Source organism: Aulonocara stuartgranti, assembly GCF_965226115.1.
Source record: "Aulonocara stuartgranti genome assembly, chromosome: 2".
Taxonomy (NCBI): Eukaryota; Metazoa; Chordata; class Actinopteri; order Cichliformes; family Cichlidae; genus Aulonocara; species Aulonocara stuartgranti.
Genome location: NC_138940.1, coordinates 9,510,842 through 9,582,930, shown reverse-complemented (window position 1 = coordinate 9,582,930; position 72,089 = coordinate 9,510,842). Strand labels below are relative to the sequence as shown.

The 72,089-nt window shown below is 40.3% G+C and overlaps 1 long non-coding RNA gene and 1 pseudogene across 2 annotated transcripts; both read left to right on the top strand.

Annotated features, from left to right (window-relative positions):
- Positions 1-41,299: 41,299 nt before the first annotated feature.
- Positions 41,300-44,022, top strand: LOC309686947. Its single transcript, XR_014270600.1, has 3 exons — positions 41,300-41,562; positions 42,621-42,708; positions 43,429-44,022. It is a non-coding gene; the product is annotated as an uncharacterized lncRNA (long non-coding RNA).
- A 1,544-nt stretch (positions 44,023-45,566) lies between these two features.
- Positions 45,567-50,947, top strand: LOC309716782 (TBC1 domain family member 2A-like; annotated as a pseudogene). The gene is made up of 7 exons: positions 45,567-46,475; positions 47,942-48,142; positions 48,253-48,453; positions 48,541-48,661; positions 48,746-48,931; positions 49,556-49,677; positions 50,007-50,947. The product of its transcript is annotated as a TBC1 domain family member 2A-like (transcript).
- The last annotated feature ends 21,142 nt before the right edge of the window (positions 50,948-72,089 follow it).

Genomic DNA, 72,089 nt, shown 5'->3' with positions numbered 1-72,089 from the left:
TGATCTTCTCCACCGTCGTGGTTGGTGTTCTTCGTCGTCGTTGGCCAAGGTTGAGTCGGAGATCCATCACAAGTAGCCGATGTTGAGGGCCAATATTGGTTGATGGTATGACTTTTACGTTCGTGACTAGGCTGAGATGGGGTCTTCGGACTAGCCAGTAGTCGATTTGGGTGTCTCTGCCGCCGCTGGAGTACGTGATGAGGTGTGCCGGCTTCTTTTTGAAGAAGGTGTTGGTCACGGCAAGATCGTGGGCCTCTGCGTAGTCCAGTACCCGGCAACCCTCGTCGTTTCTGGTCCCAAATCCTTGGCCGCCATGGAATCGGTGATATCCGTCTCTCCCCTTGCCTACATGTCCGTTTAGGTCGCCGCCTACCGCCACGTGTTCCTCAGGGCTAATCGTTTGCAGGTGGTCGTCGAGGGCGCGCCAGAATTCTGTCTTCTCCTCGTCGGGGCAGTTGGTCTGTGGTGCATAGCAGGAGATAATCCGTAGGACGGTCGGGTCGGCGTCGATCTTCACTGACATGATGCGATCCGATATGCGGGTAACTTCGACCACGTTGTGCCGGAGCTTTATTATTAGACTTCTGACACCTGGCAAATAAACTCTCACGCGATATGAGAACATAACAGCAAAAAGCCAGTAGCTGGTACATGAATGGATAAAAATTGGATCCCTCTTAGATTGAATTGGTTGCCCTCTTATATTACGTTGTTTTGAACCTAACCGCATCCACTGAATTAATGCAGTTTTCAGGACAGTAAAAACAGAGAACTCTGATATACACAATTTCTGATTGCTGATAGTGTTTCTTAATGCAAAATGGGCTTCCATTTAAAATGCAATTGCTTTATGTTCGATCTTTAGTGAAGAAGGGTCATTTTTGATTCTGTGGACAAGGGATGCAAATGGAATGTGAAGGCAACAGGTAGTAGGGTGAATTAGGGTTTCGTGTGGTCTTCAGTGCATGAATTTTATTGCCACTTTATTTCAACTTTTTATTAATGTACTCAAAAGAAAAACAAGAACCACAAAGGAGATTCTTGTGATTCTTGTTTGTGCTATCTGTTTGTGAAAGAAAGCACATTTTACCACATCATACTGTGTTTGCTGCCATTTATTTTACTCGTCCTGCCTGAGTGTCTGGGCTGCGTTTGTCTGTGCACCTTTGTTCTGGCCTTCTGCTGATGGGTTTCACATGCTGGGCTTTCCCTCTTGGTCCACACCCAGCAGCCTGCTGCTGACCACACACAGCCTACAAACTGATCCATCCATGCATCCATCCATGCATGCATGGCCTGGTTATTGTTGAGTTATCACCTCCAGCTCCTTGCTCATAACCAGGTAGATACTGGGCTGGGCCTGATCTCTGAGCTCAATAACAATGACAAAAATGCCAAACACTTTACTCTTCATGGTAAAAAATGTTTATAATACAGTAAAAACTGGATGTAGCCAAAATCAGTGTTTTATATACAGTGTAAGTGAACAACATTGCTACACTGCTGGTGTTTGATTGATAGAGGCTTTCTTTATAAGAACTATGATATCATTTCTTTTGCTGATTAACAGTTTTTATATAATTTTTATATCATATATAGCTTTCAAGAAGCCAAAGATCACTGGACGAAAAGACTACAGACCTGTGGCTCTGACATCTGGTCAGGAAGTCTTTTGAGCGCCTGGTTCTCTCCTATCTTAAGACCCTCACGGCCCCCCTCCTGGACCCCCTGCAGTTTGCATACAGAGCCAACAGGTCTGTAGACGATGCCATCAACATGGCCCTACACTTTGTCCTGCAGAATCTATGCTAGGATCCTGTTTGTGGACTTCAGCTCTACCTTCAACACCATCCTTTCAGACCTTCTTCAAGGATTGCTTTCCCAGATGAATGTGCCTGATCCCATCTGCCGGTGGATCACTGACTTCCTGACGGACAGGAAGCAACCAGTGAGGCTGGGGAAGAATGTCTTGGACTCCCGGACCATCAGCACGAGCTCCCCTCAGGGCTGTGTTCTTTCTTCTATGCCCTTCTCCCTGTACACCAACTGCCGCACCTCCAACCACCAGTCTGTCAAATTAATTAAGCTTGCAGATGACACCACCATTATTGGACTCCTCTCAGACGGGGATAAGTCTGCCTACAGGATGGAGGCTGAACATCTGGTGTCCTGATGCAGCCGCAACAACCAGGTGCTGAATAAGTGTTATTTTCATTTACCACTGGCCCAAGTACATTTTTATTGGCTTGTGAACAAAGCTGTAGTTTTTGTATTTTTAAATATTAACGCAATTTAATTGAGACATTATTTATATTATTTCACTTTCAATGTGAAAAATGCTGTAAAAACGTTGAAAATAATGGTCACCCCTGTTCGCTGCAATGTAAAATAGTACAACTGCTGTCAGCCTTCATTAAGTTGCATCATTTAAACATTTGCATATTTTTATTCAACTTCTGCAGGATGCTTTGATGAAAGACTCCCTTTTCCCAAGTAGAGGCTTTACTAGAGGTCACAGGAACAGCGCTGCTGTTTTGGATGCGGAAAAATGTTGTCTTTCACTCTACCTGAGCTCAGTGTCTCAGTAAGGGCTCCGCCTCATTGTAGCTGACGCTGAAATGTTTGTGTGGGTTGCCATGACAACACCAGAAGTACATCTGAGATCGTGTCCAAATTCATGGGCTGCATCCTCCTGAGGACTCGGTGTTCTGACAAAACGTCTTACTTTGGCAAAACTAAGTAGTTCATGCGTTCTCGGCGGCTCTAGTGACCCTCGAACTCTCGGCTAGCTATCGAGGTGGTGGATAACATACGTCTCCCCCACAAGAGCACGAACCTACAACTTTTCTACTACTGTTTTTACAAGGCGTACACGGTAAAAACATTATGCTGTTATTTGTTAAGCACTTGTGCATCTTGTGAAAAGAAATAAGTGGCTGAGATGGATGTCATATGTGCTATTGATATTATTTTACTCGTTTCTAGTTTTCACGGTGCTCCATGATTGTGAGAGGAATAAAAAAGAATTGTGGACATCAGTACGAAGCATGGATTCTTTTGACCAGAGTAGATACACTGGTCCCTTGAATATACTAATCTTTTTGAGGTGGGTGACTGTTCCTGTGTATTTACAGAAACAATGGTTGTGATAACCTCAGCTGTTTCAGAGGGTGACTGTTCGTTGCTTTGCGCACTTTTAAATCTGTATACAATGGTTTGTTCCCTTTTTGTGTTCTGAGGTTTAAACAAAGATGTACTAGATGTATTATACCGGTCCCTCGAATCTACAAATCTTTTAGATGTGGATGACTGTTCATTTTCATCTGGAATTGCCCACCCCTGTTCTACATGCTTCCGAGGGAAACCTCACACTGAAGATTGGCAAGATGGCGCCGGTGTGTGTGGCTGCTCGTCTGTCACTGCCAAGTTTGTTCCTGTTTATGTTATTTTTAATTTGTGTCATTCATGAAACAAAGTCTCTGCTGAGGTATGATCGCTAGACACTATTGGACCTCAAACCTGTGGTCCAAAATATTGTGTCCTTTGGAGCTGGTGGGCAGCAACCCCTGCCCCCATTTGCATCGGAAACCCCGGGTTACCTGTACCGGGTTCCCACGCTACCTTCCCGGCGAAAGCGTCCTCGTCGCCGGGGTAAACGAAGCGGTCGCCTGGTGAAGCTAAAGGTTTATCTAAAGAATTATTCTGCTGTTTTCCGACCAGTGCATGGATTCTTGCCAAGGCTGTTTGCGTCTCGGCGTTTTCTGGATCCTGTTGATACCTGTTTGGTGCCTGTGGTCGGCTTTGATGATGATGCTCCTCGGCCTCGCTGCCCATGCCCTCCCAGGCTAAACCTCCGCTGTCAACATTATCGGAATCTGAGATCGCTGCGGCGGGTTTCTGGACCTCCTGAACCCCGAGCGCCAACTCCAGCTCCAGCTAGGATTGGCCTGGTGAACGCCAGATCACTTTTAAACAAAACTTTTATTCTTCGGGACTTCTTCAGTTCCCGTGATCTGGATTTTCTGTGTGTGACTGAGACGTGGCTGAGTGTTGGTGAGTCCAGTGTTCTATCTGAACTTTTACCTGTGGATTGTTGCTATTTTAACTCGCCACGGACGTCAGGCAGAGGTGGAGGCACAGTGACTGTTTACAAAAAGGATTTTAAATGTAAGCAGTGTTTTCTACAGCCTTCGTTCTCCAGCTTTGAACTTACCTCATTTGAGGTGAGTCGTACAAACCCGATTTTCTGCTCTGTCATCTATCGCCCCCCGAAATAGAATAAGAACTTCATAAACGACTTTTCTGATTTTTTAGCTGGGATTATGCCCAACTATGATAGTGTTCTTATTGTTGGAGATTTTAATATACATGTATGCTGTCCTGATAAGCCACTGGTAAAGGACTTTTTAAGCCTTATTGACTCTTTTAGCCTGGTACAGTCCGTACGTGGCCCTACACATGAGCACGGACACACACTGGACCTTGTTCTGTCATATGGTCTGCCTGTCACTGACTTGGAGATTTGTGACTGTGCACTCTCAGATCATATGCCTGTGTTATTCAACGTTGGTTTGACATATACCGCAGTTAAACCTGGCGCTGCTACTCGGTGCTGTCGGGTTATTAACCCCGCCACTGCTGCGCAGTTTTCTGCTGCTTTTAATCAGCTCGGCGGGCCTTCTGACTTTGTTTCCTCTGACACAGAAGACCTACATTCCTGGTTTAATTCTTGCTGTCAAAAAATCATGGACTCTGTGGCTCCTTTAAAAACCAGGCAGCTTAAGGCTAAACCTGAGCCTTGGTTTAATGAGAGCAGTCGTGCTGTTAAGAGGGAATGTCGTCGAGCAGAACGGAGGTGGAAAAAGGATAAACTGCATGTATCATTTCAAATTCTCAAAGACTGCTGGCATCGCTACCAGAACACTGTTAAAGAGGCAAAAAGGGAATATTTTGCAAATATTATTTCTTCCAACTGTCATAACCCACGTGTGTTATTTAGGACCATTGACACTGTTCTTAATACTCCTTTGAATGTCTGTTTGGAAGTTTCTCCTGAGATTTGCAATGATTTTCTGAACTTTTTTATTGAAAAGGTTGTCACCATCAGGGCTCTTATCACAGCTCCTGACTCTGACCCCTCTGTCTCTGTCCCTTGCGCTGCTGTTTTCACTCAGTTTGAGCTTGTGACGCTCTCCTCTTTAGAGGATGTGGTTCGCCATATTAAGCCCACAGGTTCCCCACGGGATCCTGTCCCTCCACAATTCTTTAAAGAAATTTTTCCTAGTATACAACAGTATGTCCTTGACATTATTAACAGCAGTCTGTCTTCTGGTGTGGTTCCTGCAAATTTCAAACATGCAGTAGTACAGCCACTGCTTAAGAAACCTGGCCTTGATCACACAGTTTTAGCGAACTATAGGCCTATTTCCAAGCTGCCTTTAGTCTCCAAGGTTTTAGAGAAAATTGTTTTTAGTCAACTGAAAGATTTTCTAGATGAAAATGGAATCTTTGAGGTTTTTCAGTCAGGTTTTAAAACCCTTCACAGCACAGAATCTGCATTACTAAGGGTTTTTAATGACATCCTTCTGGCATGTGATTCTGGTAACCATGTTGTTCTTGTCTTGCTTGACCTAACTGCTGCCTTTGACACAGTAGACCACAATATTTTAATTTCTCGATTACATGATGTAGTGGGTATTGGTGGCACTGCACTCAATTGGTTTAGGTCTTATTTGTCAGATAGAACTTTCTCTGTCAGCCTTCTCGGTTACGAATCGTCTTCTGCTCCTCTGTCATGTGGTGTCCCACAGGGCTCAATTTTAGGGCCACTGCTCTTTTCTCTGTATCTACTGCCTCTGGGTTCTATCCTTAGAAGGCATGGGATCTCATTTCACTGTTATGCCGATGACTGCCAAATTTATTTGACACTAAAACGCAAGGATGCCATCTCCATAAAACCTCTCTTGACATGTCTAGATGACATTAAAGCTTGGTTGGCTCGAAACTTTTTAAATTTTAATAAAAAGAAAACAGAAGTGTTGGTGTTTGGACCCAGTGGTCCCTGTGAGCCCTCCTCTGTTGTTTTAGGATCCCTGGAAGTCTATTTTAAATCTGTTGTTACTGACCTTGGTTTTAAGTTGGACAGTGATTTTAAATTGGACAACCAAATCAGAGCAGTGGTGAAGTCCAGTTTTTATCATTTAAGGCGACTGGCAAGACTAAAATCTTTTCTTTCGAGGCAGCACCTTGAAACAGTGATCCATGCTTTTATTTCTTCCCGCCTGGACTACTGTAACTCACTTTATGTGGGGGTCAGTCAGTTATTGCTCTCACGTCTGCAGCTGGTTCAAAATGCGGCTGCACGACTCCTAACAGGAACTCGAAAGAGAGAGCATATAACCCCCGTGCTGGCCTCTCTGCACTGGCTGCCTGTGTCTTTTAGAGTTAATTTTAAAATTCTTATGTTTGTTTTTAAATGTCTACACAGTCTTGCCCCGCCTTACCTCTCTGAGCTTCTTCATCCCCACATACCCTGTCGGTCTCTCAGGTCAGCTGACCAACTCCTCCTGGAGGTACCGAGATCCAGGAGGAAGCTCAGAGGGGACAGGGCCTTCTCTATTGTGGCTCCAAAATTATGGAATAATTTGCCCATGCATGTTAGAGAGGCCCCTTCACTGTCCACTTTTAAATCACGTCTTAAAACCCACTTTTATTCCTTGGCTTTTAACCTCAGTGAGACTTAGTTTCTTTTTTAATGCAGTAGTTATTTAATTAATGATTTCACTCTTCTTTTATTTGTTTTTTATTTATATCTCATGTAATTTTATTTTACAGTTCCAATGTACAGCACTTTGTGTCAGCTGTGGTTGTTTTAAAGTGCTTTATAAATAAAGTTGATGATGATGATGATGATGTGTTTACAGAAACACTGGGTGTTGGAACCTCAGTAGTTTCTTTTTGGCTGACAGACTCTGGAGCTGTACAAGAGGAATAAAGAGCTGCAATGCTTTTGTGAACCTGACCTGGGAAGGGAGAGAAATATATTTTTGTTTTGTTTTTGTTTGTCTTCTTGTTTTATTTGATTCCTTGTGGGATTTGGATCCAACAAGTAAAGTATGCATATTATGCACACACACAAACACACATGCAGCTATTACCATTTCTTGTATTCTTGAATAAAGACATTGATCTGACACATTTAAAATGCAGCCAATTGTTTTTATTGTTATATTATTAAGAAAAAAGAAAAGGTGGGGGTGGGGGGATGTAAAGAAGAGCTTAAAGGAAAGGGCTAGAGGAGAGAAAACCCCAACAATTAGCAGGGCATTTTTTTACTTGGACAAATTGTTAATAAAGTTTCCATATCTGTAACAATGATGACAGTATAATTGTTTATAAACAATTATATTTACAATTATATGTGTCCAGTATGTTGGCTCATTTTCTTTTACTTTTTGCATTTGAAAATAAAAGTTGGGCTGATTTTGACACCATTACAAGAAGTGTTGTTAATGATTCTTTTTGAATTAAAATCAGGTTACCACAAATTGTTTTTTAATTTAATTTCATTTGAAATGTTTGTCAGTGGGTAAACAATTCGTAATGCAAAGTCAGAAACATCGAGTTATTCTTGTACTGCATGCTTGCAATAAATAAGTTGTCCTAACAGTCAGTCAAAGGAGCTTGGAAAGAAAAGCGTCTGGACTTCTTTGAGTTGAAGTGACTGATATATATATTTTTTGTCTGTTTGTTTTGTTGGTTTTTGTTTTTTGCCCTTTATCACCATTCCTCTTCCCTGCTGTTTTTCTTTCCCTCTTTCTTTCTCCCCTTTCTTTCCCCCAGTCATGTCTGTCCTATGTGTAGCAAGTGAAAATAAAATAAACAATAAAAACAAAGGTGAATCAAATAGACCAATACGGCAAGGCCGGGATGGTCCATTTGGTAAAGTAAATCCGTTAGTTATATTTAACATAATGTTAAATGGTAACATTCTGTTTACAATGTTACCATTTCACATTATGTTAAATGGTAACATTCTGTTTACAATGTTACCATTTTACATTGTGTTAAATGGTAACATTCTGTTTACAATGTTACCATTTTACATTATGTTAAATGGTAACATTCTGTTTACAATGTTACCATTTTACATTATGTTAAATGGTAACATTCTGTTTACAATGTTACCATTTTACATTGTGTTAAATGGTAACATTCTGTTTACAATGTTACCATTTTACATTGTGTTAAATGGTAACATTCTGTTTACAATGTTACCATTTTACATTGTGTTAAATGGTAACATTCTGTTTACAATGTTACCATTTACATTATGCTAAATTGTAACATTATGTTTACAATGTTACCATTTACATTATGCTAAATTGTAACATTATGTTTACAATGTTACCATTTTACATTGTGTTAAATGGTAACATTATGTTTACAATGTTACCATTTACATTATGCTAAATTGTAACATTATGTTTACGATGTTACCATTTTACATTATGTTAAATTGTCAGTAGGCCTGGTACCGGAACCGGTACTGGACCCCCTTTTACTTTCAGCCATCAGAAGAGGGTACACTGTGGTCATAACAATACTCAGACTGTAGCATTTAAAGGTCCCAAAGTGTACCAGGAAAATATCCCCCGCACGATTACACCAGCAGCCTGAATTGTGAATGTGAGGGAGGATGGATCCATGCTTTCATGTTGTTCACTCCAGGCTGATATAAAAATGATATAACTAATACTACTTCTACTAATAATGACAATAACAACAAAATAATAATAATAATGTCAAAAATACCAGTAATAATAATAACAACAATAACAACATAAACAACAACATTACTACTAATAATAATAAAGATAAACAAATGTATTAAAAAATTAATAATGATAATAATAATAACAAAACTGATCATAACAGTAACAATATCAATCATAACAACAACAGTACTAACAACAATAATAACAATAACAATGAAGGTGTTGCTGCAGATCTGAGTCCCGACTCTGCTGCCTTTCTAGTGCGGCAAAGAAAGTAAGAAATAGAAAAAGAAAAACACAAATAAACTGAGTGTGAGGGTTTTTCTACAAGTTACACTGAATATTTGCACAGACATGCTGACTGTTTGCTGGGAGACGTCACCTGTCTTTTATAGAATAGCAGGTAAGCTGTTCTCTGCCGCTGCTCACACACAGACTCACACGTGGTCTGGCAGACCAACTCGTCATCGTACGTGAGCCGGCTGTCTGTGACGTCGTCTCTTCCGCTCATCTGGTGAACGGCGTCACAGACGTAATGTCCTGAGAGGAGAAGGCGCACTTATTAACGTCTCATAAACTTTCAAAGCTGACCTGCATTCAGCACATGTGTCTGAAAGCACCCACTCACCGCTGTAAGCTGAGGAGCCCAAACGACTGATCACGCTGACCAACAAATAGCGAGCAGTTTCCTGGGAGAGGGCAGCGGCACCACCCGTTAGCTTAGAAATGGGCTCCATCCATACTTGAAATGAACGGTGTGCCTTTTCCCTTACCTCTTCAGTAAAGGCTGTGTCCTGGCTGATCACCAGCTGCTGTGTCAGAACAATGGGGCTGTTCTTCTTCTCCACGGTGAACGATGGAGTGAACGTAAACCACTTCAGCTGGAGGATCAGCACACTGAAAGAGATGAGACAAAGAGGAGAGGCTCAAAGGAAGACGCAAGGAGGACATGACATGAACAAAACTGACACCGACTGAACTGTGGTGGTTTGAGGCCTTTGGGGACCGATTTGAGGTTACTCACTTTGGCAGGTTCAAGAACAACAGCTCCTCTTTGATCTTCTTAGCACCGCACTGGCATTCGTAGTCCAACAGGCCGCCCTGCAGCAGGGAGCAGGAGGAACAGGTGCATTAGAGTTAAACTCTTTTACAGATGAATTCACATATTCGTGGGAGCAAGCCTGTTCACAGAATAGAGTCTAAACGAGCTCTTACTTTCAGACTCCAGCCCCGCCCTTCAGCAGCTCCGCAGCATCCTGCTGGCTGGCACAACCTTGCCATTGGCTGCTGCCAGGGACTCAACAGGTTAGAGCAAAAATATAAATATTATATCTGAGTTCTTATGTGGACCCGCCTTCCAGACACAACGTCACCTTCCATGAATGTCCACAGGTTAGCGGCCCTCGCTCTGCTGGTCCTCCAAAGTAAGAAAAAATGAGAAAAAATAAGGAGCAGACCTAGCAAAAGAGGGTATTTAAAGAGACAGTGCTCTTAAGGTGCATTTTTGGCGAGTTTTATTATCTAAATGTCATTGTGTCACTTTCTTATGAGGCTTCAGTGAACTGAAAAAGCTTCTGGGATGAGAAGCGAAACGTCTTCAAAAAAGTTAAAGAAGTCCGGTTGCTTTTTTCCCCCAAGCTCCTTAGAGTTCTCTGAAAATGGTCAGGTAGAAGGACTGGACTGAAAATGAGTAAAAAAGCAGCCAAAGCCCAAGGAAGTTGAAAGACTGGAAACTATTGCTGAGGTCATGTCAGTGTAAAAAGTTACCTACAAGTCTGGCACCTTGGAAGCAAAACATAAAGAAATAAGGTGTAAGGCCAAATGTTTGGTCCTGCAGCCAACCGGACCATGAAATATAGAGCACAGGTGAACAAAGTGAGGCAGCAGTTTGCTGATTTCCACCTTGTGCCTTTCATGTTGATCAGCTTAGTAGTTTGCCAGCTTTCTAGCTGTTAAAGACTTTTGGCGAGAGGTTATTCATATTTGAACTCTAATTGAACCAAGGCCTGGGTATTTAAGTGAATATGTTACTGATAAGGAGGATTGTGATCAAGTACTTACAAACATGGATTATTGTTACAGAGCAATGTGTAACATTCCCCAAACATTCAAGGAAGCAATAACTTCATCTAACTCAGAGAAATGGGTCAGTGCAATGGATGAAGAGATGCAATCACTAAGAGAAAATGACACATTTACCTTAACCACTTTGCCTGAGGGTAAGAAGACAGTGGGGGGTAGATGGGTGTACGCAGTCAAAAACAATGTTGATGGATCTGAGAAGTACAAGGCACGTTATGTTGCTAAAGGATATAGTCAGAGGATAGGTGTGGATTATGAAGAAACATTTTCCCCTACTGCTAACCTGACTAGTATCAGAGTGTTGATGCAAAAGGCAGCACAAGAAAACATGCTTTTACACCAGATGGATGTTAAAGCTGCCTATCTTCATGCACCAATAGATTGTGAGGTATTCATGGAACAACCTGAGGGTTATGAGGTAAAATCCGACACAAATGAAAAACTGGTGTGCAAGTTGAAAAAGTCGCTATATGGGCTAAAACAATCAGGCCGGAATTGGAACAAGTTGTTGCATGAATATCTGAGTGAGAACAACTTTGTGCAAAACCCCGCTGACCATTGTGTTTACACAAAAATGACAGAAAATAAGAAGGTGATTCTGATTGTATGGGTAGATGACCTGATCATTGCTGCTAGTGATGAAAGTGAACTAACTGTTGTGAAGAAAATGCTTGCAGCAAAATTCAAAATGAAGGATTTGGGTAAACTGAGACATTTCATTGGTATAGATTTTGACCAGAGTGATAACTGTGTAAAAATGTCACAAAAACAATATGTGGAAAAAATACTTGAAAGATTCAACATGCAGGATTGTAAAGAAAGACAGACACCTTGTGAGCAAAAACTGAACTATGCTGATGATGCAGAAAAGATGAGTGATGTCAAAAGGTACAGAGAGGCAGTTGGTAGTCTGATCTATTTGGCTACATGCACAAGACCGGACTTGAGTTTTATAGTCAGTAAACTTTCACAGTACTTTACTGAGCCAACTGAAGACAAATGGACTACAGTAAAACATGTACTGAGTAGGGCTGGGCCATATTATACCGTTCACGGTAATACCGGTATAATGTTAGGCAACAATAGGAAAATGAAATATCGCGATAGAATATGAGTAAAACGCGCATGCGCAGTGCCTTTGTTTTCATACGCACATGGCCGATTGTTGAGTGAAACAGATGAACCAGAATTGGTTTGTAAAAATGGTGCAACTTCAGTGATGTGGAACTGGTTTGGTGTTTGTCCGTCAGATACACGACAAAGCACATTTTTTTGCAGAACATGCAAGCGGCCGTCGTTATTGTCGTATTTGTCGGACTAAGATGCTCTTAAATCTGGGAGTAATCTGGGTCCTAAACTCCTTATACTTCAGTTCAAACGAACACTGCAGCATCACTGAGCGTTAAAAACTGTCTAAATTCTTTCATCTTTAATAAAACGATCAGCATTGCTGCTTTACCAGGTGTAACTATGAAGTTTAACTTCCAGGCATCCATTAAAACAAAATTTATTACATTTAACAGAGTTAGAAGTTAGCGGGAAGCTAGCGGAAGTTAGCTCGCTAGTTACCTAAGCATGATATTGCATGTTCTGACTGAGAGATTTCTGAAAAAAATCAAACGTACAGCTCTGCTATCACTTCCAACATAAATGAAGACAGGAAACTAAACAGCAGTGACGTTTGTAGGGTTACTGAAGTTGGGCTAGCTGGTATATAATGATGTGCTACGTAATCGCTAGCGACACAGCTATGTTAGCATAACATAAACAGGGAAGCTGGAGGACGAACACTAACACTTTTCCACTTATAAAAGTTAACGTTAAGGTTCCTCATGGTTAGAGACAAATGCAATCGCATGGCAGGATGCTGTAAACGGACCAAACTTCAGTCAGGAGAACAACTGAGATAATCCATCCACAATACGAGGTTAGTCATTAATATACTGCAACAACATGGGAATAGAGCAGCTGCCAGAGAATTCAACATTAATGAATCAATGGTACAGAAGTGGAGGAAGCAAGAAGAATGAGTTTAATAAAGTTTGATTTATCTGACTGCTTTGTTTCGCTTGATGTGCGTTATAATCCCGTGCACCTTATGGTCCGAAAAATACGTATTGCATACTGCAGTTTAATTTTGCAAAGCACCTCTTTTTAACTTCAGTGGATATTATATATGGTTATGCTCAGGATATGTCAGCCCATTTCTACTGGAAATGCCTTTTGATTAAACTTTCAGCAAGGAATTTGTATTTGCACTGTTACATTTTTATAAAGCTTTAATGTACATAAAAACCAGCTTCTTATTTAAGTGAAAATAAATGGAAGGTTTTCTTTTTGCGCTAGTAATGTTGTGGAGTTGTATTTTGTCTCGCATCAATTATATCGTCAGTTATATCGTTATCGCAAATTTTCAAATATATATCGTGATAAATATTTTTGGCCATATCGCCCTGCTCTAGTACTGAGGTATCTGAAAGGGACAACCGAGAAAGAACTGTGTTACAGGAAATGTGACAACAAAGAACTGAGGTTGTGGGCATACAGCGATGCTGATTGGGCAGCTGATGTAACAGACAGACGGAGTACAACTGGTTATTGCATAAGCTTGTCTGTAGATGGTCCTTTAATCTCATGGAAAACCAAAAGACAACCTACTGTTGCATTATCTACCTGTGAAGCGGAGTACATGGCTTTAGCTGCGACCCTACAAGAAGTTTTGTACCTAATGCAACTGTTACAAGGTATTGATGGACAAAAATATGCACCGCCAAAAGTTCATGAAGATAATCAGGGTGCAATTGCGTTGGCGAAGAATCCTGTGACGAGACAGAGATGTAAACATGTTGACATAAAGTACAACTTTGTGAGATCAACTGTGAGTGCAGGAAAAATAACTCTGGATTATTGTTCAACAGAAGAGATGGTTGCAGATGTAATGACAAAGCCTGCAACAAAAGTTAAGCTGTTCAAGTTTGAGAAGTTTATGTTTGGGCATTAACATGGTATACGAACATGTATACAGTACTGAGGAAGAAACCTTTTGTTTGTTGTTTTTTTTGTTTACTTAAGAGCATCATAATATGAGAGCAAGTGGGGGTGTTGAAATAAGAAGAGAAAATGCTCTCAATTATGGAGACAGTCAAATGGTTTATTTATGTTTGATGTGTGCTTTACATTTGTGTGGCTGTTAATAAAGTTAGCGCGCTCTAGGGGGCGTATGCGTTCATCAAAAAATGGCCGAAGGCTGATGTGTGATTATTCCTCCCAAAATGTCGTTGATGAAGTTAGCTATGCACGTTAGATTTTACTGCGCATTTTCATACCTCTGCCAACAGAGTGCTTTATCCGCACCTGAGCACAGGTGGCTCCTCCTCCTTCCTGTTGGGAATGCTGGCGAGCACTCAGTAATCCTGTTCTGTTTCCAGCTGTGTGAGAAGAGTCGGACAGCTCCTAATCCTGCCTCCAGGCAGGTCCAGCTGGACCTTCACCGAACCCTGACGACCAATCAGCACTTCTCCTCGCCGTCCAGCCCCGCCCTCCAGCCCCACCCTTCAGCCCTGCCCTCCAGCAGCTCCGCCGCATCCTTCTGGCCTTCTCCGGGCATAACCCTGCCATTGGCTACTGCCAGGTACTCAACAGGTCAGAACAAAAGTATAAATTTTATATCTGAGTTCTTATGTGGACCCGCCTTCCAGGCAGAACCTCACCTTCCATGAATGTCCACAGGTTAGCGGCCCTCGCTCTGCTGGTCCTCCAAAGTGATGAAGACGCCTTCTGGTGTCTGGTGGCAGTGGTGGAAGCCATCATGCCTCAGGACTACTACACCAAGAATCTGGTGGCCTCTCAGGTCAGCAGACACACTCACCTGCTTGCCTGCTGTGATCTGTTTTAGTGATCAGTGAGGCTGATCTCTGTGAGTCTTTGTGCTCAGGCGGACCAGCGCGTGCTGAAGGACTTCATGGCGGAGAAGCTTCCTCGCCTGGCATCTCACTTTGAGGATCACAACATTGACGTCTCTCTGGTCACCTTCAACTGGTTCCTGGTGGTTTTTGTGGAGAGTCTGCCCAGCGACATCCTGATGCCTCTGTGGGACGCCTTCCTGTATGAGGGTACCAAGGTACCATACACCCGAACACACCATGACAGAAATGCAGACAACACTTGAATGCACCACAGTAGTGTCCATGGAATAGGGCTGAACGATTATGGAAAATAATCTAATTGCGATTTTTTTGCCCCAATATTGCGATTGCGATGCGATATGCGATTATTTTTTAAGGTCTTTGTCTTCTGTATTATTAAACAAAGACAAGCAATACATCATATAGTATGGCCAATACTATATTACATTAATTTTAAACTGTTCTTTCCTGGAAGACAGACCTCTGTTATGATGACATGAGGTGATGCATGAATTGATGACTGACATTTTTATTTAACTTCTTCAATCACAACAGTATATTTGAACATACACAATAGTTTATTTTTAGCTTACAAACATCTGAGCATAAAGTGCTGACAAGGAACCCTGGTGTAAACATTAAAATGAAAGTCAGTACAATGTGCAGATTGCAGAAATATACATAAAAAAAATCAGTGGCTTTACCACACTCAGTTTTTCGACATCTGTGAACTACTAGACAGTCATTCAATTAAAAAATAATATTAAATAAATAAAACTAATAAATAAAAAATACACACATCTTACTGATCTCTGCAGTCAGTAACATTACACATAAAGTGCAAACATAATAGCAATTGTATAAACACACACACAAACACGCCTTTAAAGTTTAAAGGCGTGAAATTGGACGGTCTAGTTCTGATTAGCGTCACCGCTGTCTCGGTGGAGTTTAATAAACTCGGCCGTCTGCTTCTTGCTATCTAAAATATAACCAGACACTGGTGTAAATTCTCGACTGTCTCATACTTCTGTTTAATAAGTTTTCTGTTTGACGTTTAGTCAGCTGTGTGAAAACCAAGGAGGAACCCACCCGGGGGATTAATAAAGTTTTATTTTATCTAATCTAATAACTTTAATCTCAGCCAAACCGATTTACTCACGAACAAACAAAACACTGAAAAAAGCCCAACAATAACATTTTTAGGTTGTCTAAGTGACTTATATATTACGTTTAACCCGAGCAGCGAAACTCCGCGGTGATCTGAAAATGATGTGCCGGGAGTTGTGCCGTTCTCGGCCGCATCAGTAACCCTCGAGCTCCCGGCTAGCTGTCGAGCTGGTGGGTAGCAGACGCCTCTGAAAACGTCGAAGCACTTTTGCAAATATGGGATATCTTGATAAACCGAGCAGATATTTGATGTTTACACAACTACTTTCTCGCCTGAAAATATGTTAAAAGTTTATTTTGTGACCCAGAAAGATTAGTATGAGTAATTTTAAAACTTAGTAGCGGCCGCCATTGCTGGAAACTGGAGTTTGGCTGGGCCGCGCTATGAATTCTGGGATATGGTAGTAATTTGGACAGCCTTCGGCGCGTCGCTGTGACGTAATCGGTCTACAAATGCGGCCTCAGGAGGATGCAGCCCATGAATTTGGACATGTCCAGAGTATAATCGCAGCCTTTGCGGTTAGAAAATTGCACTTGATCATGTCGCGATATTATCGCAAATGCGATATATCGTTCAGCCCTACCATGGAAACAAAAATGATTTTGTTTTCACCTTTAGATGTCTTTATTTACATTTTAGGAGTAATAAGACATTGTTTACTAAGCATGGGGAACTGTCATGTGACATGAAATAGGAGTGGGAAAGCAGATCATTCTAGTAACGACCTCACAGTCTACCACAAGCAGCGTAAATCCAGACGATGAGCGGGACAATGGCTTTGGGCTTGTTTCTGCAATGTGACAAATGCAGCACAGCTTTTACATCGTTTGTCTCAGGAAATAAAATCACAGTTCAGACACAGAAATATATACCACACAGGGATAAATGCTGACAACAGCTTCAGCCACGTAGATCCAACCCAAAAGTTTAATTTAAACTTAAAGCTCAACTACCAAGTAAGTTAATATTATCTGGCAACTGAGGAACCAAGTGGCTTATTGGAAATCGATCAGAGCTGTAATGAGTAAAGGGCCCAACTGCACCACAACTGAAAGAGTAATTTTATGACTCACCTCCTCAAAGTTTCCAATTAATTGTGTGGCGTGAGTGTCCTGTTATGAAATGCGTGTCTGTGCTGCAGGTGATCTTCAGATACACTCTGGCTCTGTTCAAATACAAAGAGGACGACATCCTGAAGATTCACGACAGCGTGGAGATCTACCAGTACCTACGCTTCTTCACAAAGACCGTCTCCAATGCCAGGTACGCACTCGCCTCCACCCGCCTTAATCTACGAGCTGTTACACTCTCAGAAGTGTAGCGGATGTAGCTGTTGAATCTTTGAGCTTCAAACCCTTTTTACTGAAATTTTGTGAGAAGTTTAAATTTCCCTGATCACAGTAACAACGATTTAAAGATTTTTAAGTATCTGCAGCTCTCGGATACATGTGGTCCAGTCAGTCCAGTATTTCCTGCTCAAACTGCAGTACCTGAAGTATCAAGCAGCATAAAACAGAAACACTCAAGCTGATCAGTTTCCAGTTCCTCTGTGTTGGTGATCGAGTCCTTTCCACCTGCGTGTGTCCATGCAGGAAGCTGACCAGCATCGCCTTCAACGACATGAACCCATTCCCCAGCCGGCTGCTAAGTAACCGGCGAGTGCTCCACCTGGAGCGCCTGCAGGCGGAGCTGCGTGAGCTGGAGGAGCAGCACAAGGAGTTCATCACCGAGAGCGTCGTACGGAAAGACAAAGAGCTCGACGTCATGGTGAGCGAGGACGACGAGGACCTCTGATCACACGGGACGCTTCAGCTGCTCACTTCGAGACGACGATGAGTTTTCCATGAGTTCAAGAGAATTTTACTAAACCGGCTGTTAACTGGTTTCCTTCACACTAAACACAGGATTGTGTCAGGTTCACCATCTCTACTAACACTACAAGGAAACAGACGCATACAGATTTAACTGCATCACATCTCTGAAACAAGCTTGCAGTAAACAAATGTGTACTGTGTTCACGTGTGTAATAAGTCAGGCTGCAGAAATGTGCAGATGTATTTCAGTGAATTCATTTGGATTAATATGTGATAGCTTATTTATTTCATTGCATCTTTTGCTTTATACCTAAAAATGCGTGACATTTCTAAATGTAGTCACATCCCTATGAAACATGGTTGATTATCAGCTGTAGTCACAGCTGGTGATAAAGTAATTAAATGTCCAGCTATTCAAAAATAGGGCATTCTGCACAATGAGTACTTTTTGGTACTTGAAGTATATTTTGATGCTGATGCTTCAGGGCATTGTGCTGCATTGTCGAAGCTCTCTGGGCTTCCGGTTAGAACGACCTCACAGTGTTTTATTTTGATCTGGTGTAAAGTGCATTGTGCAGAAATGACAGCATGATAGTCACATGATAAAACTGACTTTTCTTTTTTTTTTTAATTTTACTGGGTGTGCATCTTGTTCAAATGTCTTTTTCAGCATTTGTACATAAATATTCTGTATATAAATATTTGATTTTCATTTATTTTACAGAGTCCTTTATTTTGTTTCACAAATATGACATTCATGTCAAATGACATCTGCAGACTTTATAATGACCAGCAGGGGGCAGTGTATTGCAGTCTATGAGAACATTTACTGAGACCTGTTTCATGCACTAGTTTCATGTCTCATTGAATCCAACATGATGTTGATTTTGTAAATTAAGGTCACATCTTCATCACATCTAATTTCAAAACACTGATCAATTTTTAAAAAAAATGAATTCCATACCAATTGCAGGAATAAAATAGGAATAAATAACAAACGAGAAATACATACAAAACAAGAGAAAGGCACACATGAGAGAACAGGTCACATGACAGCACAGCATTATCTACCCACAATTTGAACTAAATAACAGATAGCACAGGCAATGAAAACAAACGGAAATCAGAATAAATTTAAAAACTTTTATTGATGTTAACTTGAAGTGCTGAATTAGCCCTGTTGTCAGTTCAAATCACTTCAATCTATAGCGCACTTTAAGGTCTTTAGACCTTAAAAAGGAATACACTGCAAGGTAAGCTTGCAGCATCTTACTTTAAGGTCAACTGTGAAACTTTGTGGAAAGCCTGAGACAAGTTGATGAGTCAGTGAAGCGCACTTCCTTCTGATGACGGCTATACTGAGGTGAGTTTTTAAGCATATCCTGAACTTTATTCATTATTAGACTTCTGACACCTGGCAAATAAACTCTCATGCGATATGAGAACATAACAGCAAAAAGCCAGTAGCTGGTACATGAATGGATAAAAATTGGATCCCTCAGGGAGGCGCCACCACTTGATCTTCTCCACCGTCGTGGTTGGTGTTCTTCGTCGTCGTTGGCCAAGGTTGAGTCGGAGATCCATCACAAGTAGCCGATGTTGAGGGCCAATATTGGTTGATGGTATGACTTTTACGTTCGTGACTAGGCTGAGATGGGGTCTTCGGACTAGCCAGTAGTCGATTTGGGTGTCTCTGCCGCCGCTGGAGTACGTGATGAGGTGTGCCGGCTTCTTTTTGAAGAAGGTGTTGGTCACGGCAAGATCGTGGGCCTCTGCGTAGTCCAGTACCCGGCAACCCTCGTCGTTTCTGGTCCCAAATCCTTGGCCGCCATGGAATCGGTGATATCCGTCTCTCCCCTTGCCTACATGTCCGTTTAGGTCGCCGCCTACCGCCACGTGTTCCTCAGGGCTAATCGTTTGCAGGTGGTCGTCGAGGGCGCGCCAGAATTCTGTCTTCTCCTCGTCGGGGCAGTTGGTCTGTGGTGCATAGCAGGAGATAATCCGTAGGACGGTCGGGTCGGCGTCGATCTTCACTGACATGATGCGATCCGATATGCGGGTAACTTCGACCACGTTGTGCCGGAGCTTTATTATTAGACTTCTGACACCTGGCAAATAAACTCTCACGCGATATGAGAACATAACAGCAAAAAGCCAGTAGCTGGTACATGAATGGATAAAAATTGGATCCCTCTTAGATTGAATTGGTTGCCCTCTTATATTACGTTGTTTTGAACCTAACCGCATCCACTGAATTAATGCAGTTTTCAGGACAGTAAAAACAGAGAACTCTGATATACACAATTTCTGATTGCTGATAGTGTTTCTTAATGCAAAATGGGCTTCCATTTAAAATGCAATTGCTTTATGTTCGATCTTTAGTGAAGAAGGGTCATTTTTGATTCTGTGGACAAGGGATGCAAATGGAATGTGAAGGCAACAGGTAGTAGGGTGAATTAGGGTTTCGTGTGGTCTTCAGTGCATGAATTTTATTGCCACTTTATTTCAACTTTTTATTAATGTACTCAAAAGAAAAACAAGAACCACAAAGGAGATTCTTGTGATTCTTGTTTGTGCTATCTGTTTGTGAAAGAAAGCACATTTTACCACATCATACTGTGTTTGCTGCCATTTATTTTACTCGTCCTGCCTGAGTGTCTGGGCTGCGTTTGTCTGTGCACCTTTGTTCTGGCCTTCTGCTGATGGGTTTCACATGCTGGGCTTTCCCTCTTGGTCCACACCCAGCAGCCTGCTGCTGACCACACACAGCCTACAAACTGATCCATCCATGCATCCATGCATGCATGCATGGCCTGGTTATTGTTGAGTTATCACCTCCAGCTCCTTGCTCATAACCAGGTAGATACTGGGCTGGGCCTGATCTCTGAGCTCAATAACAATGACAAAAATGCCAAACACTTTACTCTTCATGGTAAAAAATGTTTATAATACAGTAAAAACTGGATGTAGCCAAAATCAGTGTTTTATATACAGTGTAAGTGAACAACATTGCTACACTGCTGGTGTTTGATTGATAGAGGCTTTCTTTATAAGAACTATGATATCATTTCTTTTGCTGATTAACAGTTTTTATATAATTTTTATATCATATATAGCTTTCAAGAAGCCAAAGATCACTGGACGAAAAGACTACAGACCTGTGGCTCTGACATCTGGTCAGGAAGTCTTTTGAGCGCCTGGTTCTCTCCTATCTTAAGACCCTCACGGCCCCCCTCCTGGACCCCCTGCAGTTTGCATACAGAGCCAACAGGTCTGTAGACGATGCCATCAACATGGCCCTACACTTTGTCCTGCAGAATCTATGCTAGGATCCTGTTTGTGGACTTCAGCTCTACCTTCAACACCATCCTTTCAGACCTTCTTCAAGGATTGCTTTCCCAGATGAATGTGCCTGATCCCATCTGCCGGTGGATCACTGACTTCCTGATGGACAGGAAGCAACCAGTGAGGCTGGGGAAGAATGTCTTGGACTCCCGGACCATCAGCACGAGCTCCCCTCAGGGCTGTGTTCTTTCTTCTATGCCCTTCTCCCTGTACACCAACTGCCGCACCTCCAACCACCAGTCTGTCAAATTAATTAAGCTTGCAGATGACACCACCATTATTGGACTCCTCTCAGACGGGGATAAGTCTGCCTACAGGATGGAGGCTGAACATCTGGTGTCCTGATGCAGCCGCAACAACCAGGTGCTGAATAAGTGTTATTTTCATTTACCACTGGCCCAAGTACATTTTTATTGGCTTGTGAACAAAGCTGTAGTTTTTGTATTTTTAAATATTAACGCAATTTAATTGAGACATTATTTATATTATTTCACTTTCAATGTGAAAAATGCTGTAAAAACATTGAAAATAATGGTCACCCCTGTTCGCTGCAATGTAAAATAGTACAACTGCTGTCAGCCTTCATTAAGTTGCATCATTTGAACATTTGCATATTTTTATTCAACTTCTGCAGGATGCTTTGATGAAAGACTCCCTTTTCCCAAGTAGAGGCTTTACTAGAGGTCACAGGAACAGCACTGCTGTTTTGGATGCGGAAAAATGTTGTCTTTCACTCTACCTGAGCTCAGTGTTTCAGTAAGGGCTCCGCCTCATTGTAGCTGACGCTGAAATGTTTGTGTGGGTTGCCATGACAACACCAGAAGTGCATCTGAGATCGTGTCCAAATTCATGGGCTGCATCCTCCTGAGGACTCGGTGTTCTGACAAAACGTCTTACTTTGGCAAAACGTCCTACCGTAAGTAGTTCATGCGTTCTCGGCGGCTCTAGTGACCCTCGAACTCTCGGCTAGCTATCGAGGTGGTGGATAACATACGTCTCCCCCACAAGAGCACGAACCTACAACTTTTCTACTACTGGTTTTACAAGGCGTACACGGTAAAAACATTATGCTGTTATTTGTTAAGCACTTGTGCATCTTGTGAAAAGAAATAAGTGGCTGAGATGGATGTCATATGTGCTATTGATATTATTTTACTCGTTTCTAGTTTTCACGGTGCTCCATGATTGTGAGAGGAATAAAAAAGAATTGTGGACATCAGTACGAAGCATGGATTCTTTTGACCAGAGTAGATACACTGGTCCCTTGAATATACTAATCTTTTTGAGGTGGGTGACTGTTCCTGTGTATTTACAGAAACAATGGTTGTGATAACCTCAGCTGTTTCAGAGGGTGACTGTTCGTTGCTTTGCGCACTTTTAAATCTGTATACAATGGTTTGTTCCCTTTTTGTGTTCTGAGGTTTAAACAAAGATGTACTAGATGTATTATACCGGTCCCTCGAATCTACAAATCTTTTAGATGTGGATGACTGTTCATTTTCATCTGTGTTTACAGAAACACTGGGTGTTGGAACCTCAGTAGTTTCTTTTTGGCTGACAGACTCTGGAGCTGTACAAGAGGAATAAAGAGCTGCAATGCTTTTGTGAACCTGACCTGGGAAGGGAGAGAAATATATTTTTGTTTTGTTTTTGTTTGTCTTCTTGTTTTATTTGATTCCTTGTGGGATTTGGATCCAACAAGTAAAGTATGCATATTATGCACACACACAAACACACATGCAGCTATTACCATTTCTTGTATTCTTGAATAAAGACATTGATCTGACACATTTAAAATGCAGCCAATTGTTTTTATTGTTATATTATTAAGAAAAAAGAAAAGGTGGGGGTGGGGGGATGTAAAGAAGAGCTTAAAGGAAAGGGCTAGAGGAGAGAAAACCCCAACAATTAGCAGGGCATTTTTTTACTTGGACAAATTGTTAATAAAGTTTCCATATCTGTAACAATGATGACAGTATAATTGTTTATAAACAATTATATTGACAATTATATGTGTCCAGTATGTTGGCTCATTTTCTTTTACTTTTTGCATTTGAAAATAAAAGTTGGGCTGATTTTGACACCATTACAAGAAGTGTTGTTAATGATTCTTTTTGAATTAAAATCAGGTTACCACAAATTGTTTTTTAATTTAATTTCATTTGAAATGTTTGTCAGTGGGTAAACAATTCGTAATGCAAAGTCAGAAACATCGAGTTATTCTTGTACTGCATGCTTGCAATAAATAAGTTGTCCTAACAGTCAGTCAAAGGAGCTTGGAAAGAAAAGCGTCTGGACTTCTTTGAGTTGAAGTGACTGATATATATATTTTTTATCTGTTTGTTTTGTTGGTTTTTGTTTTTTGCCCTTTATCACCATTCCTCTTCCCTGCTGTTTTTCTTTCCCTCTTTCTTTCTCCCCTTTCTTTCCCCCAGTCATGTCTGTCCTATGTGTAGCAAGTGAAAATAAAATAAACAATAAAAACAAAGGTGAATCAAATAGACCAATACGGCAAGGCCGGGATGGTCCATTTGGTAAAGTAAATCCGTTAGTTATATTTAACATAATGTTAAATGGCAACATTCTGTTTACAATGTTACCATTTCACATTATGTTAAATGGTAACATTCTGTTTACAATGTTACCATTTCACATTATGTTAAATGGTAACATTCTGTTTACAATGTTACCATTTTACATTATGTTAAATGGTAACATTCTGTTTACAATGTTACCATTTTACATTGTGTTAAATGGTAACATTCTGTTTACAATGTTACCATTTTACATTGTGTTAAATGGTAACATTCTGTTTACAATGTTACCATTTTACATTATGTTAAATGGTAACATTCTGTTTACAATGTTACCATTTTACATTATGTTAAATGGTAACATTCTGTTTACAATGTTACCATTTTACATTGTGTTAAATGGTAACATTCTGTTTACAATGTTACCATTTTACATTGTGTTAAATGGTAACATTCTGTTTACAATGTTACCATTTTACATTATGTTAAATGGTAACATTCTGTTTACAATGTTACCATTTACATTATGTTAAATGGTAACATTCTGTTTACAATGTTACCATTTTACATTATGTTAAATGGTAACATTATGTTTACAATGTTACCATTTACATTATGTTAAATTGTAACATTATGTTTACGATGTTACCATTTTACATTATGTTAAATTGTCAGTAGGCCTGGTACCGGAACCGGTACTGGACCCCCTTTTACTTTCAGCCATCAGAAGAGGGTACACTGTGGTCATAACAATACTCAGACTGTAGCATTTAAAGGTCCCAAAGTGTACCAGGAAAATATCCCCCGCACGATTACACCAGCAGCCTGAATTGTGAATGTGAGGGAGGATGGATCCATGCTTTCATGTTGTTCTAGTGTAAGGGTTGCTATGACATGCAAACATGGCATGAAATTCTTGGTCACTGTAATTATGATGACATTCAGAAATTACAGGGGGTTGTTGATGGTATGGCAATCAAAGGAAAAACAGACAAATCTGTCTTGCATTGTGAAGTGTGCACACAGGGAAAGTTTGTTCAAACTAGAAACAGGGACCCTGATGCACGAGCCAAAACCGCCTTAGAGCTGGTACACACAGATCTAGCTGGTCCAGTAGACTCAGAGTCCAGAGATGGATATAGATTTGCACTATCATTCACTGATGACTATTCCAGTGCAGTGTTTGTGTATTTTCTGAAAAATAAGAGTGACACAGCAAAAGCAACACAGAAGTTTTTGGCTGATACAGCCCCGTATGGGCAAGTTAAATGTATCAGGTCTGACAATGGAACAGAGTTTATGGGAAATGAGTATCAGGCACTCCTTAGCAAAAATGGAATCAGGCATGAGACCTCAGCACCATACTCACCACACCAAAATGGTACTGCAGAACGCAATTGGCGTACTCTTTTTGATATGGCCAGGTGTATGTTAATAGAGAAACAGTTACCTAAAGAGTTGTGGACTTACGCAGTGCAAACAGCAGCTGTAGTGAGGAATAGATGTTTTAACAGACGCACAGAACAGACACCATATTTAATGCTGACAGGAAGAAGGCCAAACCTTTCCAGGATGCAGACATTTGGGTCAGTGTGTTATGCCTACAGGCAGAACAAGAGAAAACTAGACTCAAGGTGTGAGAAAGGAATTTTTGTTGGATATGACAAGAACAGTCCAGCTTATATGGTCTACTACCCGGGCAGTGGGAAAGTACAGAAGCATAGACTGGTGAAGTTTGAGACTAAAACAAGAGTAGAGAGACAAACACAGACTGACAAGGTGCCAGATGATGAGGGTGACTTTGAGACACCAAACAGGTTCACCAAGACCAGAGAACAGACTGATGTGAGTACAGAACACACAGATACTCAGGAACAGATCCCAGTAAGCATGTCTGAGATGAGCAGCCAGTCACAGGAGAATGAACTCGACTGCGAGGCTGCAAGGTATCCTTCCAGAGTGAGAAAGAGGCCTGGGTATTTAAGTGAATATGTTACTGATAAGGAGGATTGTGATCAAGTACTTACAAACATGGATTATTGTTACAGAGCAATGTGTAACATTCCCCAAACATTCAAGGAAGCAATAACTTCATCTAACTCAGAGAAATGGGTCAGTGCAATGGATGAAGAGATGCAATCACTAAGAGAAAATGACACATTTACCTTAACCACTTTGCCTGAGGGTAAGAAGACAATGTTGATGGATCTGAGAAGTACAAGGCACGTTATGTTGCTAAAGGATATAGTCAGAGGATAGGTGTGGATTATGAAGAAACATTTTCCCCTACTGCTAACCTGACTAGTATCAGAGTGTTGATGCAAAAGGCAGCACAAGAAAACATGCTTTTACACCAGATGGATGTTAAAGCTGCCTATCTTCATGCACCAATAGATTGTGAGGTATTCATGGAACAACCTGAGGGTTATGAGGTAAAATCCGACACAAATGAAAAACTGGTGTGCAAGTTGAAAAAGTCGCTATATGGGCTAAAACAATCAGGCCGGAATTGGAACAAGTTGTTGCATGAATATCTGAGTGAGAACGACTTTGTGCAAAACCCCGCTGACCATTGTGTTTACACAAAAATGACAGAAAATAAGAAGGTGATTCTGATTGTATGGGTAGATGACCTGATCATTGCTGCTAGTGATGAAAGTGAACTAACTGTTGTGAAGAAAATGCTTGCAGCAAAATTCAAAATGAAGGATTTGGGTAAACTGAGACATTTCATTGGTATAGATTTTGACCAGAGTGATAACTGTGTAAAAATGTCACAAAAACAATATGTGGAAAAAATACTTGAAAGATTCAACATGCAGGATTGTAAAGAAAGACAGACACCTTGTGAGCAAAAACTGAACTATGCTGATGATGCAGAAAAGATGAGTGATGTCAAAAGGTACAGAGAGGCAGTTGGTAGTCTGATCTATTTGGCTACATGCACAAGACCGGACTTGAGTTTTATAGTCAGTAAACTTTCACAGTACTTTACTGAGCCAACTGAAGACAAATGGACTACAGTAAAACATGTACTGAGTAGGGCTGGGCCATATTATACCGTTCACGGTAATACCGGTATAATGTTAGGCAACAATAGGAAAATGAAATATCGCGATAGAATATGAGTAAAACGCGCATGCGCAGTGCCTTTGTTTTCATGCGCACATGGCCGATTGTTGAGTGAAACAGATGAACCAGAATTGGTTTGTAAAAATGGTGCAACTTCAGTGATGTGGAACTGGTTTGGTGTTTGTCCGTCAGATACACGACAAAGCACATTTTTTTGCAGAACATGCAAGCGGCCGTCGTTATTGTCGTATTTGTCGGACTAAGATGCTCTTAAATCTGGGAGTAATCTGGGTCCTAAACTCCTTAATTCTTCAGTTCAAACGAACACTGCAGCATCACTGAGCGTTAAAAACTGTCTAAATTCTTTCATCTTTAATAAAACGATCAGCATTGCTGCTTTACCAGGTGTAACTATGAAGTTTAACTTCCAGGCATCCATTAAAACAAAATTTATTACATTTAACAGAGTTAGAAGTTAGCGGGAAGCTAGCGGAAGTTAGCTCGCTAGTTACCTAAGCATGATATTGCATGTTCTGACTGAGAGATTTCTGAAAAAAATCAAACGTACAGCTCTGCTATCACTTCCAACATAAATGAAGACAGGAAACTAAACAGCAGTGACGTTTGTAGGGTTACTGAAGTTGGGCTAGCTGGTATATAATGATGTGCTACGTAATCGCTAGCGACACAGCTATGTTAGCATAACATAAACAGGGAAGCTGGAGGACGAACACTAACACTTTTCCACTTATAAAAGTTAACGTTAAGGTTCCTCATGGTTAGAGACAAATGCAATCGCATGGCAGGGTGCTGTAAACGGACCAAACTTCAGTCAGGAGAACAACTGAGATAATCCATCCACAATACGAGGTTAGTCATTAATATACTGCAACAACATGGGAATAGAGCAGCTGCCAGAGAATTCAACATTAATGAATCAATGGTACAGAAGTGGAGGAAGCAAGAAGAATGAGTTTAATAAAGTTTGATTTATCTGACTGCTTTGTTTCGCTTGATGTGCGTTATAATCCCGTGCACCTTATGGTCCGAAAAATACGTATTGCATACTGCAGTTTAATTTTGCAAAGCACCTCTTTTTAACTTCAGTGGATATTATATATGGTTATGCTCAGGATATGTCAGCCCATTTCTACTGGAAATGCCTTTTGATTAAACTTTCAGCAAGGAATTTGTATTTGCACTGTTACATTTTTATAAAGCTTTAATGTACATAAAAACCAGCTTCTTATTTAAGTGAAAATAAATGGAAGGTTTTCTTTTTGCGCTAGTAATGTTGTGGAGTTGTATTTTGTCTCGCATCAATTATATCGTCAGTTATATCGTTATCGCAAATTTTCAAATATATATCGTGATAAATATTTTTGGCCATATCGCCCTGCTCTAGTACTGAGGTATCTGAAAGGGACAACCGAGAAAGAACTGTGTTACAGGAAATGTGACAACAAAGAACTGAGGTTGTGGGCATACAGCGATGCTGATTGGGCAGCTGATGTAACAGACAGACGGAGTACAACTGGTTATTGCATAAGCTTGTCTGTAGATGGTCCTTTAATCTCATGGAAAACCAAAAGACAACCTACTGTTGCATTATCTACCTGTGAAGCGGAGTACATGGCTTTAGCTGCGACCCTACAAGAAGTTTTGTACCTAATGCAACTGTTACAAGGTATTGATGGACAAAAATATGCACCGCCAAAAGTTCATGAAGATAATCAGGGTGCAATTGCGTTGGCGAAGAATCCTGTGACGAGACAGAGATGTAAACATGTTGACATAAAGTACAACTTTGTGAGATCAACTGTGAGTGCAGGAAAAATAACTCTGGATTATTGTTCAACAGAAGAGATGGTTGCAGATGTAATGACAAAGCCTGCAACAAAAGTTAAGCTGTTCAAGTTTGAGAAGTTTATGTTTGGGCATTAACATGGTATACGAACATGTATACAGTACTGAGGAAGAAACCTTTTGTTTGTTGTTTTTTTTGTTTACTTAAGAGCATCATAATATGAGAGCAAGTGGGGGTGTTGAAATAAGAAGAGAAAATGCTCTCAATTATGGAGACAGTCAAATGGTTTATTTATGTTTGATGTGTGCTTTACATTTGTGTGGCTGTTAATAAAGTTAGCGCGCTCTAGGGGGCGTATGCGTTCATCAAAAAATGGCCGAAGGCTGATGTGTGATTATTCCTCCCAAAATGTCGTTGATGAAGTTAGCTATGCACGTTAGATTTTACTGCGCATTTTCATACCTCTGCCAACAGAGTGCTTTATCCGCACCTGAGCACAGGTGGCTCCTCCTCCTTCCTGTTGGGAATGCTGGCGAGCACTCAGTAATCCTGTTCTGTTTCCAGCTGTGTGAGAAGAGTCGGACAGCTCCTAATCCTGCCTCCAGGCAGGTCCAGCTGGACCTTCACCGAACCCTGACGACCAATCAGCACTTCTCCTCGCCGTCCAGCCCCGCCCTCCAGCCCCACCCTTCAGCCCTGCCCTCCAGCAGCTCCGCCGCATCCTTCTGGCCTTCTCCGGGCATAACCCTGCCATTGGCTACTGCCAGGTACTCAACAGGTCAGAACAAAAGTATAAATTTTATATCTGAGTTCTTATGTGGACCCGCCTTCCAGGCAGAACCTCACCTTCCATGAATGTCCACAGGTTAGCGGCCCTCGCTCTGCTGGTCCTCCAAAGTGATGAAGACGCCTTCTGGTGTCTGGTGGCAGTGGTGGAAGCCATCATGCCTCAGGACTACTACACCAAGAATCTGGTGGCCTCTCAGGTCAGCAGACACACTCACCTGCTTGCCTGCTGTGATCTGTTTTAGTGATCAGTGAGGCTGATCTCTGTGAGTCTTTGTGCTCAGGCGGACCAGCGCGTGCTGAAGGACTTCATGGCGGAGAAGCTTCCTCGCCTGGCATCTCACTTTGAGGATCACAACATTGACGTCTCTCTGGTCACCTTCAACTGGTTCCTGGTGGTTTTTGTGGAGAGTCTGCCCAGCGACATCCTGATGCCTCTGTGGGACGCCTTCCTGTATGAGGGTACCAAGGTACCATACACCCGAACACACCATGACAGAAATGCAGACAACACTTGAATGCACCACAGTAGTGTCCATGGAAACAAAAATGATTTTGTTTTCACCTTTAGATGTCTTTATTTACATTTTAGGAGTAATAAGACATTGTTTACTAAGCATGGGGAACTGTCATGTGACATGAAATAGGAGTGGGAAAGCAGATCATTCTAGTAACGACCTCACAGTCTACCACAAGCAGCGTAAATCCAGACGATGAGCGGGACAATGGCTTTGGGCTTGTTTCTGCAATGTGACAAATGCAGCACAGCTTTTACATCGTTTGTCTCAGGAAATAAAATCACAGTTCAGACACAGAAATATATACCACACAGGGATAAATGCTGACAACAGCTTCAGCCACGTAGATCCAACCCAAAAGTTTAATTTAAACTTAAAGCTCAACTACCAAGTAAGTTAATATTATCTGGCAACTGAGGAACCAAGTGGCTTATTGGAAATCGATCAGAGCTGTAATGAGTAAAGGGCCCAACTGCACCACAACTGAAAGAGTAATTTTATGACTCACCTCCTCAAAGTTTCCAATTAATTGTGTGGCGTGAGTGTCCTGTTATGAAATGCGTGTCTGTGCTGCAGGTGATCTTCAGATACACTCTGGCTCTGTTCAAATACAAAGAGGACGACATCCTGAAGATTCACGACAGCGTGGAGATCTACCAGTACCTACGCTTCTTCACAAAGACCGTCTCCAATGCCAGGTACGCACTCGCCTCCACCCGCCTTAATCTACGAGCTGTTACACTCTCAGAAGTGTAGCGGATGTAGCTGTTGAATCTTTGAGCTTCAAACCCTTTTTACTGAAATTTTGTGAGAAGTTTAAATTTCCCTGATCACAGTAACAACGATTTAAAGATTTTTAAGTATCTGCAGCTCTCGGATACATGTGGTCCAGTCAGTCCAGTATTTCCTGCTCAAACTGCAGTACCTGAAGTATCAAGCAGCATAAAACAGAAACACTCAAGCTGATCAGTTTCCAGTTCCTCTGTGTTGGTGATCGAGTCCTTTCCACCTGCGTGTGTCCATGCAGGAAGCTGACCAGCATCGCCTTCAACGACATGAACCCATTCCCCAGCCGGCTGCTGAGGAACCGGCGAGTGCTCCACCTGGAGCGCCTGCAGGCGGAGCTGCGTGAGCTGGAGGAGCAGCACAAGGAGTTCATCACCGAGAGCGTCGTACGGAAAGACAAAGAGCTCGACGTCATGGTGAGCGAGGACGACGAGGACCTCTGATCACACGGGACGCTTCAGCTGCTCACTTCGAGACGACGATGAGTTTTCCATGAGTTCAAGAGAATTTTACTAAACCGGCTGTTAACTGGTTTCCTTCACACTAAACACAGGATTGTGTCAGGTTCACCATCTCTACTAACACTACAAGGAAACAGACGCATAGAGATTTAACTGCATCACATCTCTGAAACAAGCTTGCAGTAAACAAATGTGTACTGTGTTCACGTGTGTAATAAGTCAGGCTGCAGAAATGTGCAGATGTATTTCAGTGAATTCATTTGGATTAATATGTGATAGCTTATTTATTTCATTGCATCTTTTGCTTTATACCTAAAAATGCGTGACATTTCTAAATGTAGTCACATCCCTATGAAACATGGTTGATTATCACCTGTAGTCACAGCTGGTGATAAAGTAATTAAAATGTCCAGCTATTCAAAAATAGGGCATTCTGCACAATGAGTACTTTTTGGTACTTGAAGTATATTTTGATGCTGATGCTTCAGGGCATTGTGCTGCATTGTCGAAGCTCTCTGGGCTTCCGGTTAGAACGACCTCACAGTGTTTTATTTTGATCTGGTGTAAAGTGCATTGTGCGGAAATGACAGCATGATAGTCACATGATAAAACTGACTTTTCTTTTTTTTTTAAATTTTACTGGGTGTGCATCTTGTTCAAATGTCTTTTTCAGCATTTGTACATAAATATTCTGTATATAAATATTTGATTTTCATTTATTTTACAGAGTCCTTTATTTTGTTTCACAAATATGACATTCATGTCAAATGACATCTGCAGACTTTATAATGACCAGCAGGGGGCAGTGTATTGCAGTCTATGAGAACATTTACTGAGACCTGTTTCATGCACTAGTTTCATGTCTCATTGAATCCAACATGATGTTGATTTTGTAAATTAAGGTCACATCTTCATCACATCTAATTTCAAAACACTGATCAATTTAAAAAAAAAAATGAATTCCATACCAATTGCAGGAATAAAATAGGAATAAATAACAAACGAGAAATACATACAAAACAAGAGAAAGGCACACATGAGAGAACAGGTCACATGACAGCACAGCATTATCTACCCACAATTTGAACTAAATAACAGATAGCACAGGCAATGAAAACAAACGGAAATCAGAATAAATTTAAAAACTTTTATTGATGTTAACTTGAAGTGCTGAATTAGCCCTGTTGTCAGTTCAAATCACTTCAATCTATAGCGCACTTTAAGGTCTTTAGACCTTGAAAAGGAATACACTGCAAGGTAAGCTTGCAGCATCTTACTTTAAGGTCAACTGTGAAACTTTGTGGAAAGCCTGAGACAAGTTGATGAGTCAGTGAAGCGCACTTCCTTCTGATGACGGCTATACTGAGGTGAGTTTTTAAGCATATCCTGAACTTTATTCATTATTAGACTTCTGACACCTGGCAAATAAACTCTCACGCGATATGAGAACATAACAGCAAAAAGCCAGTAGCTGGTACATGAATGGATAAAAATTGGATCCCTCTTAGATTGAATTGGTTGCCCTCTTATATTACGTTGTTTTGAACCTAACCGCATCCACTGAATTAATGCAGTTTTCAGGACAGTAAAAACAGAGAACTCTGATATACACAATTTCTGATTGCTGATAGTGTTTCTTAATGCAAAATGGGCTTCCATTTAAAATGCAATTGCTTTATGTTCGATCTTTAGTGAAGAAGGGTCATTTTTGATTCTGTGGACAAGGGATGCAAATGGAATGTGAAGGCAACAGGTAGTAGGGTGAATTAGGGTTTCGTGTGGTCTTCAGTGCATGAATTTTATTGCCACTTTATTTCAACTTTTTATTAATGTACTCAAAAGAAAAACAAGAACCACAAAGGAGATTCTTGTGATTCTTGTTTGTGCTATCTGTTTGTGAAAGAAAGCACATTTTACCACATCATACTGTGTTTGCTGCCATTTATTTTACTCGTCCTGCCTGAGTGTCTGGGCTGCGTTTGTCTGTGCACCTTTGTTCTGGCCTTCTGCTGATGGGTTTCACATGCTGGGCTTTCCCTCTTGGTCCACACCCAGCAGCCTGCTGCTGACCACACACAGCCTACAAACTGATCCATCCATGCATCCATCCATGCATGCATGGCCTGGTTATTGTTGAGTTATCACCTCCAGCTCCTTGCTCATAACCAGGTAGATACTGGGCTGGGCCTGATCTCTGAGCTCAATAACAATGACAAAAATGCCAAACACTTTACTCTTCATGGTAAAAAATGTTTATAATACAGTAAAAACTGGATGTAGCCAAAATCAGTGTTTTATATACAGTGTAAGTGAACAACATTGCTACACTGCTGGTGTTTGATTGATAGAGGCTTTCTTTATAAGAACTATGATATCATTTCTTTTGCTGATTAACAGTTTTTATATAATTTTTATATCATATATAGCTTTCAAGAAGCCAAAGATCACTGGACGAAAAGACTACAGACCTGTGGCTCTGACATCTGGTCAGGAAGTCTTTTGAGCGCCTGGTTCTCTCCTATCTTAAGACCCTCACGGCCCCCCTCCTGGACCCCCTGCAGTTTGCATACAGAGCCAACAGGTCTGTAGACGATGCCATCAACATGGCCCTACACTTTGTCCTGCAGAATCTATGCTAGGATCCTGTTTGTGGACTTCAGCTCTACCTTCAACACCATCCTTTCAGACCTTCTTCAAGGATTGCTTTCCCAGATGAATGTGCCTGATCCCATCTGCCGGTGGATCACTGACTTCCTGATGGACAGGAAGCAACCAGTGAGGCTGGGGAAGAATGTCTTGGACTCCCGGACCATCAACGCGAGCTCCCCTCAGGGCTGTGTTCTTTCTTCTATGCCCTTCTCCCTGTACACCAACTGCCGCACCTCCAACCACCAGTCTGTCAAATTAATTAAGCTTGCAGATGACACCACCATTATTGGACTCCTCTCAGACGGGGATAAGTCTGCCTACAGGATGGAGGCTGAACATCTGGTGTCCTGATGCAGCCGCAACAACCAGGTGCTGAATAAGTGTTATTTTCATTTACCACTGGCCCAAGTACATTTTTATTGGCTTGTGAACAAAGCTGTAGTTTTTGTATTTTTAAATATTAACGCAATTTAATTGAGACATTATTTATATTATTTCACTTTCAATGTGAAAAATGCTGTAAAAACGTTGAAAATAATGGTCACCCCTGTTCGCTGCAATGTAAAATAGTACAACTGCTGTCAGCCTTCATTAAGTTGCATCATTTAAACATTTGCATATTTTTATTCAACTTCTGCAGGATGCTTTGATGAAAGACTCCCTTTTCCCAAGTAGAGGCTTTACTAGAGGTCACAGGAACAGCGCTGCTGTTTTGGATGCGGAAAAATGTTGTCTTTCACTCTACCTGAGCTCAGTGTCCCAGTAAGGGCTCCGCCTCATTGTAGCTGACGCTGAAATGTTTGTGTGGGTTGCCATGACAACACCAGAAGTGCATCTGAGATCGTGTCCAAATTCATGGGCTGCATCCTCCTGAGGACTCGGTGTTCTGACAAAACGTCTTACTTTGGCAAAACGTCCTACCGTAAGTAGTTCATGCGTTCTCGGCGGCTCTAGTGACCCTCGAACTCTCGGCTAGCTATCGAGGTGGTGGATAACATACGTCTCCCCCACAAGAGCACGAATCTACAACTTTTCTACTACTGTTTTTACAAGGCGTACACGGTAAAAACATTATGCTGTTATTTGTTAAGCACTTGTGCACCTTGTGAAAAGAAATAAGTGGCTGAGATGGATGTCATATGTGCTATTGATATTATTTTACTCGTTTCTAGTTTTCACGGTGCTCCATGATTGTGAGAGGAATAAAAAAGAATTGTGGACATCAGTACGAAGCATGGATTCTTTTGACCAGAGTAGATACACTGGTCCCTTGAATATACTAATCTTTTTGAGGTGGGTGACTGTTCCTGTGTATTTACAGAAACAATGGTTGTGATAACCTCAGCTGTTTCAGAGGGTGACTGTTCGTTGCTTTGCGCACTTTTAAATCTGTATACAATGGTTTGTTCCCTTTTTGTGTTCTGAGGTTTAAACAAAGATGTACTAGATGTATTATACCGGTCCCTCGAATCTACAAATCTTTTAGATGTGGATGACTGTTCATTTTCATCTGTGTTTACAGAAACACTGGGCGTTGGAACCTCAGTAGTTTCTTTTTGGCTGACAGACTCTGGAGCTGTACAAGAGGAATAAAGAGCTGCAATGCTTTTGTGAACCTGACCTGGGAAGGGAGAGAAATATATTTTTGTTTTGTTTTTGTTTGTCTTCTTGTTTTATTTGATTCCTTGTGGGATTTGGATCCAACAAGTAAAGTATGCATATTATGCACACACACAAACACACATGCAGCTATTACCATTTCTTGTATTCTTGAATAAAGACATTGATCTGACACATTTAAAATGCAGCCAATTGTTTTTATTGTTATATTATTAAGAAAAAAGAAAAGGTGGGGGTGGGGGGATGTAAAGAAGAGCTTAAAGGAAAGGGCTAGAGGAGAGAAAACCCCAACAATTAGCAGGGCATTTTTTTACTTGGACAAATTGTTAATAAAGTTTCCATATCTGTAACAATGATGACAGTATAATTGTTTATAAACAATTATATTGACAATTATATGTGTCCAGTATGTTGGCTCATTTTCTTTTACTTTTTGCATTTGAAAATAAAAGTTGGGCTGATTTTGACAGCATTACAAGAAGTGTTGTTAATGATTCTTTTTGAATTAAAATCAGGTTACCACAAATTGTTTTTGAATTTAATTTCATTTGAAATGTTTGTCAGTGGGTAAACAATTCGTAATGCAAAGTCAGAAACATCGAGTTATTCTTGTACTGCATGCTTGCAATAAATAAGTTGTCCTAACAGTCAGTCAAAGGAGCTTGGAAAGAAAAGTGTCTGGACTTCTTTGAGTTGAAGTGACTGATATATATATTTTTTGTCTGTTTGTTTTGTTGGTTTTTGTTTTTTGCCCTTTATCACCATTCCTCTTCCCTGCTGTTTTTCTTTCCCTCTTTCTTTCTCCCCTTTCTTTCCCCCAGTCATGTCTGTCCTATGTGTAGCAAGTGAAAATAAAATAAACAATAAAAACAAAGGTGAATCAAATAGACCAATACGGCAAGGCCGGGATGGTCCATTTGGTAAAGTAAATCCGTTAGTTATATTTAACATAATGTTAAATGGCAACATTCTGTTTACAATTTTACCATTTCACATTATGTTAAATGGTAACATTCTGTTTACAATGTTACCATTTAACATTATGTTAAATGGTAACATTCTGTTTACAATGTTACCATTTAACATTGTGTTAAATGGTAACATTCTGTTTACAATGTTACCATTTAACATTATGTTAAATGGTAACATTCTTTTTACAATGTTACCATTTTACATTGTGTTAAATGGTAACATTCTGTTTACAATGTTACCATTTAACATTATGTTAAATGGTAACATTCTGTTTACAATGTTACCATTTCACATTGTGTTAAATGGTAACATTCTGTTTACAATGTTACCATTTAACATTATGTTAAATGGTAACATTCTGTTTACAATGTTACCATTTTACATTGTGTTAAATGGTAACATTCTGTTTACAATGTTACCATCTAACATTATGTTAAATGGTAACATTCTGTTTACAATGTTACCATTTTACATTGTGTTAAATGGTAACATTCTGTTTACAATGTTACCATTTTACATTGTGTTAAATGGTAACATTCTGTTTACAATGTTACCATTTTACATTGTGTTAAATGGTAACATTCTGTTTACAATGTTACCATTTCACATTATGTTAAATGGTAACATTATGTTTACAATGTTACCATTTTACATTGTGTTAAATGGTAACATTCTGTTTACAATGTTACCATTTCACATTATGTTAAATGGTAACATTATGTTTACAATGTTACCATTTTACATTGTGTTAAATGGTAACATTCTGTTTACAATGTTACCATTTCACATTATGTTAAATTGTAACATTATGTTTACGATGTTACCATTTTACATTATGTTAAATTGTCAGTAGGCCTGGTACCGGAACCGGTACTGGACCTCCTTTTACTTTCAGCCATCAGAAGAGGGTACACTGTGGTCATAACAATACTCAGACTGTAGCACTTAAAGGTCCCAAAGTGTACCAGGAAAATATCCCCCGCACGATTACACCAGCAGCCTGAATTGTGAATGTGAGGGAGGATGGATCCATGCTTTCATGTTGTTCACTCCAGGCTGATATAAAAATGATATAACTAATACTACTTCTACTAATAATGACAATAACAACAAAATAATAATAATAATGTCAAAAATACCAGTAATAATAATAACAACAATAACAACATAAAGAACAACATTACTACTACTAATAATAAAGATAAACAAATGTATTAAAAAATTAATAATGATAATAATAATAATAAAACTGATCATAACAGTAACAATATCAATCATAACAACAACAGTACTAACAACAATAATAACAATAACAATGAAGGTGTTGCTGCAGATCTGAGTCCCGACTCTGCTGCCTTTCTAGTGCGGCAAAGAAAGTAAGAAATAGAAAAAGAAAAACACAAATAAACTGAGTGTGAGGGTTTTTCTACAAGTTACACTGAATATTTGCACAGACATGCTGACTGTTTGCTGGGAGACCTCACCTGTCTTTTATAGAATAGCAGGTAAGCTGTTCTCTGCCGCTGCTCACACACAGACTCACACGTGGTCTGGCAGACCAACTCGTCATCGTACGTGAGCCGGCTGTCTGTGACGTCGTCTCTTCCGCTCATCTGGTGAACGCCGTCACAGACGTAATGTCCTGAGAGGAGAAGGCGCACTTATTAACGTCTCATAAACTTTCAAAGCTGACCTGCATTCAGCACGTGTCTGAAAGCACCCACTCACCGCTGTAAGCTGAGGAGCCCAAACGACTGATCACGCTGACCAACAAATAGCGAGCAGTTTACTGGGAGAGGGCAGCGGCACCACCCGTTAGCTTAGAAATGGGCTCCATCCATACTTGAAATGAACGGTGTGCCTTTCCCCTTACCTCTTCAGTAAAGGCTGTGTCCTGGCTGATCACCAGCTGCTGTGTCAGAACAATGGGGCTGTTCTTCTTCTCCACGGTGAACGATGGAGTGAACGTAAACCACTTCAGATGGAGGATCAGCACACTGAAAGAGATGAGACAAAGAGGAGAGGCTCAAAGGAAGACGCAAGGAGGACATGACATGAACAAAACTGACACCGACTGAACTGTGGTGGTTTGAGGCCTTTGGGGACCGATTTGAGGTTACTCACTTTGGCAGGTTCAAGAACAACAGCTCCTCTTTGATCTTCTTAGCTCCGCACTGGCATTCGTAGTCCAACAGGCCGCCCTGCAGCAGGGAGCAGGAGGAACAGGTGCATTAGAGTTAAACTCTTTTACAGATGAATTCACATATTCGTGGGAGCAAGCCTGTTCACAGAATAGAGTCTAAACGAGCTCTTACTTTCAGACTCCAGCCCCGCCCTTCAGCAGCATCCTGCTGGCTAGCACAACCTTGCCATTGGCTGCTGCCAGGGACTCAACAGGTTAGAACAAAAATATAAATATTATATCTGAGTTCTTATGTGGACCCGCCTTCCAGACACAACGTCACCTTCCATGAATGTCCACAGGTTAGCGGCCCTTGCTCTGCTGGTCCTCCAAAGTAAGAAAAAATGAGAAAAAATAAGGAGCAGACCAAGCAAAAGAGGGTATTTAAAGAGACAGTGTTCTTAAGGTGCATTTTTGGCGAGTTTTATTATCTAAATGTCATTGTGTCACTTTCTTATGAGGCTTCAGTGAACTGAAAAAGCTTCTGGGATGAGAAGCGAAACGTCTTCAAAAAAGTTAAAGAAGTCCGGTTGCTTTTTTCCCCCAAGCTCCTTAGAGTTCTCTGAAAATGGTCAGGTAGAAGGACTGGACTGAAAATGAGTAAAAAAGCAGCCAAAGCCCAAGGAAGTTGAAAGACTGGAAACTATTGCTGAGGTCATGTCAGTGTAAAAAGTTACCTACAAGTCTGGCACCTTGGAAGCAAAACATAAAGAAATAAGGTGTAAGGCCAAATGTTTGGTCCTGCAGCCAACCGGACCATGAAATATAGAGCACAGGTGAACAAAGTGAGGCAGCAGTTTGCTGATTTCCACCTTGTGCCTTTCATGTTGATCAGCTTAGTAGTTTGCCAGCTTTCTAGCTGTTAAAGACTTTTGGCGAGAGGTTATTCATATTTGAACTCTAATTGAACCCCTCTTTTTTACTGTTTTTTTGTTTGTTTGTTTTTGGGGTTTTTTGTTGTCTTAGATGGCCTGACTCAGCAGGTGGGGGCAGTTTCTGAGTTCACCTTCGTTCAAACAGTGCAGAAATGGTTTCGCTATGCTCCAGACCGGATGGGTGGTGCAGGACGCCCGATATCCAGCCCCGTCATGGAGTAAACTAAAAACAGTAAATAATACATTTAACAAACAAGCAAGCTCTAAATTCAAGCGGAGAGACTGCAGACGTAGCCGCACCATTCCAGGGATTTTTGGTTAGCATGAGGGGTCTAGCCAGGACCCTTACTGGATACTGGGTGGGAATCGAACGTGCGACTCCAAAGATGTGTAGTATTACCACTACACTATCCAGCTGCGCTACACTATCCAACAAAAAAAGTTTTTAGAAAATTTGATAAAGTCTGATGCTTAATATTGTAGGGATATTAATATCCCTACAATATTAATACGGATTAATAACACAGAGAAGTCATACTTCTGTTATGACAGAATTAATTGGGTAAATTATATTTACAATTGTAACATTGTAAACTTAATGTTATGATTTTACATTATATTAAATTGTAACATGATGTAAAATCGTAACATTGTAAACTTAACGTTACAATTTTACATTATGTTGCAATTTAACATAATGTGAAATTGTAACATTGTAAACATAATGTTACAATTGGAACATCAGTCCATCTATCCATGCATCTTCATCCGCTTTATCCGAGGCCGGGTCGCGGGGGCAGCAGCCTAAGCAAAGAGGCCCAGACCCAACACGCTGTGTACTCACCTTTGCTAAGTACATGTGAACAGATCTTGAATAAAAAAAACAAAACAAAACACACTTTTCTTTTCTGTTTTATTGAAAGCACTTTACAGAAAGTGTAATTGTTTGTAATGAAGAAAGAAGTAGGTAGGTTTCCATGTGTAATTAGTGTGTGATAATGCTGCAGAAGAAGCTTAATGTGTACTTTGGAAAAACAATGGGGGGAAAAGCTGGCTGAAGAAGAAAAGATAAATGTCCTTTTTTTTCAAGCCTTCTCTGGTCAGCCGTTTCAGTGCCACGGCCCTTGCTTGGTGGGCGGGGAGACGTGCACTGGCGTTTCCTTTTTGCTTTTTCCTGCTCTCGCCAAGTCCTCCGCCAGCTCTACATCTCTCTTATTAGCTTTTATTACCCGACAATCACAATCAAGAGATGTTGAATAAAAAAAAGAAAAGAAAAGAAAAGCTACTTTTGTTTTGTGTTTTATTGAAAGCACTTTACAGAAAGTGTAATTGTTTGTAATGAAGAAAGAAGTAGGTAGGTTTGCATGTGTAATTAGTGTGTTATTGCAGAAGAAGCTTAATGTGTAGTTTGCAAAAACAATGGGAAAAAAAGGTGGCCGAAGAAGAAAAGATAAATGTCCTTTTTTTAAGTATTCCCTCGGCCGGTCGTTTGGCTTATGACATGTGGCGAGGACTCTGCTACAGAACTCCGCCAGTTCGAACCCCCCACGAACTCACTGCCACGGCCCTGCGCGGGGGGCGGGGAAACGCGCTCGCATTTCCTTTTTGCTTTTTCCTGCTTGAGCCAAGTCCTCCGCCCGCTCTTCATCTCTCTCATTACCCCTTATTACCTTACACTCATGCCTTTGCCTTTCACCACTTCAAAACGAAGCCTACTTCAATATTACCTTCATACGCTCTCTTTGCTTTTGGCTTTCCTCATGCTGTGTACTCACCTTTGCTAAGTACATGTGAACAGATCTTGAATAAAAAAAACAAAACAAAACACACTTTTCTTTTCTGTTTTATTGAAAGCACTTTACAGAAAGTGTAATTGTTTATGATGAAGAAAGAAGTAGGTAGGTTTCCATGTGTAATTAGTGTGTTATTGCAGAAGAAGCTTAATGTGTACTTTGGAAAAACGATGAGAAAAAAAGGTGGCCGAAGAAGAAATGATAAATGTCCTTTTTTTTCAAGCCTTCTCTCAGCCGGCAGTTTCAGTGCCACGGCCCTCGCTTGGGGGGTGGGGAGACGTGCCCCCCAAGGAGACCTGCTAGATTGTTCAGAAGGTTGTTCTCATCCATCCAGATGGAGGATCACTAACAGGAGCGTGGAAGACTCCAGAATCCACTCTGGCTGGAATCCGGTGGATATGCAGTGTGTACAGGTACAGGACCATTTAAACGGACAGCATTTATAGAATGACTATTAAAAGTCAGCGAGTGTCAGTAATGTTAATGTGGTTATGTTAGTAATACACCGAGTGCTAATATAAGAGCTTTAAGATGCATTTGTAGATATTATTACGTGTTTTACCGTCTTTATGGTGCTAGCTTAAAGTTACGGTGTAAACGTTAGCTTATATTGGAGGAAAGCTGTTACTGGTTAAACGATGTTAGCACAGAAATATTAGCTTCTGTCATGACTGATGAAGTTACTAGTTAATAAAGTTTTCAGTAAAGTGATTAATCGCAGCCACAGGTTGACAGCAAATATCTCGATTAGCTTCAGTGCATCTGTAATAAATATGTGCAAGTTTCAGTGCTTCGTTTAAACTGTATGATACTTATACTGACCCAGGGTCAGTGTAAAATACAATCCTAGCTGTGTGAACAAAGCCACTGTAAATTTAATCCTGCATGACAAACCTCAGGATGCAGATTATTATTACTCTTTCCTGCTGGCACACCTGAGAGTCAGCTAGAAACTTATAGTGACGTGGACATCATGCAAAGACTGCCAGACTCTGTAATACTGCAAATGATCAGTGACTCAGGTTAACACTAAACTTCAAACGGTACCTCTGTGTGCTGAACATCTAGGATTGAGTCAGGCTGCATTGACTGTGGGACTTTAATGTGTTAAAAGCAGGTTGAAGACGGCTCAGAAACATTTGAAGATTAAAATTTAGCATTATGGCTGCTGGTGGTTTGTAATATCTACTCAGCTGTATTTTTGTTACTAATTTATGTTTGTTGTTGTTTAACACAGATTTCAGAAGAGCAAATATGCTTAATAGTTTAACTAGATTTCATTTGTCAGTGTTTGACTGCTGAGTCACCGGAAGAACTCATTTCATTCATTCTCCATATGATGTTAATTTACAGAAATGTTTCACAGGAACTGATTTCTCCCAAAGGTTGAACTAGTGTGTTTCCATAGATTACCTCTGTATGAATGTACTTCTTAAATGAAGGCAAGTGTTTGTCCTTTTTTGTTCCTCAGGTACAGTACGTGATATCAAGGGCAGGTGGTCAACACTGGGGACAAGAAGCAGACATACTTCCAAGAGGGAGCTGCAGTGAGGTCAGAGGTCAGAATCTGAAACAGCTCAGGTTTATATTTTAGAGGTTATAAAAAATCAAAATGTATTTATAAAGAAACCTTTAAATAATAGTCATAATTATGATTATTATAAGAAATATCAAACATTTAAGTGGATTTTCTGTTACACATATTGTGTTAGCCCTGCGATAAACTGGCAGCCTGTCTTTGTCCTGTATCAGCTGGGATAGGCTTCATCCTCCCGCAACCTTGAATTGGATACATTTTATTCCAATTATGTAATCTGATCATTTACAAACTCAAGGTATCTAATCAAAATGTAAGTAATAATTATAAAATGGGAAAGCAGAAATAAGTGTGACATAAATGTAAATGTGTGAGCTGACATAGAGCTACATGCAGTCTGAAAAACCTTTGTTGTCAAGTTTGCAGGTATATCAGCACGAGACATTCTTACATAGAAGAGACATTAAAGTCTCTAACTCAGTGAAGCATTATTGGTCCCGTCTGTTTGGATAAATATAGTAAGTTGATGTATGTCCATTTATTGACACATTTTCTTAAGTGCTTATCCAGTTCAGGATCACAGTGGAGCTGCAGCTGGATATGTTCACTAAATAAACCTTACAAAAGTTAACAATAAACCTGCATCCATGTACGTTGTTGTCCACAGGATGAGAAAATCAAACTGGAACACTGTGGAACATGTTAATAAATGTTTGTGTGTTTATGCCTGTGTCTTTCACAGGAGGCGCTGGAAGGTTTCCCTAATAGTTCCTGGTGAATCAAAGCAGAACCATAAAGGTTGCTGGACTGCATGATGGCCTTACCCCTGAGCAGTCATCCTGTTAAAGGATGAACCAGTTAGAAGCTGTTTTCAAAGTAGCTGAGCAGATTTCATCTCAAGTAAGCGATTAACTGTTTGTTCATCTGTTCCGCCACTTAAAGAGCATTTAAGGACGTCTTTTGAGTGTCCAGTTGAATTAATTCTACTGGCTCTCATGGTCATTTGTTATTATAGTCATATTTTTCATGTTCATCCAGCTATTTAGTAAATTCTATCTATTTAGTAATATCCGTCAGCTATAAAATGTAATATAAATATAAAAATATCTAAATATCTCCTGCCCTTTATGTTTTAATGATGTAAGTCTGTTATCGTGTTACATTAGCATTCCTCACATATCAATGAGATGCTGTACAGTACAATCCTACTGACACAGCAGAGGGATAACGACAGCTATTCAACATCGTTACACGACACATTCGAGCTGCATGACGCAGACAAAGTGACTAAATCATCTTTTTGTGGTTTATTGTCTTCAAACCAGCAGACAAAGCCGATGGCAGAAGATGGCAGAGAAGAACTTCAGGCCGTGGACTGAAAAGGTATTTTTTCCTTGTTATCAAAAGACATTTGGAGTGGCAGCTTCTACAACTGGTTGTGCTAAAGTAAAGCTTACAGTCTAAGAAATCACAGTGTTGATATTCAGCACAAAGAGAAAAGCTCACTTGTTTGAATTTATTTACAATCATAGTTTTATAAATTCTGACTGTAAACAGCTTTTACAGCTTTGATATTGTTTGACACTCGATATCAGGTGATAGGGTTTAATTTAAAGGTTTCTGTGTCCCAATGAGCCATTTACACTGATCAGTGTCAGTTTAACTGTAACACATTCATTATTTAGATTCAACAAAGAAATAACTGAATGTAAAAAATGGCAGCCCTCAGGCAGGTTTATAGAGATACATGCATGCATTATGAAATTTATGTATCCCAGATAATTGTTATTCATCTAGTCATGGCAGACCTACCTCTTCCTCCCAAGTTAACTGCAACCCAAAATAACTAGTGGGGCTATTTACACACTCACAACCAGTGTGGGGTAAAAAGAGCCACCAAAAAACTGTCAGCCACAGATGTGCTAGAAGAGTTAGAAGCTCTACTTATGGAGAAACTTTCTAAGTCTAACAGGGGACAGGAACTCCTGCCCAAGTAACATGATATAAGCCCACATACAGCCCAGCCATAAAGTGAACCAAGTTAAAGACAGCATGGGACCAAATGCATGTAACCAGCCTGCACCCACCTGACATTTCTTCCTCCTGAATTAAATGAATGAAGGGATGAAAGTTAAATGACTACAAATCTAAAGCCACTAGTTCCCACACTGGAGCTCCCTGACACTGTGTGTTAACTGTATTTAGCTTGTATCAACAGTTGTAACAGGCTAAGCCACCTGAGACACTGCATTGAATTTGTTCCTGTCTTACTGGTTTCAGCTGACTGGTTTCAACTCAGATATTCTGCTTTTTCCTTTCAGTAGATCAAAGCAGCTCGTGCTCCTTCTGCTTCCAATTTAGAAGAAGAAGAAGAAGGCGAAGGCTTCAGCGAAGTGGCGTTCATGGTCTCAGTGAACAGTCACGGTCACACACTGCATGTGGTTTTAAAAGCAACATGTCTGTTCACCACAACAATGGAGATGTGTAATATTAGTGCAGCTATGGTTTGTTCTTGAACATCAGTTCTGTTTTCTACTTTGATCACTCAGACCAAAAAAGTGTTGTTTTCAGATTCTTTCTTTTAAATCTATAAAGCACCTGTTCATTTTTTTTATTACAATTAGTTTCACATAAATGTTAGTGTTTCCTTTTATGATCTTTTAATGCTTACACTACACTGTACATGAAATCAAACCTAATAATGAGGCAGATAACATTCCTGTTACGATCCAGACTAGTGGTCTTACTGGGGCCGGTGAACAGGACTGTAAGCTTGCCATTGTGCCAGTTAAAGTAAAATCAAAGAGAGGTCAAAGAATAGTGGAAACGTATGCCTTTCTGGACCAAGGGAGTTCAGCATCCTTTTGTACAGCGGGTCTTATGGACAAGCTGAATATTGCTGGGAGGAGGACAAAGATTCTCCTGCGCACCATGGGACAGGAGAAAGTGGTGGACAGTTTCATTGTACCTGAACTTGAAGTTGCTGGATTGGACAGTGACATGTACTGTGATATGCCTAACCTCTTCACTCAGCATAAAATGCCTGTAGATATTGGTAACATCTCAAATCAACAGGACCTGGTTGACTGGCCACATTTGAAGCATGTTCATTTGCCAGAAATTAAGGCCAATGTTGAGCTTTTGATTGGCATGAATATGCCCAGAGCTCTAGAACCTTTGGAGGTCATCCGGAGTGTAGGTGATGGACCCTTTGCCATTAGGACTGTGCTCGGCTGGACTGTGAATGGGCCACTTAATCGAGAATGCTGTGGAAGGCCAGGATGTTTGGCAACAGTTACCGCCAACAGAGTTTCTGCTGTCACACTGGACAAGCTATGGAAACAGCAGTTCAAGATGGATTTTCCTGAGAGCAGCAATGATGAACAGATGGGGCTGTCAAAGGAAGACTTGAAGTTCCTGGAATTGGCCAGCAAGATGGTGACTTTGGGGGATTGGCACTACAGCATTGCCCTGCCACTAAAAGACCGAGACATAAGAATGCCTGACAACTGTGCAATTGAGCAACGAGCCTTAGGTTTGAAGAAAAGGTTCATCAGAGATAAAGACTTTCATAAAGACTACACTGCCTTCATGACAGATCTTATATCTAGAGGATATGCAAAGAGAGTCCCAGTCACAGAATTAGAGCGCCAGAAATGGGGAAGGATTAAACGTAACTTTGTTCCTGGAGATGTGGTCCTTATAGTGGATGATTCTGCACCTCGTGGTTCTTGGCTCATTGGGAGAGTCACCGGAGCTGCACCAGATGAAAGGGGGCTTGTGCGTCAGGTCTGGATTAAGACCCCAACCAGCCATGTGTGCAGACCCATCACAAAGATATGCCTTCTTCAGGAGGCCTCTGACCCATGACTATGACATTTTTGACACAGTGTGACATAACTAACTTTGAATTGACTTTAATGTTATGAGATGTACATCAGACTGACTATATTTAGGCTAAGTGCTGGTAACCTCTGGCCTATGACTGACTGACCATGTGCAGACAGAAGAAAAGAAGAGAAGACATGAGAAAATAACTTTGGTGGACTTTTGAGTATGTTATGTTGTCTCACTGGGTGTCTGTGATATGATGAAGTGTGTGTTGTGAGTTATGGTGTTGGATGTGTAATTATTACTGTAAAAATGTAATAATTAGGGGCCGGAATGTTGTGGATAGGCGTAGCTTTGGGTCACGTGGTGTCAGTAATAGTGATTGCTATATCACCTGTTCACGGCCCGAGGGAAATTTTGTGAATGAGTGGGTGATGGGGGAAGTCGACTTTTGCTGACCGCTCAAGCGTCCCAAGGCGTTCCCAGGCCAGCCGAGAGATATAATCTCTCCAGCGTGTCCTGGGTCTGCCCCGGGGCCTGCTCCCGGTGGGACATGCCTGGAACACCTCACCCAGGAGGCGCCCAGGGGGCATCCTTGTCAGATGCCCGAACCACCTCAGCTGGCTCCTTTCGATGTGGAGCAGCAGCTGCTCTACTCTGAGCCCCTCCCGGACGGCCGAACTTCTCACCCTATCTCTAAGGGAGAGGCCAGCCACCCTTCGGAGGAAGCTCATTTCTGCCGCTTGTATACGCGATCTCGTTCTTTCGGTCACTACCCACAGCTCGTGGCCATAGGTGAGGGTAGGGATTGTAACATTGTAAACATAATACAATTTTACATTATGTTACTGTCAGAGTCGGACGGTGCCCCGACCGGTCGACCTGTGTGTGTGTGTTTTTTTGTTCTCCTCTCTCGCTCCGCTTTTTCTCCGCTGCGATTGTTACCTCCGACCCGTAAGTGCTGCCACTCTGAGCTGCCTAATAAGCCTGGACGCGATCGAGATGGAAGGGGACACTTCACTGATTCTAGGGAATTTTGTGGACACACGAGGGGAGACGGGGAGAGGAGCACTGAAGGGACTTGCACTGTGGATAACTGTGGATTGATTTTGGCTTCACTGTAAATAAAGACACTGTTCAACTTAAACGAGAGGTCCGCGTCTAGGTTCGCTAACTCACCACCCTTAACAGCTACAATTTAACATCATGTAAAATTGTAACATCATGTTTACAATGTTACAATTTGTAAATTGTAACATTGTAAACATGATGTTACAATTTTATATGATGTTAAACTGTAACATAATGTAAAATTGTAACATTATGTTTACAATGTTACAATTTTACATTATGTTAAATTGTAACATAATGCTTAACAGATAATGGTTATCCTCTTTTTATATCATACATCATTGTCTCTGTAGGAGGGTCTGGAGCACCCCCTGCTGAGCCGCTGGGCTCAGTACCTTGCAGGCAGGTCCAACGATGACTTCATCATCTCACCTGAGCTCAAAATTCTGGTGCGTGAAGGCGTCCCTCGGGAGTATCGGCAGAGAGTGTGGCGCTGTTTGGTCCGAGCCAGAACTTTGACAAGCCAAGAGTGCCACATGCAACGCTATCAGCAGGTACAGCTGTAGAGAGAGAGAGTGCTTTATCCGCACCTGAGCACAGGTGGCTCCTCCTTCTTCCTGTTGGGAATGCTGGCGAGCACTCAGTAATCCTGTTCTGTTTCCAGCTGTGTGAGAAGAGTCGGACAGCTCCTAATCCTGCCTCCAGGCAGGTCCAGCTGGACCTTCACCGAACCCTGACGACCAATCAGCACTTCTCCTCGCCGTCCAGCCCCGCCCTCCAGCCCTGCCCTCCAGCAGCTCCGCCGCATCCTTCTGGCCTTCTCCGGGCATAACCCTGCCATTGGCTACTGCCAGGTACTCAACAGGTCAGAACAAAAATATAAATATTATATCTGAGTTCTTATGTGGACCCGCCTTCCAGGCAGAACCTCACCTTCCATGAATGTCCACAGGTTAGCGGCCCTCGCTCTGCTGGTCCTCCAAAGTGACGAAGACGCCTTCTGGTGTCTGGTGGCAGTCGTGGAAGCCATCATGCCTCAGGACTACTACACCAAGAATCTGGTGGCCTCTCAGGTCAGCAGACACACTCACCTGCTTGCCTGCTGTGATCTGTTTTAGTGATCAGTGAGGCTGATCTCTGTGAGTCTTTGTGCTCAGGCGGACCAGCGCGTGCTGAAGGACTTCATGGCGGAGAAGCTTCCTCGCCTGGCATCTCACTTTGAGGATCACAACATTGACGTCTCTCTGGTCACCTTCAACTGGTTCCTGGTGGTTTTTGTGGAGAGTCTGCCCAGCGACATCCTGATGCCTCTGTGGAACGCCTTCCTGTATGAGGGTACCAAGGTACCATACACCCGAACACACCATGACAGAAATGCAGACAACACTTGAATGCACCACAGTAGTGTCCATGGAAACAAAAATGATTTTGTTTTCACCTTTAGATGTCTTTATTTACATTTTAGGAGTAATAAGACATTGTTTACTAAGCATGGGGAACTGTCATGTGACATGAAATAGGAGTGGGAAAGCAGATAATTCTAGTAACGACCTCACAGTCTACCACAAGCAGCGTAAATCCAGACGATGAGCGGGACAATGGCTTTGGGCTTGTTTCTGCAATGTGACAAATGCAGCACAGCTTTTACATCGTTTGTCTCAGGAAATAAAATCACAGTTCAGACACAGAAATATATACCACACAGGGATAAATGCTGACAACAGCTTCAGCCACGTAGATCCAACCCAAAAGTTTAATTTAAACTTAAAGCTCAACTACCAAGTAAGTTAATATTATCTGGCAACTGAGGAACCAAGTGGCTTATTGGAAATCGATCAGAGCTGTAATGAGTAAAGGGCCCAACTGCACCACAACTGAAAGAGTAATTTTATGACTCACCTCCTCAAAGTTTCCAATTAATTGTGTGGCGTGAGTGTCCTGTTATGAAATGCGTGTCTGTGCTGCAGGTGATCTTCAGATACACTCTGGCTCTGTTCAAATACAAAGAGGACGACATCCTGAAGATTCACGACAGCGTGGAGATCTACCAGTACCTACGCTTCTTCACAAAGACCGTCTCCAATGCCAGGTACGCACTCGCCTCCACCCGCCTTAATCTACGAGCTGTTACACTCTCAGAAGTGTAGCGGATGTAGCTGTTGAATCTTTGAGCTTCAAACCCTTTTTACTGAAATTTTGTGAGAAGTTTAAATTTCCCTGATCACAGTAACAACAATTTAAAGATTTTTAAGTATCTGCAGCTCTCGGATACATGTGGTCCAGTCAGTCCAGTATTTCCTGCTCAAACTGCAGTACCTGAAGTATCAAGCAGCATAAAACAGAAACACTCAAGCTGATCAGTTTCCAGTTCCTCTGTGTTGGTGATCGAGTCCTTTCCACCTGCGTGTGTCCATGCAGGAAGCTGACCAGCATCGCCTTCAACGACATGAACCCATTCCCCAGCCGGCTGCTGAGGAACAGGCGAGTGCTCCACCTGGAGCGCCTGCAGGCGGAGCTGCGTGAGCTGGAGGAGCAGCACAAGGAGTTCATCACCGAGAGCGTCGTACGGAAAGACAAAGAGCTCGACGTCATGGTGAGCGAGGACGACGAGGACCTCTGATCACACGGGACGCTTCAGCTGCTCACTTCGAGACGACGATGAGTTTTCCATGAGTTCAAGAGAATTTTACTAAACCGGCTGTTAACTGGTTTCCTTCACACCAAACACAGGATTGTGTCAGGTTCACCATCTCTACTAACACTACAAGGAAACAGACGCATACAGATTTAACTGCATCACATCTCTGAAACAAGCTTGCAGTAAACAAATGTGTACTGTGTTCACGTGTGTAATAAGTCAGGCTGCAGAAATGTGCAGATGTATTTCAGTGAATTCATTTGGATTAATATGTGATAGCTTATTTATTTCATTGCATCTTTTGCTTTATACCTAAAAATGCGTGACATTTCTAAATGTAGTCACATCCCTATGAAACATGGTTGATTATCAGCTGTAGTCACAGCTGGTGATAAAGTAATTAAATGTCCAGCTATTCAAAAATAGGGCATTCTGCACAATGAGTACTTTTTGGTACTTGAAGTATATTTTGATGCTGATGCTTCAGGGCATTGTGCTGCATTGTCGAAGCTCTCTGGGCTTCCGGTTAGAACGACCTCACAGTGTTTTATTTTGATCTGGTGTAAAGTGCATTGTGCAGAAATGACAGCATGATAGTCACATGATAAAACTGACTTTTCTTTTTTTTTTTTTTAATTTTACTGGGTGTGCATCTTGTTCAAATGTCTTTTTCAGCATTTGTACATAAATATTCTGTATATAAATATTTGATTTTCATTTATTTTACAGAGTCCTTTATTTTGTTTCACAAATATGACATTCATGTCAAATGACATCTGCAGACTTTATAATGACCAGCAGGGGGCAGTGTATTGCAGTCTATGAGAACATTTACTGAGACCTGTTTCATGCACTAGTTTCATGTCTCATTGAATCCAACATGATGTTGATTTTGTAAATTAAGGTCACATCTTCATCACATCTAATTTCAAAACACTGATCAATTTTTAAAAAAAAATGAATTCCATACCAATTGCAGGAATAAAATAGGAATAAATAACAAACGAGAAATACATACAAAACAAGAGAAAGGCACACATGAGAGAACAGGTCACATGACAGCACAGCATTATCTACCCACAATTTGAACTAAATAACAGATAGCACAGGCAATGAAAACAAACGGAAATCAGAATAAATTTAAAAACTTTTATTGATGTTAACTTGAAGTGCTGAATTAGCCCTGTTGTCAGTTCAAATCACTTCAATCTATCGCGCACTTTAAGGTCTTTAGACCTTAAAAAGTAATACACTGCAAGGTAAGCTTGCAGCATCTTACTTTAAGGTCAACTGTGAAACTTTGTGGAAAGCCTGAGACAAGTTGATGAGTCAGTGAAGCGCACTTCCTTCTGATGACGGCTATACTGAGGTGAGTTTTTAAGCATATCCTGAACTTTATTCATTATTAGACTTCTGACACCTGGCAAATAAACTCTCACGCGATATGAGAACATAACAGCAAAAAGCCAGTAGCTGGTACATGAATGGATAAAAATTGGATCCCTCTTAGATTGAATTGGTTGCCCTCTTATATTACGTTGTTTTGAACCTAACCGCATCCACTGAATTAATGCAGTTTTCAGGACAGTAAAAACAGAGAACTCTGATATACACAATTTCTGATTGCTGATAGTGTTTCTTAATGCAAAATGGGCTTCCATTTAAAATGCAATTGCTTTATGTTCGATCTTTAGCGAAGAAGGGTCATTTTTGATTCTGTGGACAAGGGATGCAAATGGAATGTGAAGGCAACAGGTAGTAGGGTGAATTAGGGTTTCGTGTGGTCTTCAGTGCATGAATTTTATTGCCACTTTATTTCAACTTTTTATTAATGTACTCAAAAGAAAAACAAGAACCACAAAGGAGATTCTTGTGATTCTTGTTTGTGCTATCTGTTTGTGAAAGAAAGCACATTTTACCACATCATACTGTGTTTGCTGCCATTTATTTTACTCGTCCTGCCTGAGTGTCTGGGCTGCGTTTGTCTGTGCACCTTTGTTCTGGCCTTCTGCTGATGGGTTTCACATGCTGGGCTTTCCCTCTTGGTCCACACCCAGCAGCCTGCTGCTGACCACACACAGCCTACAAACTGATCCATCCATGCATCCATCCATGCATGCATGGCCTGGTTATTGTTGAGTTATCACCTCCAGCTCCTTGCTCATAACCAGGTAGATACTGGGCTGGGCCTGATCTCTGAGCTCAATAACAATGACAAAAATGCCAAACACTTTACTCTTCATGGTAAAAAATGTTTATAATACAGTAAAAACTGGATGTAGCCAAAATCAGTGTTTTATATACAGTGTAAGTGAACAACATTGCTACACTGCTGGTGTTTGATTGATAGAGGCTTTCTTTATAAGAACTATGATATCATTTCTTTTGCTGATTAACAGTTTTTATATAATTTTTATATCATATATAGCTTTCAAGAAGCCAAAGATCACTGGACGAAAAGACTACAGACCTGTGGCTCTGACATCTGGTCAGGAAGTCTTTTGAGCGCCTGGTTCTCTCCTATCTTAAGACCCTCACGGCCCCCCTCCTGGACCCCCTGCAGTTTGCATACAGAGCCAACAGGTCTGTAGACGATGCCATCAACATGACCCTACACTTTGTCCTGCAGAATCTATGCTAGGATCCTGTTTGTGGACTTCAGCTCTACCTTCAACACCATCCTTTCAGACCTTCTTCAAGGATTGCTTTCCCAGATGAATGTGCCTGATCCCATCTGCCGGTGGATCACTGACTTCCTGACGGACAGGAAGCAACCAGTGAGGCTGGGGAAGAATGTCTTGGACTCCCGGACCATCAGCACGAGCTCCCCTCAGGGCTGTGTTCTTTCTTCTATGCCCTTCTCCCTGTACACCAACTGCCGCACCTCCAACCACCAGTCTGTCAAATTAATTAAGCTTGCAGATGACACCACCATTATTGGACTCCTCTCAGACGGGGATAAGTCTGCCTACAGGATGGAGGCTGAACATCTGGTGTCCTGATGCAGCCGCAACAACCAGGTGCTGAATAAGTGTTATTTTCATTTACCACTGGCCCAAGTACATTTTTATTGGCTTGTGAACAAAGCTGTAGTTTTTGTATTTTTAAATATTAACGCAATTTAATTGAGACATTATTTATATTATTTCACTTTCAATGTGAAAAATGCTGTAAAAACGTTGAAAATAATGGTCACCCCTGTTCGCTGCAATGTAAAATAGTACAACTGCTGTCAGCCTTCATTAAGTTGCATCATTTAAACATTTGCATATTTTTATTCAACTTCTGCAGGATGCTTTGATGAAAGACTCCCTTTTCCCAAGTAGAGGCTTTACTAGAGGTCACAGGAACAGCGCTGCTGTTTTGGATACGGAAAAATGTTGTCTTTCACTCTACCTGAGCTCAGTGTCCCAGTAAGGGCTCCGCCTCATTGTAGCTGACGCTGAAATGTTTGTGTGGGTTGCCATGACAACACCAGAAGTGCATCTGAGATCGTGTCCAAATTCATGGGCTGCATCCTCCTGAGGACTCGGTGTTCTGACAAAACGTCTTACTTTGGCAAAACGTCCTACCGTAAGTAGTTCATGCGTTCTCGGCGGCTCTAGTGACCCTCGAACTCTCGGCTAGCTATCGAGGTGGTGGATAACATACGTCTCCCCCACAAGAGCACGAACCTACAACTTTTCTACTACTGGTTTTACAAGGCGTACACGGTAAAAACATTATGCTGTTATTTGTTAAGCACTTGTGCATCTTGTGAAAAGAAATAAGTGGCTGAGATGGATGTCATATGTGCTATTGATATTATTTTACTCGTTTCTAGTTTTCACAGTGCTCCATGATTGTGAGAGGAATAAAAAAGAATTGTGGACATCAGTACGAAGCATGGATTCTTTTGACCAGAGTAGATACACTGGTCCCTTGAATATACTAATCTTTTTGAGGTGGGTGACTGTTCCTGTGTATTTACAGAAACAATGGTTGTGATAACCTCAGCTGTTTCAGAGGGTGACTGTTCGTTGCTTTGCGCACTTTTAAATCTGTATACAATGGTTTGTTCCCTTTTTGTGTTCTGAGGTTTAAACAAAGATGTACTAGATGTATTATACCGGTCCCTCGAATCTACAAATCTTTTAGATGTGGATGACTGTTCATTTTCATCTGTGTTTACAGAAATACTGGGTGTTGGAACCTCAGTAGTTTCTTTTTGGTTGACAGACTCTGGAGCTGTACAAGAGGAATAAAGAGCTGCAATGCTTTTGTGAACCTGACCTGGGAAGGGAGAGAAATATATTTTTGTTTTGTTTTTGTTTGTCTTCTTGTTTTATTTGATTCCTTGTGGGATTTGGATCCAACAAGTAAAGTATGCATATTATGCACACACACAAACACACATGCAGCTATTACCATTTCTTGTATTCTTGAATAAAGACATTGATCTGACACATTTAAAATGCAGCCAATTGTTTTTATTGTTATATTATTAAGAAAAAAGAAAAGGTGGGGGGATGTAAAGAAGAGCTTAAAGGGCTAGAGGAGAGAAAACCCCAACAATTAGCAGGGCATTTTTTTACTTGGACAAATTGTTAATAAAGTTTCCATATCTGTAACAATGATGACAGTATAATTGTTTATAAACAATTATATTGACAATTATATGTGTCCAGTATGTTGGCTCATTTTCTTTTACTTTTTGCATTTGAAAATAAAAGTTGGGCTGATTTTGACACCATTACAAGAAGTGTTGTTAATGATTCTTTTTGAATTAAAATCAGGTTACCACAAATTGTTTTTTAATTTAATTTCATTTGAAATGTTTGTCAGTGGGTAAACAATTCGTAATGCAAAGTCAGAAACATCGAGTTATTCTTGTACTGCATGCTTGCAATAAATAAGTTGTCCTAACAGTCAGTCAAAGGAGCTTGGAAAGAAAAGCGTCTGGACTTCTTTGAGTTGAAGTGACTGATATATATATTTTTTGTCTGTTTGTTTTGTTGGTTTTTGTTTTTTGCCCTTTATCACCATTCCTCTTCCCTGCTGTTTTTCTTTCCCTCTTTCTTTCTCCCCTTTCTTTCCCCCAGTCATGTCTGTCCTATGTGTAGCAAGTGAAAATAAAATAAACAATAAAAACAAAGGTGAATCAAATAGACCAATACGGCAAGGCCGGGATGGTCCATTTGGTAAAGTAAATCCGTTAGTTATATTTAACATAATGTTAAATGGCAACATTCTGTTTACAATGTTACCATTTCACATTATGTTAAATGGTAACATTCTGTTTACAATGTTACCATTTTACATTGTGTTAAATGGTAACATTCTGTTTACAATGTTACCATTTTACCTTGTGTTAAATGGTAACATTCTGTTTACAATGTTACCATTTTACATTATGTTAAATGGTAACATTCTGTTTACAATGTTACCATTTTACATTGTGTTAAATGGTAACATTCTGTTTACAATGTTACCATTTTACATTGTGTTAAATGGTAACATTCTGTTTACAATGTTACCATTTTACATTGTGTTAAATGGTAACATTCTGTTTACAATGTTACCATTTTACATTGTGTTAAATGGTAACATTCTGTTTACAATGTTACCATTTCACATTATGTTAAATGGTAACATTCTGTTTACAATGTTACCATTTTACATTGTGTTAAATGGTAACATTCTGTTTACAATGTTACCATTTTACATTATGTTAAATGGTAACATTCTGTTTACAATGTTACCATTTTACCTTGTGTTAAATGGTAACATTCTGTTTACAATGTTACCATTTTACATTATGTTAAATGGTAACATTCTGTTTACAATGTTACCATTAACACCGTCGATCTTCACTGACATGATGCGATCCGATATGCGGGTAACTTCGACCACGTTGTGCCGGAGCTTTATTATTAGACTTCTGACACCTGGCAAATAAACTCTCATGCGATATGAGAACATAACAGCAAAAAGCCAGTAGCTGGTACATGAATGGATAAAAATGGGATGCAAATGGAATGTGAAGGCAACAGGTAGTAGGGTGAATTAGGGTTTCGTGTGGTCTTCAGTGCATGAATTTTATTGCCACTTTATTTCAACTTTTTATTAATATACTCAAAAGAAAAACAAGAACCACAAAGGAGATTCTTGTGATTCTTGTTTGTGCTATCTGTTTGTGAAAGAAAGCACATTTTACCACATCATACTGTGTTTGCTGCCATTTATTTTACTCGTCCTGCCTGAGTGTCTGGGCTGCGTTTGTCTGTGCACCTTTATTCTGGCCTTCTGCTGATGGGTTTCACATGCTGGGCTTTCCCTCTTGGTCCACACCCAGCAGCCTGCTGCTGACCACACACAGCCTACAAACTGATCCATCCATGCATCCATCCATGCATGCATGGCCTGGTTATTGTTGAGTTATCACCTCCAGCTCCTTGCTCATAACCAGGTAGATACTGGGCTGGGCCTGATCTCTGAGCTCAATAACAATGACAAAAATGCCAAACACTTTACTCTTCATGGTAAAAAATGTTTATAATACAGTAAAAACTGGATGTAGCCAAAATCAGTGTTTTATATACAGTGTAAGTGAACAACATTGCTACACTGCTGGTGTTTGATTGATAGAGGCTTTCTTTATAAGAACTATGATATCATTTCTTTTGCTGATTAACAGTTTTTATGTAATTTTATATCATATATAGCTTTCAAGAAGCCAAAGATCACTGGACGAAAAGACTACAGACCTGTGGCTCTGACATCTGGTCAGGAAGTCTTTTGAGCGCCTGGTTCTCTCCTATCTTAAGACCCTCACGGCCCCCCTCCTGGACCCCCTGCAGTTTGCATACAGAGCCAACAGGTCTGTAGACGATGCCATCAACATGGCCCTACACTTTGTCCTGCAGAATCTATGCTAGGATCCTGTTTGTGGACTTCAGCTCTACCTTCAACACCATCCTTTCAGACCTTCTTCAAGGATTGCTTTCCCAGATGAATGTGCCTGATCCCATCTGCCGGTGGATCACTGACTTCCTGACGGACAGGAAGCAACCAGTGAGGCTGGGGAAGAATGTCTTGGACTCCCGGACCATCAGCACGAGCTCCCCTCAGGGCTGTGTTCTTTCTTCTATGCCCTTCTCCCTGTACACCAACTGCCGCACCTCCAACCACCAGTCTGTCAAATTAATTAAGCTTGCAGATGACACCACCATTATTGGACTCCTCTCAGACGGGGATAAGTCTGCCTACAGGATGGAGGCTGAACATCTGGTGTCCTGATGCAGCCGCAACAACCAGGTGCTGAATAAGTGTTATTTTCATTTACCACTGGCCCAAGTACATTTTTATTGGCTTGTGAACAAAGCTGTAGTTTTTGTATTTTTAAATATTAACGCAATTTAATTGAGACATTATTTATATTATTTCACTTTCAATGTGAAAAATGCTGTAAAAACGTTGAAAATAATGGTCACCCCTGTTCGCTGCAATGTAAAATAGTACAACTGCTGTCAGCCTTCATTAAGTTGCATCATTTAAACATTTGCATATTTTTATTCAACTTCTGCAGGATGCTTTGATGAAAGACTCCCTTTTCCCAAGTAGAGGCTTTACTAGAGGTCACAGGAACAGCGCTGCTGTTTTGGATACGGAAAAATGTTGTCTTTCACTCTACCTGAGCTCAGTGTCCCAGTAAGGGCTCCGCCTCATTGTAGCTGACGCTGAAATGTTTGTGTGGGTTGCCATGACAACACCAGAAGTGCATCTGAGATCGTGTCCAAATTCATGGGCTGCATCCTCCTGAGGACTCAGTGTTCTGACAAAACGTCTTACTTTGGCAAAACGTCCTACCGTAAGTAGTTCATGCGTTCTCGGCGGCTCTAGTGACCCTCGAACTCTCGGCTAGCTATCGAGGTGGTGGATAACATACGTCTCCCCCACAAGAGCACGAACCTACAACTTTTCTACTACTGGTTTTACAAGGCGTACACGGTAAAAACATTATGCTGTTATTTGTTAAGCACTTGTGCATCTTGTGAAAAGAAATAAGTGGCTGAGATGGATGTCATATGTGCTATTGATATTATTTTACTCGTTTCTAGTTTTCACGGTGCTCCATGATTGTGAGAGGAATAAAAAAGAATTGTGGACATCAGTACGAAGCATGGATTCTTTTGACCAGAGTAGATACACTGGTCCCTTGAATATACTAATCTTTTTGAGGTGGGTGACTGTTCCTGTGTATTTACAGAAACAATGGTTGTGATAACCTCAGCTGTTTCAGAGGGTGACTGTTCGTTGCTTTGCGCACTTTTAAATCTGTATACAATGGTTTGTTCCCTTTTTGTGTTCTGAGGTTTAAACAAAGATGTACTAGATGTATTATACCGGTCCCTCGAATCTACAAATCTTTTAGATGTGGATGACTGTTCATTTTCATCTGTGTTTACAGAAACACTGGGTGTTGGAACCTCAGTAGTTTCTTTTTGGTTGACAGACTCTGGAGCTGTACAAGAGGAATAAAGAGCTGCAATGCTTTTGTGAACCTGACCTGGGAAGGGAGAGAAATATATTTTTGTTTTGTTTTTGTTTGTCTTCTTGTTTTATTTGATTCCTTGTGGGATTTGGATCCAACAAGTAAAGTATGCATATTATGCACACACACAAACACACATGCAGCTATTACCATTTCTTGTATTCTTGAATAAAGACATTGATCTGACACATTTAAAATGCAGCCAATTGTTTTTATTGTTATATTATTAAGAAAAAAGAAAAGGTGGGGGTGGGGGGATGTAAAGAAGAGCTTAAAGGGCTAGAGGAGAGAAAACCCCAACAATTAGCAGGGCATTTTTTTACTTGGACAAATTGTTAATAAAGTTTCCATATCTGTAACAATGATGACAGTATAATTGTTTATAAACAATTATATTGACAATTATATGTGTCCAGTATGTTGGCTCATTTTCTTTTACTTTTTGCATTTGAAAATAAAAGTTGGGCTGATTTTGACACCATTACAAGAAGTGTTGTTAATGATTCTTTTTGAATTAAAATCAGGTTACCACAAATTGTTTTTGAATTTAATTTCATTTGAAATGTTTGTCAGTGGGTAAACAATTCGTAATGCAAAGTCAGAAACATCGAGTTATTCTTGTACTGCATGCTTGCAATAAATAAGTTGTCCTAACAGTCAGTCAAAGGAGCTTGGAAAGAAAAGCGTCTGGACTTCTTTGAGTTGAAGTGACTGATATATATATTTTTTGTCTGTTTGTTTTGTTGGTTTTTGTTTTTTGCCCTTTATCACCATTCCTCTTCCCTGCTGTTTTTCTTTCCCTCTTTCTTTCTCCCCTTTCTTTCCCCCAGTCATGTCTGTCCTATGTGTAGCAAGTGAAAATAAAATAAACAATAAAAACAAAGGTGAATCAAATAGACCAATACGGCAAGGCCGGGATGGTCCATTTGGTAAAGTAAATCCGTTAGTTATATTTAACATAATGTTAAATGGCAACATTCTGTTTACAATGTTACCATTTCACATTATGTTAAATGGTAACATTCTGTTTACAATGTTACCATTTTACATTGTGTTAAATGGTAACATTCTGTTTACAATGTTACCATTTTACCTTGTGTTAAATGGTAACATTCTGTTTACAATGTTACCATTTTACATTGTGTTAAATGGTAACATTCTGTTTACAATGTTACCATTTTACATTGTGTTAAATGGTAACATTCTGTTTACAATGTTACCATTTTACATTGTGTTAAATGGTAACATTCTGTTTACAATGTTACCATTTTACATTGTGTTAAATGGTAACATTCTGTTTACAATGTTACCATTTCACATTATGTTAAATGGTAACATTCTGTTTACAATGTTACCATTTTACATTGTGTTAAATGGTAACATTCTGTTTACAATGTTACCATTTTACATTATGTTAAATGGTAACATTCTGTTTACAATGTTACCATTTTACCTTGTGTTAAATGGTAACATTCTGTTTACAATGTTACCATTTTACATTGTGTTAAATGGTAACATTCTGTTTACAATGTTACCATTTTACATTGTGTTAAATGGTAACATTCTGTTTACAATGTTACCATTTTACATTGTGTTAAATGGTAACATTCTGTTTACAATGTTACCATTTCACATTATGTTAAATGGTAACATTCTGTTTACAATGTTACCATTTTACATTGTGTTAAATGGTAACATTCTGTTTACAATGTTACCATTTTACATTATGTTAAATGGTAACATTCTGTTTACAATGTTACCATTTTACCTTGTGTTAAATGGTAACATTCTGTTTACAATGTTACCATTTTACATTATGTTAAATGGTAACATTCTGTTTACAATGTTACCATTTTACATTATGTTAAATGGTAACATTCTGTTTACAATGTTACCATTAACACCGTCGATCTTCACTGACATGATGCGATCCGATATGAGGGTAACTTCGACCACGTTGTGCCGGAGCTTTATTATTAGACTTCTGACACCTGGCAAATAAACTCTCATGCGATATGAGAACATAACAGCAAAAAGCCAGTAGCTGGTACATGAATGGATAAAAATGGGATGCAAATGGAATGTGAAGGCAACAGGTAGTAGGGTGAATTAGGGTTTCGTGTGGTCTTCAGTGCATGAATTTTATTGCCACTTTATTTCAACTTTTTATTAATATACTCAAAAGAAAAACAAGAACCACAAAGGAGATTCTTGTGATTCTTGTTTGTGCTATCTGTTTGTGAAAGAAAGCACATTTTACCACATCATACTGTGTTTGCTGCCATTTATTTTACTCGTCCTGCCTGAGTGTCTGGGCTGCGTTTGTCTGTGCACCTTTGTTCTGGCCTTCTGCTGATGGGTTTCACATGCTGGGCTTTCCCTCTTGGTCCACACCCAGCAGCCTGCTGCTGACCACACACAGCCTACAAACTGATCCATCCATGCATCCATCCATGCATGCATGGCCTGGTTATTGTTGAGTTATCACCTCCAGCTCCTTGCTCATAACCAGGTAGATACTGGGCTGGGCCTGATCTCTGAGCTCAATAACAATGACAAAAATGCCAAACACTTTACTCTTCATGGTAAAAAATGTTTATAATACAGTAAAAACTGGATGTAGCCAAAATCAGTGTTTTATATACAGTGTAAGTGAACAACATTGCTACACTGCTGGTGTTTGATTGATAGAGGCTTTCTTTATAAGAACTATGATATCATTTCTTTTGCTGATTAACAGTTTTTATATAATTTTTATATCATTTATAGCTTTCAAGAAGCCAAAGATCACTGGACGAAAAGACTACAGACCTGTGGCTCTGACATCTGGTCAGGAAGTCTTTTGAGCGCCTGGTTCTCTCCTATCTTAAGACCCTCACGGCCCCCCTCCTGGACCCCCTGCAGTTTGCATACAGAGCCAACAGGTCTGTAGACGATGCCATCAACATGGCCCTACACTTTGTCCTGCAGAATCTATGCTAGGATCCTGTTTGTGGACTTCAGCTCTACCTTCAACACCATCCTTTCAGACCTTCTTCAAGGATTGCTTTCCCAGATGAATGTGCCTGATCCCATCTGCCGGTGGATCACTGACTTCCTGACGGACAGGAAGCAACCAGTGAGGCTGGGGAAGAATGTCTTGGACTCCCGGACCATCAGCACGAGCTCCCCTCAGGGCTGTGTTCTTTCTTCTATGCCCTTCTCCCTGTACACCAACTGCCGCACCTCCAACCACCAGTCTGTCAAATTAATTAAGCTTGCAGATGACACCACCATTATTGGACTCCTCTCAGACGGGGATAAGTCTGCCTACAGGATGGAGGCTGAACATCTGGTGTCCTGATGCAGCCGCAACAACCAGGTGCTGAATAAGTGTTATTTTCATTTACCACTGGCCCAAGTACATTTTTATTGGCTTGTGAACAAAGCTGTAGTTTTTGTATTTTTAAATATTAACACAATTTAATTGAGACATTATTTATATTATTTCACTTTCAATGTGAAAAATGCTGTAAAAACGTTGAAAATAATGGTCACCCCTGTTCGCTGCAATGTAAAATAGTACAACTGCTGTCAGCCTTCATTAAGTTGCATCATTTAAACATTTGCATATTTTTATTCAACTTCTGCAGGATGCTTTGATGAAAGACTCCCTTTTCCCAAGTAGAGGCTTTACTAGAGGTCACAGGAACAGCGCTGCTGTTTTGGATACGGAAAAATGTTGTCTTTCACTCTACCTGAGCTCAGTGTCCCAGTAAGGGCTCCGCCTCATTGTAGCTGACGCTGAAATGTTTGTGTGGGTTGCCATGACAACACCAGAAGTGCATCTGAGATCGTGTCCAAATTCATGGGCTGCATCCTCCTGAGGACTCGGTGTTCTGACAAAACGTCTTACTTTGGCAAAACGTCCTACCGTAAGTAGTTCATGCGTTCTCGGCGGCTCTAGTGACCCTCGAACTCTCGGCTAGCTATCGAGGTGGTGGATAACATACGTCTCCCCCACAAGAGCACGAACCTACAACTTTTCTACTACTGGTTTTACAAGGCGTACACGGTAAAAACATTATGCTGTTATTTGTTAAGCACTTGTGCATCTTGTGAAAAGAAATAAGTGGCTGAGATGGATGTCATATGTGCTATTGATATTATTTTACTCGTTTCTAGTTTTCACGGTGCTCCATGATTGTGAGAGGAATAAAAAAGAATTGTGGACATCAGTACGAAGCATGGATTCTTTTGACCAGAGTAGATACACTGGTCCCTTGAATATACTAATCTTTTTGAGGTGGGTGACTGTTCCTGTGTATTTACAGAAACAATGGTTGTGATAACCTCAGCTGTTTCAGAGGGTGACTGTTCGTTGCTTTGCGCACTTTTAAATCTGTATACAATGGTTTGTTCCCTTTTTGTGTTCTGAGGTTTAAACAAAGATGTACTAGATGTATTATACCGGTCCCTCGAATCTACAAATCTTTTAGATGTGGATGACTGTTCATTTTCATCTGTGTTTACAGAAATACTGGGTGTTGGAACCTCAGTAGTTTCTTTTTGGTTGACAGACTCTGGAGCTGTACAAGAGGAATAAAGAGCTGCAATGCTTTTGTGAACCTGACCTGGGAAGGGAGAGAAATATATTTTTGTTTTGTTTTTGTTTGTCTTCTTGTTTTATTTGATTCCTTGTGGGATTTGGATCCAACAAGTAAAGTATGCATATTATGCACACACACAAACACACATGCAGCTATTACCATTTCTTGTATTCTTGAATAAAGACATTGATCTGACACATTTAAAATGCAGCCAATTGTTTTTATTGTTATATTATTAAGAAAAAAGAAAAGGTGGGGGTGGGGGGATGTAAAGAAGAGCTTAAAGGGCTAGAGGAGAGAAAACCCCAACAATTAGCAGGGCATTTTTTTACTTGGACAAATTGTTAATAAAGTTTCCATATCTGTAACAATGATGACAATATAATTGTTTATAAACAATTATATTGACAATTATATGTGTCCAGTATGTTGGCTCATTTTCTTTTACTTTTTGCATTTGAAAATAAAAGTTGGGCTGATTTTGACACCATTACAAGAAGTGTTGTTAATGATTCTTTTTGAATTAAAATCAGGTTACCACAAATTGTTTTTGAATTTAATTTCATTTGAAATGTTTGTCAGTGGGTAAACAATTCGTAATGCAAAGTCAGAAACATCGAGTTATTCTTGTACTGCATGCTTGCAATAAATAAGTTGTCCTAACAGTCAGTCAAAGGAGCTTGGAAAGAAAAGCGTCTGGACTTCTTTGAGTTGAAGTGACTGATATATATATTTTTTGTCTGTTTGTTTTGTTGGTTTTTGTTTTTTGCCCTTTATCACCATTCCTCTTCCCTGCTGTTTTTCTTTCCCTCTTTCTTTCTCCCCTTTCTTTCCCCCAGTCATGTCTGTCCTATGTGTAGCAAGTGAAAATAAAATAAACAATAAAAACAAAGGTGAATCAAATAGACCAATACGGCAAGGCCGGGATGGTCCATTTGGTAAAGTAAATCCGTTAGTTATATTTAACATAATGTTAAATGGCAACATTCTGTTTACAATGTTACCATTTCACATTATGTTAAATGGTAACATTCTGTTTACAATGTTACCATTTTACATTGTGTTAAATGGTAACATTCTGTTTACAATGTTACCATTTTACCTTGTGTTAAATGGTAACATTCTGTTTACAATGTTACCATTTTACATTGTGTTAAATGGTAACATTCTGTTTACAATGTTACCATTTTACATTGTGTTAAATGGTAACATTCTGTTTACAATGTTACCATTTCACATTATGTTAAATGGTAACATTCTGTTTACAATGTTACCATTTTACATTGTGTTAAATGGTAACATTCTGTTTACAATGTTACCATTTTACATTATGTTAAATGGTAACATTCTGTTTACAATGTTACCATTTTACCTTGTGTTAAATGGTAACATTCTGTTTACAATGTTACCATTTTACATTGTGTTAAATGGTAACATTCTGTTTACAATGTTACCATTTTACATTGTGTTAAATGGTAACATTCTGTTTACAATGTTACCATTTTACATTGTGTTAAATGGTAACATTCTGTTTACAATGTTACCATTTCACATTATGTTAAATGGTAACATTCTGTTTACAATGTTACCATTTTACATTGTGTTAAATGGTAACATTCTGTTTACAATGTTACCATTTTACATTATGTTAAATGGTAACATTCTGTTTACAATGTTACCATTTTACCTTGTGTTAAATGGTAACATTCTGTTTACAATGTTACCATTTTACATTATGTTAAATGGTAACATTCTGTTTACAATGTTACCATTAACACCGTCGATCTTCACTGACATGATGCGATCCGATATGCGGGTAACTTCGACCACGTTGTGCCGGAGCTTTATTATTAGACTTCTGACACCTGGCAAATAAACTCTCATGCGATATGAGAACATAACAGCAAAAAGCCAGTAGCTGGTACATGAATGGATAAAAATGGGATGCAAATGGAATGTGAAGGCAACAGGTAGTAGGGTGAATTAGGGTTTCGTGTGGTCTTCAGTGCATGAATTTTATTGCCACTTTATTTCAACTTTTTATTAATATACTCAAAAGAAAAACAAGAACCACAAAGGAGATTCTTGTGATTCTTGTTTGTGCTATCTGTTTGTGAAAGAAAGCACATTTTACCACATCATACTGTGTTTGCTGCCATTTATTTTACTCGTCCTGCCTGAGTGTCTGGGCTGCGTTTGTCTGTGCACCTTTATTCTGGCCTTCTGCTGATGGGTTTCACATGCTGGGCTTTCCCTCTTGGTCCACACCCAGCAGCCTGCTGCTGACCACACACAGCCTACAAACTGATCCATCCATGCATCCATCCATGCATGCATGGCCTGGTTATTGTTGAGTTATCACCTCCAGCTCCTTGCTCATAACCAGGTAGATACTGGGCTGGGCCTGATCTCTGAGCTCAATAACAATGACAAAAATGCCAAACACTTTACTCTTCATGGTAAAAAATGTTTATAATACAGTAAAAACTGGATGTAGCCAAAATCAGTGTTTTATATACAGTGTAAGTGAACAACATTGCTACACTGCTGGTGTTTGATTGATAGAGGCTTTCTTTATAAGAACTATGATATCATTTCTTTTGCTGATTAACAGTTTTTATATCATTTTTATATCATTTATAGCTTTCAAGAAGCCAAAGATCACTGGACGAAAAGACTACAGACCTGTGGCTCTGACATCTGGTCAGGAAGTCTTTTGAGCGCCTGGTTCTCTCCTATCTTAAGACCCTCACGGCCCCCCTCCTGGACCCCCTGCAGTTTGCATACAGAGCCAACAGGTCTGTAGACGATGCCATCAACATGGCCCTACACTTTGTCCTGCAGAATCTATGCTAGGATCCTGTTTGTGGACTTCAGCTCTACCTTCAACACCATCCTTTCAGACCTTCTTCAAGGATTGCTTTCCCAGATGAATGTGCCTGATCCCATCTGCCGGTGGATCACTGACTTCCTGACGGACAGGAAGCAACCAGTGAGGCTGGGGAAGAATGTCTTGGACTCCCGGACCATCAGCACGAGCTCCCCTCAGGGCTGTGTTCTTTCTTCTATGCCCTTCTCCCTGTACACCAACTGCCGCACCTCCAACCACCAGTCTGTCAAATTAATTAAGCTTGCAGATGACACCACCATTATTGGACTCCTCTCAGACGGGGATAAGTCTGCCTACAGGATGGAGGCTGAACATCTGGTGTCCTGATGCAGCCGCAACAACCAGGTGCTGAATAAGTGTTATTTTCATTTACCACTGGCCCAAGTACATTTTTATTGGCTTGTGAACAAAGCTGTAGTTTTTGTATTTTTAAATATTAACGCAATTTAATTGAGACATTATTTATATTATTTCACTTTCAATGTGAAAAATGCTGGAAAAACGTTGAAAATAATGGTCACCCCTGTTCGCTGCAATGTAAAATAGTACAACTGCTGTCAGCCTTCATTAAGTTGCATCATTTAAACATTTGCATATTTTTATTCAACTTCTGCAGGATGCTTTGATGAAAGACTCCCTTTTCCCAAGTAGAGGCTTTACTAGAGGTCACAGGAACAGCGCTGCTGTTTTGGATACGGAAAAATGTTGTCTTTCACTCTACCTGAGCTCAGTGTCCCAGTAAGGGCTCCGCCTCATTGTAGCTGACGCTGAAATGTTTGTGTGGGTTGCCATGACAACACCAGAAGTGCATCTGAGATCGTGTCCAAATTCATGGGCTGCATCCTCCTGAGGACTCGGTGTTCTGACAAAACGTCTTACTTTGGCAAAACGTCCTACCGTAAGTAGTTCATGCGTTCTCGGCGGCTCTAGTGACCCTCGAACTCTCGGCTAGCTATCGAGGTGGTGGATAACATACGTCTCCCCCACAAGAGCACGAACCTACAACTTTTCTACTACTGGTTTTACAAGGCGTACACGGTAAAAACATTATGCTGTTATTTGTTAAGCACTTGTGCATCTTGTGAAAAGAAATAAGTGGCTGAGATGGATGTCATATGTGCTATTGATATTATTTTACTCGTTTCTAGTTTTCACGGTGCTCCATGATTGTGAGAGGAATAAAAAAGAATTGTGGACATCAGTACGAAGCATGGATTCTTTTGACCAGAGTAGATACACTGGTCCCTTGAATATACTAATCTTTTTGAGGTGGGTGACTGTTCCTGTGTATTTACAGAAACAATGGTTGTGATAACCTCAGCTGTTTCAGAGGGTGACTGTTCGTTGCTTTGCGCACTTTTAAATCTGTATACAATGGTTTGTTCCCTTTTTGTGTTCTGAGGTTTAAACAAAGATGTACTAGATGTATTATACCGGTCCCTCGAATCTACAAATCTTTTAGATGTGGATGACTGTTCATTTTCATCTGTGTTTACAGAAATACTGGGTGTTGGAACCTCAGTAGTTTCTTTTTGGTTGACAGACTCTGGAGCTGTACAAGAGGAATAAAGAGCTGCAATGCTTTTGTGAACCTGACCTGGGAAGGGAGAGAAATATATTTTTGTTTTGTTTTTGTTTGTCTTCTTGTTTTATTTGATTCCTTGTGGGATTTGGATCCAACAAGTAAAGTATGCATATTATGCACACACACAAACACACATGCAGCTATTACCATTTCTTGTATTCTTGAATAAAGACATTGATCTGACACATTTAAAATGCAGCCAATTGTTTTTATTGTTATATTATTAAGAAAAAAGAAAAGGTGGGGGTGGGGGGATGTAAAGAAGAGCTTAAAGGGCTAGAGGAGAGAAAACCCCAACAATTAGCAGGGCATTTTTTTACTTGGACAAATTGTTAATAAAGTTTCCATATCTGTAACAATGATGACAATATAATTGTTTATAAACAATTATATTGACAATTATATGTGTCCAGTATGTTGGCTCATTTTCTTTTACTTTTTGCATTTGAAAATAAAAGTTGGGCTGATTTTGACACCATTACAAGAAGTGTTGTTAATGATTCTTTTTGAATTAAAATCAGGTTACCACAAATTGTTTTTGAATTTAATTTCATTTGAAATGTTTGTCAGTGGGTAAACAATTCGTAATGCAAAGTCAGAAACATCGAGTTATTCTTGTACTGCATGCTTGCAATAAATAAGTTGTCCTAACAGTCAGTCAAAGGAGCTTGGAAAGAAAAGCGTCTGGACTTCTTTGAGTTGAAGTGACTGATATATATATTTTTTGTCTGTTTGTTTTGTTGGTTTTTGTTTTTTGCCCTTTATCACCATTCCTCTTCCCTGCTGTTTTTCTTTCCCTCTTTCTTTCTCCCCTTTCTTTCCCCCAGTCATGTCTGTCCTATGTGTAGCAAGTGAAAATAAAATAAACAATAAAAACAAAGGTGAATCAAATAGACCAATACGGCAAGGCCGGGATGGTCCATTTGGTAAAGTAAATCCGTTAGTTATATTTAACATAATGTTAAATGGCAACATTCTGTTTACAATGTTACCATTTCACATTATGTTAAATGGTAACATTCTGTTTACAATGTTACCATTTTACATTGTGTTAAATGGTAACATTCTGTTTACAATGTTACCATTTTACCTTGTGTTAAATGGTAACATTCTGTTTACAATGTTACCATTTTACATTGTGTTAAATGGTAACATTCTGTTTACAATGTTACCATTTTACATTGTGTTAAATGGTAACATTCTGTTTACAATGTTACCATTTCACATTATGTTAAATGGTAACATTCTGTTTACAATGTTACCATTTTACATTGTGTTAAATGGTAACATTCTGTTTACAATGTTACCATTTTACATTATGTTAAATGGTAACATTCTGTTTACAATGTTACCATTTTACCTTGTGTTAAATGGTAACATTCTGTTTACAATGTTACCATTTTACATTGTGTTAAATGGTAACATTCTGTTTACAATGTTACCATTTTACATTGTGTTAAATGGTAACATTCTGTTTACAATGTTACCATTTTACATTGTGTTAAATGGTAACATTCTGTTTACAATGTTACCATTTCACATTATGTTAAATGGTAACATTCTGTTTACAATGTTACCATTTTACATTGTGTTAAATGGTAACATTCTGTTTACAATGTTACCATTTTACATTATGTTAAATGGTAACATTCTGTTTACAATGTTACCATTTTACCTTGTGTTAAATGGTAACATTCTGTTTACAATGTTACCATTTTACATTATGTTAAATGGTAACATTCTGTTTACAATGTTACCATTAACACCGTCGATCTTCACTGACATGATGCGATCCGATATGCGGGTAACTTCGACCACGTTGTGCCGGAGCTTTATTATTAGACTTCTGACACCTGGCAAATAAACTCTCATGCGATATGAGAACATAACAGCAAAAAGCCAGTAGCTGGTACATGAATGGATAAAAATGGGATGCAAATGGAATGTGAAGGCAACAGGTAGTAGGGTGAATTAGGGTTTCGTGTGGTCTTCAGTGCATGAATTTTATTGCCACTTTATTTCAACTTTTTATTAATATACTCAAAAGAAAAACAAGAACCACAAAGGAGATTCTTGTGATTCTTGTTTGTGCTATCTGTTTGTGAAAGAAAGCACATTTTACCACATCATACTGTGTTTGCTGCCATTTATTTTACTCGTCCTGCCTGAGTGTCTGGGCTGCGTTTGTCTGTGCACCTTTATTCTGGCCTTCTGCTGATGGGTTTCACATGCTGGGCTTTCCCTCTTGGTCCACACCCAGCAGCCTGCTGCTGACCACACACAGCCTACAAACTGATCCATCCATGCATCCATCCATGCATGCATGGCCTGGTTATTGTTGAGTTATCACCTCCAGCTCCTTGCTCATAACCAGGTAGATACTGGGCTGGGCCTGATCTCTGAGCTCAATAACAATGACAAAAATGCCAAACACTTTACTCTTCATGGTAAAAAATGTTTATAATACAGTAAAAACTGGATGTAGCCAAAATCAGTGTTTTATATACAGTGTAAGTGAACAACATTGCTACACTGCTGGTGTTTGATTGATAGAGGCTTTCTTTATAAGAACTATGATATCATTTCTTTTGCTGATTAACAGTTTTTATATCATTTTTATATCATTTATAGCTTTCAAGAAGCCAAAGATCACTGGACGAAAAGACTACAGACCTGTGGCTCTGACATCTGGTCAGGAAGTCTTTTGAGCGCCTGGTTCTCTCCTATCTTAAGACCCTCACGGCCCCCCTCCTGGACCCCCTGCAGTTTGCATACAGAGCCAACAGGTCTGTAGACGATGCCATCAACATGGCCCTACACTTTGTCCTGCAGAATCTATGCTAGGATCCTGTTTGTGGACTTCAGCTCTACCTTCAACACCATCCTTTCAGACCTTCTTCAAGGATTGCTTTCCCAGATGAATGTGCCTGATCCCATCTGCCGGTGGATCACTGACTTCCTGACGGACAGGAAGCAACCAGTGAGGCTGGGGAAGAATGTCTTGGACTCCCGGACCATCAGCACGAGCTCCCCTCAGGGCTGTGTTCTTTCTTCTATGCCCTTCTCCCTGTACACCAACTGCCGCACCTCCAACCACCAGTCTGTCAAATTAATTAAGCTTGCAGATGACACCACCATTATTGGACTCCTCTCAGACGGGGATAAGTCTGCCTACAGGATGGAGGCTGAACATCTGGTGTCCTGATGCAGCCGCAACAACCAGGTGCTGAATAAGTGTTATTTTCATTTACCACTGGCCCAAGTACATTTTTATTGGCTTGTGAACAAAGCTGTAGTTTTTGTATTTTTAAATATTAACGCAATTTAATTGAGACATTATTTATATTATTTCACTTTCAATGTGAAAAATGCTGGAAAAACGTTGAAAATAATGGTCACCCCTGTTCGCTGCAATGTAAAATAGTACAACTGCTGTCAGCCTTCATTAAGTTGCATCATTTAAACATTTGCATATTTTTATTCAACTTCTGCAGGATGCTTTGATGAAAGACTCCCTTTTCCCAAGTAGAGGCTTTACTAGAGGTCACAGGAACAGCGCTGCTGTTTTGGATACGGAAAAATGTTGTCTTTCACTCTACCTGAGCTCAGTGTTTCAGTAAGGGCTCCGCCTCATTGTAGCTGACGCTGAAATGTTTGTGTGGGTTGCCATGACAACACCAGAAGTGCATCTGAGATCGTGTCCAAATTCATGGGCTGCATCCTCCTGAGGACTCGGTGTTCTGACAAAACGTCTTACTTTGGCAAAACGTCCTACCGTAAGTAGTTCATGCGTTCTCGGCGGCTCTAGTGACCCTCGAACTCTCGGCTAGCTATCGAGGTGGTGGATAACATACGTCTCCCCCACAAGAGCACGAACCTACAACTTTTCTACTACTGGTTTTACAAGGCGTACACGGTAAAAACATTATGCTGTTATTTGTTAAGCACTTGTGCACCTTGTGAAAAGAAATAAGTGGCTGAGATGGATGTCATATGTGCTATTGATATTATTTTACTCGTTTCTAGTTTTCACGGTGCTCCATGATTGTGAGAGGAATAAAAAAGAATTGTGGACATCAGTACGAAGCATGGATTCTTTTGACCAGAGTAGATACACTGGTCCCTTGAATATACTAATCTTTTTGAGGTGGGTGACTGTTCCTGTGTATTTACAGAAACAATGGTTGTGATAACCTCAGCTGTTTCAGAGGGTGACTGTTCGTTGCTTTGCGCACTTTTAAATCTGTATACAATGGTTTGTTCCCT